Source organism: Chrysemys picta, chromosome 1, assembly GCF_011386835.1.
Source record: "Chrysemys picta bellii isolate R12L10 chromosome 1, ASM1138683v2, whole genome shotgun sequence".
NCBI lineage: Eukaryota > Metazoa > Chordata > Testudines > Emydidae > Chrysemys > Chrysemys picta.
Window position 1 is genome coordinate 134,114,123 of NC_088791.1, and position 72,089 is coordinate 134,186,211.

Below are 72,089 nucleotides of genomic sequence, written 5' to 3' on the forward strand. Positions count from 1 at the left end.
ACCCCTTAATGCCATGGCTCATGAAGCCGTACACAGGCAGCCTGGACAGTAGTCAGAATCTATTCAACTATAGGCTGAGCAAGTGCCGAATGGTGGTGGAATGTGCATTTGGACATTTAAAAGCGCGCTGGCGCAGTTTACTGACTCGGATAGACCACAGTGAAGCCAATATTCCAATTGTTATTGCTGCTTGCTGTGCGCTCCACAATATCTGTGAGAGTAAGGGGGAGACATTTATGGCGGGGTGGGAGGTTGAGGCAAATCGCCTGGCCGCTGATTACGCGCAGCCAGACACCAGGGCGGTTAGAAGAGTACAGCAGGGCGCAGTGCACATCAGAGAAGCTTTGAAAACAAGTTTTGTGACTGGCCAGGCTACGGTGTGAAACTTCTGTTTGTTTCTCCTTGATGAACCCTCTGCCCCCCCCGCCCCGGTTCAGTCTACTTCCCTGTAAACTAACCACCCTCCTCTCCCCCCTTGGAGCACTGCTTGCAGAGGCAATAAAGTCATTGTTACTTCACATTCATGCATTCTTTATTAATTCATCACACAACTAGGGGGATAACTGCCAAGGTAGCCCGGGAGGGGTGGGTGAGGAGGGAAGGAAAAGGACACACTGCAGTTTAAAACTTTAAAACTTTAACACTTATTGAAGGCCAGCCTTCTGATGCTCGGGCAATCATCTGGGGTGGAGTGACTGGGTGGCTGGAGGCCCCCCAACCGCGTTCTTGGGTGTCTGGGTGAGGAGGCTATGGAACTTGGGGAGGAGGGCTGTTGGTTACATAGGGGCTGTAGCGGCGGTCTCTGCTCCTGCTGTCTTTCCTGCAGCTCAACGATACGCTGGAGCATATCAGTTTGATGCTCCAGCAGCCAGAGCATCGACTCTTGCCTTCTGTCAGCAAGCTGACGCCACCTATCCTCTTCAGCCCACCACTTGCTCTCTTCAGCCCGTGATTCAGCCTCTCCTCTCGTTCATATTGTGCTTTTTTGCACTGTGACATTGACTGCCTCCACACATTCTGCTGTGCTCTGTCAGCATGGGAGGACATCTGGAGCTCCGAGAACATATCATCCCAAGTCCGCCGTTTTCTCCTTCTAATCTTCACTAGCCTCTGTGAAGGAGAAACATTTGCAGCTGGTGGAGGAGAAGGGAGAGGTGGTTAAAAAAAACACATTTTAGAGAACAATGGGTACACTCTTTCACGTTAAATTTTGCTGTTCACATTACACAGCAGATGTGCTTTCGTTACAAGGTTGCATTTTTCCTCTTATATTGAGGGCCTGCCGGTTTGGTGTGAGAGATCACTCACGCAGTGCCAGGCAACAGATTTCGGCTTGCAGGCAGCCATGGTATGCCACAGTCTTTTGGCTTTTTTAACCTTCTTAATATGTGGGAATGGTTTCAAACAGTAGCACCCTCATTTCCCATACCAAGCACCCGTTGGTTTGGCCATTTAAAATGGGTTTGCAATGTAAAAGGAGGGGCGGCGGTTTCCGGGTTAACATGCAGCACAAACCCAACTACACCCCCCCACACACCCAATTCTCTGGGATGATCACTTCACCCCTCCCCCCACCACGTGGCTAACAGCGGGGAACATTTCTGTTCAGCCGAGCAGGAACGGGCACCTCCGAATGTCCCCTTAATAAAATCACCCCATTTCAACCAGGTGACCGTGAATGATATCACTCTCCTTAGGATAACAAAGGGAGATAAGGAATGGATGTTGTCTGCATGGCAGCAAAGACCGGGACCATACGCTGCCATGCTTTGTTATGCAATGATTCCAGACTACGTGCTACTGGCCTGGCGTGGTAAAGTGTCCTACCATGGCGGACGGGATAAGGCAGCCCTCCCCAGAAACCTTTTCAAAGGCTTTGGGAGTACATGATGGAGAGCTTTCTGGAGATGTCCCTGGAGGATTTCCTCTCCATCCCCATACATGTTAACAGACTTTTCCAGTAGCTGTACTGGCCGCGATTGCCAGGGCAAATTAATCATTAATCATTAAACACGCTGCTTTTAAACCATGTGTAATATTTACAAAGGTACACTCACCAGAGGTCCCTCGTGTGCCCTCAGGGTCTGGGAGCATACCTTGGGTGAGTTCCGGGGTTACTGGTTCCAGGTCCAGGGTGATAAACATATCCTGGCTGTTGGGGAAACCAATTTCTCCGCTTCCTTGCTGTGAGCTATCTTCATTGTCTTCATCATCATCTTCCTCGTACCCCGAACCCCCTTCCCTGTTGCGTGATTCTCCATTGATGGAGTCAAAGCACACGGTTGGGGTAGTGGTGGCTGCACCCCCTAGCATGGCATGCAGCTCCGCGTAGAAGCGGCATGTTTGCGGCTCTGCCCTGGACCTTCCGTTTGCCTCTCTGGCTTTGTGGTAGGCTTGCCTTAGCTCCTTAATTTTCACGCGGCACTGCTGTGTGTCCCTGTTATGGCCACTGTCCTTCATGGGCTTTGAGACTTTTTCTAATATTTTGCCATTTCGTTTACTGCTACGGAGTTCAGCTAGCACTGATTCGTCTCCCCATATGGCGAGCAGATCCCGTACCTCCCGTTCGGTCCATGCTGGAGCTCTTTTGCGATCCTGGGACTCCATCATGGTTACCTGTGCTGATGAGCTCTGCGTGGTCACCTGTGCTCTCCACGCTGGGCAAACAGGAAATGAAATTCAAAAGTTCGCGGGGCTTTTCCTATCTACCTGGTCAGTGCATCTGAGTTGAGAGTGCTGTCCAGAGCGGTCACAATGAAGCACTGTGGGATAGCTCCCGGAGGCCAATAACGTCGAATTCCGTCCACACTACCCCAAATCCAACCCGCAAAGGCCGATTTTAGCGGTAATCCCCTCGTCGGAGGTGGAGTAAAGAAACCGGTTTAAAGGGCCCTTTAAGTCGAAAAAAAGGGTTGTGTCGTGTGGACGTGTCCAGGCTTAATTCGATTTAACGCTGCTAAATTTGACCTAAACTCGTAGTGTAGACCAGGCCCTAGGGAATTTTATCTGCAGAGCAGTTGCATCATGGAAAGTGACAATGCAGACTTTCTCAATCAATGTGCATCAGTCTTGACCTGGATGGCCAACTTTAGGTGGAGGGCCTCGCTAGCGGTCTAGCTGGGACTGCAACATTGGGGCCAGCTTGTGCCAGTAATAAAACTGTGGGGCTGGAAAGGACTTTGAGAGATCATCTAGTCTATCTCCATCATGCTGAGGCAGTATTAGAACATCCCTGATCAATGTTTGTCTAGCCTATTCATAAACTTCAGTAACAGGAATTCCACAACTTCCCTAGGTAACCTGCTCCAGTTGGTTTCTTCATTCCAGACATTCTGGTCACATGTCCCATTCCACTTACAGACTTTATGTAGCCTCTAACAAGCAGCAGTGACCACATGTTGATGGATTTTTTTTCTTCCTCTTGATGCTGTGTTGTGGCTTTGGTCTTCTTAGCTGTCAGATTGTTGCAGGCTGACCTGTAGAAATGTTGGCTTGAGGGTGTGATGAGAAGAACAAGCAGAACCAAGAGTGTATAAGAAAACATAAGGGTAAGAGAATAAGGCAAGTCTATATTAAAACCTTTTGCTGGTATAGTAATGTTGGTTAGTGGTGCAATTTATTTACAACAACATTTCTATACCAGCAGAAGTCCTAGTGTAAATGCAGATTTACCAGCAAAAAAATCTTTGATGTAGCTTTATAAAGTATGTCCACAGCAGCAAGGTGTGTATTATAGCTATACCATCAAGCCTTTACTAATGTAGATTAGGCCTAAAAGTGCACGGCTCAATTCAAAGGCATTTGTATCTTTCTACAGTCTCACTGAAGTAGAAGATACACTTCTTTCATGGGCTTTGCCAGATAAAAATATCAGCCACTGTCACCTCTCACTGGCTCAACACCTTCATAAGTTGGTCTTGATAGTGTCTTCAGTTTATGAAGATGCTATTTGCTATGTAGAAAGGTTGTAATTTGCACATGTAGCAGGGTGTAATTTATGGTTATATTGCTTTTGCCTTTGTAGTGGGAAATCCACACAACGTCTTTAAGATTAGATTTTTAACTTTATTTTATTCAGTTCATTTTCTGAGATTCTTTGAGTTCCATCAAGGTTTAATATTGAAGTCCTGTTTCAAATGAGTCCGTGGTATGCCCACACCCTGAATACTGTGTGCAGATGTGGTCGCCCCATCTCAAAAAATATATATTGGAATTGGAAAAGGTTCAGGAAAGGGCAACAAAAATGATTAGGGGTTGTCATAACTATAAAGGGAAGGGTAACAGCTGTCCTGTGTACAGTACTATAAAATCCCTCCTGGCCAGAGACTCCAAAATCCTTTTCCCTGTAAAGGGTTAAGAAGCTCAGGTAACCTGGCTGGCATCTGACCCAAAGGACCAATAAGGGGACAAGATACTTTCAAATCTGGGGTGGGGGGAAGGCTTTTGTTTGTGCTCTTTGTTTGGGAAGTTGTTCGCTCTTGGGACTGAGAGGGACCAGACAACAATCCAGGTTCTCCACATCTTTCTAAACGAGTCTCTCCTATTTCAAACTTGTAAGTAAATAGCCAGGCAAGGCGTGTTAGTTTTCCTTTGTTTTCTCAACTTGTAAATGTACCTTTTACTAGAGTGCTTATCTTTGTTTGCTGTACTTTGAACCTAAGACTAGAGGGGAGTCCTCTGAGCTCTTTAAGTTTAATTACCCTGTAAAGTTATTTTCCATACTGATTTTACAGAGATGATTTTTACCTTTTTCTTTAATTAAAAACCTTCTTTTTAAGAACCTGATTGATTTTTTCCTTGTTTTAGATCCAAGGGGGTTGGATCTGTATTCACCAGGAGTTGGTGGGAGAAAGAAGGGGGGATGGTTAATTTCTCCTTGGTTTAAGATCCCAGGGGGGTTGGAACTGTATTCACCAGGAGTTGGTGGGAGGAAGAAGGGGAATGGTTAATTTCTCCTTGTTTTAAGATCCAAGGGTTTGGATCTGTATTCACCAGGGAATTGGTGAAAGGTTTCTCAAGGCTTCCCAGGGAGGGAATCCAATTGGGATGGTGGCAGCGGACCAGAGCTAAGCTGGTAGTTAAGCTTAGAAGTTTTCATGCAGGCCCCTACATTTGTACCCTAAAGTTCAAAGTGGGGATACAGCCTTGACAGAGGTATAGAACAGTTTCCATATGAGGAGAGATTAGTAAGACTGTGACTTTTCAGCTTGGAAAAGAGGCAACTAAAGGGGGATATGATAGAGGTCTATAAAATCATGAGTGGTATAGAGAAAGGAAATAAGGAAGTGTTATTTACTCCTTCTCATAATACAAGAACAACGGGCCACCAAATGAAATTAATAGGTATCAGGTTTAAAACAAACACAAGAAAGTATTTTTTCATGCAATGCACTGTCAACCTCTAGAACTCCTTACCAGAGGGTGTTGTGAAGGCCAATATTATAACGGGGTTCAAAAGGGAGCTAGATAGATTCATGGAAGATAGGTCCATCAATGGCTATTAGCCAGGATGGGCAGGAATGGTGTCCCTAGCCTCTGTTTGCCAGAATCTGGGATTGGGTTATCACTTGATGATAACCTCTCTGTTCATTCCCTTTGGGGCACCTGCCATTGGCCACTGTCAGAGGACAGGATACTGGGCTTGATGGACCTTTGGTCTGACACAGTATGGCCGTGCTTATGTTCAAACACTCCTATTTCCTATACAAAAGTCGTTCAGCCCTTAAACTAGCCTTTTTGCAATTTAAGCGATTTAGTCTTTAAACTTAAATGGTCATCAAATACAGTAGTGCATTTTCTTCTTAGCAAATCTTGGAGAGGCTCATCTTGTCTTTCTGAGTTTGGCAAGGGCTTCCTGAAGCACTGCCAGATATTTACTTAATTCCCTAATTAATATCAATATTTTTATATTCAAACGGCTTCTTATATTGTAACCAGTCATAGAATCAAATGACCTTGCTGTAATTGTACAGTAAGCATCTTATTATTCATATAAAAATGGCATCAGGAACCTATTACATGGATTCTTGCATTTAGATACAAAACATTTACAAATAAATATCGCATAGGAAACTTATGCCACTATAAGCAGTTGAGAGATAACAAAGGTTTTCACATTTAAGGCCAGGTCTACACTAACCCCCTAATTCGAACTAAGGTACGGAACTTCAGCTACGTGAATAACGTAGCTGAAGTTCGAAGTACCTTAGTTCGAACTTACCTTGGTCCACACTCGGCAGGCAGGCTCCCCCGTCGACTCCGCGGTACTCCTCTCGCCGAGCTGGAGTACCGCAGTCGACGGCGAGCACTTCCGGGTTCGACTTATCGCGTCCAGACTAGACACGATAAGTCGAACCCAGAAGTTCGATCGCTCGCCGCCGAACTACCGGGTAAGTGTAGCCAAGGCCTAAGAGAAAACGTGACTTAGAAGTAAGCAATATCTCCTGTAAAATGTTTCCCACCTATAAATGAAGATTTTAGAGTGCTTATAAAAGATCAGTTTCAATAGGGCTATATATAAAATTCCTTGTGGGTTTAAACAAGAGAGTTTTTTTCTTGCAAAGAGATGGCATAAAGAGATCCTAACTCTCATAACACGCCCTAAAGATCACTCTTCTTTGGAATATCGTAAATAAAGAATAGCCTTATAGTTTAGAAAGACTGTAAAATAATTTAACTATCTTACAGAGTTTGTCCTCTTGAGATAAAGATCATATCTGTACCAGGATGGTGTCTTGTACAAGGAGGATGCATCCTGTACTTTGATAAGGTGCTCTTATTGGTTGGTTTCCTTTTGATTGCATAGTTCCTAGATTTACAACCTACCAGGTCTCATACATTTACAACTTGCAGTTAAAGATTTCTATCAAACACTCTATACAAAGCATGAACTAAATAACTAACATTCATTTACATCTTTTAAAACTAGTATAGAAAAAAATTAAAGCAAAATGGAAGTTGTAAAGCTACATTCCAGAGTCAGTGAACACACTAAGAGGTAATAAATATGGCTTTATGGTTATTCTCACATATTTGGTGCACATCACTAGCTGACACAAAGCAGAGGTTTCTTGAACATTTTGTTTAATTGAATAAGCACCAAAGTCATAAGCATGTGAACTATCATGTTGTTCAAGCATCATGTACATGAAAGTAACTGGTAAGTATCTGCTAAAACCCAGCAAAGGCAATCTAGTAGTAACCTAACATTATTTTTGCATCCATACGGAGATTTATCCCCTGCACCATGGAAATGGAAATCTGGTCACTGCTGCAGTGTGGATGTGCTGAAATCTAATTTGTTGTACTGGGGCGATGGCATGGAGGCAATTCACCACTGGAGCACCCTCTTGAGCCAGGACATGACATTGCAAGGATTCTTCCACTCTTGCACCCCCTTTTGTCTGCCATTCTTGGCTACCTTACTATCCTTTTCTGCTCAGTCCTAGAATGCTGACTCCAGGCTGTTCCCCTGGAGCCCCTCTGACAGTCTACTTTTCACTTGCTGAAGTTCCCTGTCCTTTGTGACTACTCCCAGGCTTTGCAAGTTGCTCTTTGCTCCTTCTAAATGAGCACTACCTCCCAGGGGTTTCTCCCTGGAGGCCATCTTCCCTAGCAGGTTCTACTGCCTCCCCTCCCAGGAACTTCCCTGCTTCCTACTGTAGGGCCTCCCGTAGGAGCCTAACCTGTTTCCTATCACAGCTTCCCCTTGACATTGATTTCACATGCCTTTTTAGTATGAGTTCCAGGTGTCTGCCATGCTAACACCTGACCTCATTAGCCCCGTTCCCTCTGGCTGCAAAGCAGTTAATTATGGTACAGGTATAGCTGGGCCCATTTCTCCTTAAAGGGGCCAGTCACCCTGTGACAGGTGAGATGAGAATTGAAACATGGTGCTATACAAACATGATTCCAGGCATATAAGCAGACCCACAAGCTTTGTGTACCCTAGGAAAATTATCCGTGGCTGACAAGGGGATGCAACTGACCAGGATAACTGCAGAAAAGGCCAAACAGCATTCAGCAACTATGGTTCAACCAGATTTTAAACATGGTTTCTGATATGCTGAATGCAACTTGTCCTTGGCTATGCTGGCAATTAAACCACATGCAGCATCAATTTAGTTGTCCCTATGACTAACAGCTGGTGTCAACAAGTAACTTTTCCTCATGTAAACAAGGCCCGGGCATCTGTCTACAGTCCTGGAACCATGTTTCCCTAGTGCAGACAAGGTTTCAGATCCAGGGAAGAGCTGTTTTGCTGAACCTGTGAAGTACTAGTCTGATTGGCTGGTCACATATGCCACTGTCAGTGATCTGTTCCCTGATTTTGTTTCCATGTCAAGGATGTAATTTTTCCATTGTGCAACTATCATTTCATACCTTTATCATTGAAATAACCTAACAACACCAGGGTAAGGATCCTAAGGAGGCAAATGCAGTACAAACTCAAACTTGGCATGAACTAGAGTGCCTGGCATTAAATGAAGATATTGATATAATAGTCATTAGGCATCTCAGAAATTTGGTGGAATGAGGATAATCTATGGAATGTGGTAATACCAGGGTACAAAATATATTGGAATGGCAGCCTAGGTCATGCTGGTGAGGGAGTGGCTCTGTATGTGAAAGACAGCACAGAGTCAAATAAAGTAAAAATTTTAAACGACTCAAATTGTACCAGAGAATCTCTACAGATAGAATTTCCAACAACTTCCCAAACAAAGAGCACAAACAAAAGCCTCCCCCCCACCCCAAGATTTGAAAGTATCTTGTCCCCTTATTGGTCCTTTGGGTCAGATGCCAGCCAGGTTACCTGAGCTTCTTAACCCTTTACAGGGAAAAGGATTTTGGAGTCTCTGGCCAGGAGGGATTTTATAGTACTGTACACAGGACAGCTGTTACACCCTTCCCTTTATAGTTATGACACCTCACAAGTGGAGAACCAGTGTTGACAGGGCCAATTCAATCAGGGTGGATGTAGTCCACTCCCAATAATAGATGAGGAGGTGTCAATTCCAGGAGAGGCAAAGCTGCTTCTGTAATGAGCCAGCCACTCCCAGTCCCTATTCAAGAATAAATGGACACAAATCCGGCATCGGGAATGGTAACATACAAAAGCCAGTAGGTGAACATTTCAATCTCCCTGGACATTCTATAACAGATTTAAAAGTCACTATTCTTGAACAAAAAAACTTCAGAAACAGACTTCAAAGAGAAACAGGACATTTCTCTTGCAAAATTCATTTGCAAATTTAACACCATTAATTTGGGCTTTTTTTTACAAGTCTTTTTATAAGTCTTTTCTGACAGGGATGGTTTGGAAGTATCTACAGAACAGGGGTAACTCCTCTAGAGGCAGGCAAATCACCCCAGCCTTCACTTCAAATTGGCTGCAGGCTTTTGACAAGGAGCTCCCAGAAGCCAACAAGTCACCGCTCCATTGCATCACTGGTTAGCAGATTAGATGAGTATATAAAGATCAAGCTGAAAGCAGGGTGATTTCTCATCCACTGAAGGCCCCCTGAATATGAAAGGCATGGTACAGATATCGTGTATAGTTCTCAACCAAGATCTTCAAAAATAAGAGGCCAGTGCAAGTAGTTTATTGATTTCAATGGGAGCTCAACATTTTTGAAAATCAGGCCACTTATTTACAAGGCTGACATTGTAAAAAAACAAAAACAAAAAACCTTGGTTCTGATTTTGAGAGGTACTGAACACCCAGCTTTCCAAGTGAAGTCAATGGGAGCTGTAGGTCCTGGTCACCTCTGAATAACACATCCTTTATAACAGTGGTTCTCAAACTTTTTTACTGGTGACCCCTTTCACATAGCAAGCCTCTGAGTGCGACCCCCTCCCCCTTATACATTAAAAACACTTTTTAATATATTTAATAACATTATAAATGCTGGATGCAAAGCAGGGTTTGTGGTGGAGGCTGACAGCTTGCGACCCCCCATATAATAACCTTGCAACCCCCAGTGTGAGAACTCCTGCTTTATAACATCTCTGTTTGCATTTCCTTAGTTTCCCTTCTACCACAGAATCTTCAAGCTCCCGCTCGAGTGGTCTACACAAGATCAATTTTCTCTCATCCAGTCTTCGGTTCCAGTTTGTCCTCACTGACTGCCAACTTAAATACACACAATGATAACTACTTATGGTACATGTGTCCGTCATCCTCCTGTTTATGTGCCCATATCCTCCCATAATTCAGAGCATACATTCCTCCATACTAATAATGTGCTCCCCAAAATGTTATAGTCTCTACCTGAGATAATCTCTATCGTGTAATGTCCTAGCAACAGAAGTCTTGCTCTTCTTTGGAAACCTCTGAAGAATATGTTTTCCTGGTGATCCCAATTTCCCTGCTTCCTAGAGTCAATGCCAAGTCATCTGTTGGTTGAGATAAATAAGCTATCTCAGAGCACTTCTCTTGCCCCAATCTTTAACTGTGTGTTGAACATTCCATTTTTGTCCAGTGCAGTTCTGCATTACAAGTCTGTAAGGCGAAGACAGATTGTCCATTACAATTTCAAGGCATCTCTTAGTTTTCTTGTTCATCACGGATGATCCCTGCAAAACGAAAGAAGCATGAGACAAGCTGCAGTCTGCATTTCAGAACTGAGTGCCCAAGCAGTAAACAATTCTCTTGATTTCTGTAATATGTCAGGTCAGTGAAAATGTTCTCTGCACACAGACAGAATACATTTTTGTCACTGCATCTAGCTTGACTGTGGTCATAAGTAGGAAAGAAAGTTTCTCGGTTTGACTGAGTGAACCAAACTGTGCAGCTTCAGAAGGTGGAAAGTTATTACTCTGGAGTAAAGTTAGCATCAGGCTGCCAGCTAGTAATAAATTAGTAACAGAAAGAATACTTTGGTCTCATTTTAGTTGTTGGATTAGTGTGCAGGTGCTGGGTGGGGTCCGTGGCCTGTTCTATACAGGAGGTCACATTAGATGATCTAGGCGCCCTTCTGGGTTTTAAAATCTATGACTCTGTAAGTCAGCAAAGAAGAGGACAAACCAGTGAGACACAGCAGAATGATAAAGTTATTCAAGTATTCAAAGACTAGACAATATTTACAGATGTGATCCCTATAAATTAATCAGAGATACAAAAACAAGTCTTTTCTGGTAAACAGAAGAGTCTCCATATGTGCTGACAAAGAGAGATCAGTAAGTTACAGGGAAATCTGTAAAGCCTATTCAAATACAGTTACCTTCTTTAGAATTTGTCCTCGTGTGTGTAAAGCATTTTAAGCTCTTTCAGGATGAAACATGCCATTGAAATGTAGGGACATGGAAATTCACTTACCTGCTTAAAATCCCAATGCATGTTCAGTCCCTTTTTCACAGCCTCATTACATTGCTCTATAAATGGCAGGTCTCCTGTGCCAGGGTCAGTTAGGCACCGATCTACTGCATTCTGTCGAGATCGTAGGCCTCCTATATACATTTCTTCAGTGCTGAGATAAAACACGTGCTGAAAGGCAATGTTACATTGGAGTAGGTGAGCTAGGACACTGACGAAATCCCAAAGGAGGATACCAGACATTTGTGAAACTGACTAACATTAGATACATGGGGCTAAATTCATTGATATCATTGACGTTAAACCAGAATGAATTTGACCCACTAGAGCTATGACATCAGTCTTGTTCTCCTCTGTTCATAAAAAACAGGTCGATTATTACGGTGGAACTGTAATCACTAGTGTCCCTCCTAGTGACAGAACAAGAAGTGAAGAGTGAGGAGTTCAGTCTGCATCCCATTCAATCCTTCACCTCTCTGCTGGAACCACCATCAGCAAGAACAATGGTTGTCAATATGTGTGTGGGGCGGGAAGGTGGTAAGTGAGGTCACCTCCCCATAAAAATGGAACCAACTTAATGTACTTAGACCATGATGGTATCTGCCTTGGCCTGCAATGAGCAGGAGGTCAGATAGATGAGCATGATGGTCCCTTCTGACCTTAAAGTCTATGAGACTACTGCCATTCATTTTTGATTTGGGATTTTACTTGTTTACTTACAAAATAAAATTAGTCTTCCCTGCATGACAGCACATGAAGAACAATTTTCAGGAGTCTATTTCATTGTCTAGCAAAGAATCCAAAGCAAAGGATAACAAAAGATTTCTGGTTGCAGTTAAATAGCTTGTTTTTAATACCTGTGATGAGTAAGCATGACAGTCATACATTATTGGAGTGTTTCCAGGGACAGGGCCTTGATCTACGCAGATGTTCTCATTCAGCGTGTTTTTCATCTGCAGAGATAAAACAGGCATATTAATGCATGGAATAACTACCACATCTTCCTGTTCTCACCACTGTTTTTGTAAGCTCTGCTGAGAGCTATGCTGGTTTGCAGTTTTGCTTAAGAGCTCTGAAGTAACAGGAGAACACAGGATGGATTTAGAAAAAGAAACCGCAAAACAACTTTTCAGAGTTGACTTCATCCCAGAAAACATGAGAAGCAAATCTAAAGGCTTTTCTAGTGTCTATACATCAAAGAAACAATGGGGCTTGGTCAGGGCCGGCTCTGGCTTTTTGGCAGCCCCAAGCAGAAAAAAAAAAACAAAAAAAACCTGCGGCACGGCCGGAGCCAGGGTGCAGGGGAACTCCCTGCGCTGCAGACGTGCCCCAGCTAGCAGGGGGGGAGGGGGAGGGAGCGGGGGGGGAAGGAGGGCGGCCAAGGCTTCAGCGGGGCGCTACCACGCGGCCCTGACTGGTGCGCCGCCTGCCGGGAGGCTCCGCGCCGCTCCAGTCGTCTGGGAGGGAAGGATGCTGGGCTGCCCTGCTGGGCTTGCTCCCATCCTCTGCGCTGCCGCCCCCTACAGGGCGGCCGGAGCGGCACAACAAAGAAACAAAAAAACAAAACTAACAAAAAAAAAAAAAGCGGCCGTGCCGCCCTAGGATTGGGCAGAATGCCGCCTCGAACAATCTGCCGCCCCAAGCACCAGCTTGCTCGGCTGGTGCCTGGAGCCGGCCCTGGGCTTGGTCTACACTACAAAATTTAGCTATAAGTACAAAAATATCACATCCACTGGCCAATGTAGCTATGCCAGCAAACTGCTCCGTCCCCCCACGTGTAGACGCAACTATGCTGACAGAATAGTGCTTAGCTTAGCTAATGTCACTGAGGGAAGTGTTTTATGTACACTGGTGGAAGAATTCATTCTATTAACATATGGTGCATCTCCACTAGGGGTTCTGGCAAAGGCTTTATAGTGTAGACAACTCCTCAGGTTGGGGAACCCTACTATAACACAATTGTTCACTGATACAGTATAATCATAGAGCAGTCCCATAAAAACCACATCACTACAAGTATCACCAATAGAAAAGGCTGAATTTTTTCCACTGAAACTTTTTGGAAATGTCTTTTTAACCAAAATAAAAAATTCTCATGTGATTGAATCTTTAAAAACAATTGTGTTCTGTTTCATTGTGAGCAAAACAAAGGCTTGCATGTATCTGAGTTTGCACACATTTGAGTTTGCCCTTGGCACAACCTGCATGTGCCCAGTTCAGCCAGAGGAGTTTTGAAAATGTGGTCCATTGTTTTTAAATTGACAATTGTTTCTTTCACATTCTGTATATTTTACTCTTCTTTAGCTATAATTTTTCCCTCTATCATGATCTTCATGATTATTGTTCCAGTCCAAATTTAAAAAGCAACTTAACAACTCTGAAATGAGTGACCAGAAGATACTGTCCTCCCTTGATTTATAGCTGTACAGCAGGCAATGATTACTTTGTTGAACTTTTCATTTCTGTGATGCGTCTCCATAATATTCTATTGAACATTGCAGACAATTATAGGGAGAGATTTCATCCATTGTTGTTCCCTGCTCTATGAGCATTCTTATGTTGCACAAAAATGTGTCTTTCTAAATACCTTCCTATGCTATTTTATGTTTATGCTGGTAGACATGCAGTGGGCACAGTTTAGATATGCAACAGGTACAGAAAGTTTTACAAAAAGATGGCACTCACTTTAAATATCTCTAAAACCGCTAGTAAAACCAATACTATGGTTATAATATGACCAATTTACAAGAGCAACCCGGGTTAGACTGATCAGGAACACAGAAGAAATTGCCTTCAACAACCTTCATAATAGTGGAGATATCTAACTGTTGCATCTATTCAGTAGACATGCACAGTACTTACTGTTCCGTAGACAACAACAGTGGTCAAAGGTATTAAATTAGGATAAACGTTCTTTATGTACCAGTCAAAGCTTTTACAGTTCAGTTTCTTTCTTAGCTCCTTTCTGGAAGAAACATCTCCATAGTCTATTCCAGGATTCTGAAAAAAACACCACATTGTTCAGACATTAATTTTAAAAGTGACCTGCAAAAATGGAGGGAAAATTGACTTATATCTCCCCCTTTTTGTTGCTTCTTCATAATATATAAAGAATATCTAAAATCTGCTCTTAAAAAAAATCCCTGATTACTTTTACATTAGAAATTCAGATTGTGTTTTGCCTGTCTATGAAATCACAGATACAATGGAGGTTAAGAACTGATTCATTGGAAGAACAAGTGCTTTTTTATCCAGGTATTTTGTTTTCATTAACATCTAGTTAACTAAACAACTGGCAAAAAAAATCTCCTTTTTTTAAAAACTCAAAACACCACTCCAGGTAAGGTCAATACACCTTTGATCTACAAGTTCTTCCATTAAAAAATGACTTGACATTCCTGATATCTTTAAATAGGAGGAAATAAAAATTAAAAACAGCAGAGCTTCTTACATCAAGAAAGAAAGAAAATAGGCACACAAAACCTCCCCCCCCCCCACCTTTGCCAGGTCACCTTTAAAGGAAAATGGCAGCGTACAAAAATGTGATCTGTTACTAGTTATGAAGAACAATAAATCACTACGCATTTTAAATATGTACAATAGAACCAAAAGTATCTCAAAGTATCAAAGAGGAAGCTGCCATTTTGCCATGCTCATGAGGTGTGCAGAGCTTTGTCCAACTCTATGAGATTTACAAATCTAGCCAATCTTGAAGAATGTATACACTGCACTGGGATTTACTAACATAACGATGTACAAGAAATTCCAGTTTGCATTATATATGGTATTAATTGGCATAACTTACAATGATATGTAGAGAGACTATAGTTGAAGGCATGAGCACAACAATGGAGGAAAGTTAAGGTTGAGCTTTCAACCCTCTCTCTGAATTTCCTGAATTCTGAGTGCTTGATTTCCCAACATGAATGTTTCTCAGCCTGCAGAGCATGCTATAAGGCCCACTCTTTCTTTATCCCTGGCCTGTGAGAAGTGGGTGTCGGATAGTGGGGATGTGGGACTCTGCAGCATTTTGGGCATGGCGGTCAATTAGTGTAGGGTGTTGCTGGGTCATTTGATTAAAAGTAACTGCCTTGCCTATTATTTATTAGAGCATTTTTAAAAGATATTCAAGGATGCCCAGTTTATTTGCTCTATTATCACAACTTGCAAAAATCCAAACAACATACTTTTTATTTGAAAAAAGTTAGAAATTATTACATTGTTTGGGGCAGAACCCATCTTTTTGTTCTATGTACAGTGCCTAGCACAATGGGGTCCTGGTCCATGACTCAGGGCCCTAGGCACTATAATAATAATAGTCATGTTTTTAAAGGGACAAATCTCACAAACACCTGTTTGCTACGTCTGGCCTCATTGTGATGTCCTGGCTACTATTAGTCATTTGCTCCCATACAAATGACCATCTCAATTTAAAGAAACCAATTCTAAACAACCAAACATATACACCTCAATAGGAAGATTCCATGCAAAATAAACCATGTATTTATAGTCGTCCATCCACACTTCGGCCACCCTCAGGGCGTTGCGTCTCATAGCAATGCTCAAGTCCAGCATGTAGGGTTTGTGCGCTCTTTCCAGGTGAGCAACTCTTGCACAGGGCAAAACTTCTATCTGACCCCCACACTGCCAAACCTGTATGGATGAAGCAGGAGTCCCAGTGAATGCGCATTGGAGTTGGCTTTTTTCACCAGCGGTTAACACGATTTTGTTCTACATAAGTGACTAGAAATTGCACCTCCTTACTCAACAGATCTGCTCACTCTCAGTATCCAGAGTAAGTTCTCCTGACTTTAGTGATGAAGGGAAATTTTCAGTACTTTTCTTTTAGGATCTGCAGAGCCAACACAGGTACAGGAGAGTGAGGTGGAAGCTATTTAGTCTTTTGCATCATTATTAATTTCCAGTTACAGGACTAAGCAGTTACTCTCGTGTAAATCCTTTGCATGAGGTTATACAGGTGTCACAAAGAGCAGAACTGGCCCTACAGAATCTTAATTATGATTAAGGTTGCAGGAGAAGGAAAGAGACCAGTCTGACTCTCATATCCCAGGCTGTTTACAGGGCTGGCACCTAGAAACCCCCTCTCCCCCATCAATCTGCTTACAAACTGAGCGCATTTGATACAAGAAATCATTGAGGGACAATGCAAAATGAGACCTACAATGTTATTTTTGAAGTCACTTCTCTGAGCAGAAATGTATTTAATGGGCCTGATTCTCCATTCCCCTGCATTTTGTGCAGTCAGATATACCAGCACAGAGAAGAGGTATCATGGTACCATTCTGATATGGTGATGCTTTACACCCACCTTGCACTGGTGTAAATGAATATACATGTATCAGGGCAATGAAGAATGAGGCCTCTGTGTATTTTAATGTATTAGAAGTGGAAAGGAGTTCATCCCCTGTCAATCCCACCTTTTCCCTAGGTGGATCTTGAGTACTCTGAATCTACCATATTTATTCCTCCCACACTTCACGCATGAGTCCTTGAGATGCAGTCACCACCCTTCTAGCCACAGAAAACTACCTAGGATTCTCTTCACAGGATATCAATGCTGTCACTTCAGTCACTGAAGTAGTTGCTGTTGAATAAGACAAAATACATTCTGCCTATCAATTAGATACTGAATGGCCCCTATTGTTGTAGTAATGGTGGGCACCTCACAATCTCTAATGTATATATCCTCACCAGGCCCGCTGACAGCTATTCCAGGCCCCAGGGCAGAACAGTCAATGGGCCCCCCCAGGCATGCACAAGTTGTGTCTGCGCAGACATGGTCTGCTTGACATTTAGCTGGTGCTCTTCCAGCACGGCCAGGGCTTCCACATGCCCGCCTGGTAGGGTTGCCAACTGTCTAATTGCACAAACCCAAAATTGCTTGCCCTGTCCCCCAGCCCACCCCTTCCCTGAGACCACACCCCTGCCCTGCCCCTTTTCCAAGGCCCTGACCCTGCTTGCTCCATCCCCCCTCCCTCTGTCACTCACTCCCCGCAACCCTCACTCACTTTCACCAGGATGGGGCAAGGGGTTGGGGTATAGGAGGGGGTGCAGGGGTCAGACTCTGGGAGGGAGCTTGGGTGCAGGGGGGGTGAGGGGTCGGGCTCTGGGAGGGGGTTTGGGTGCAGGAGGGGGTGCGGGGTCAGGCTCTGGGAGGGAGTTTGGGTGCTGGCTGTAGGCTGGGGCAGGGGGTTGGGGTGCAGGAGCGGGTCAGCACTTACCTTGGGTGGCTACCGAAAGCAACTGGCACACCCCTCTGGCTGCAGTTCTCAGTCAATGGGAGCTGCGGAGTGAGCGCTCGGATGGGATTAGCGCACAGAGACCTCCTCCCCAGGGGCCGCTAGGACATGACGGCCGCTTCCAGGAGCAGCGCGGAGTGAGGGCGGGTAGGAAGCCTGCCTGCCTTAGCCCCACTGTGTTGCTGGCAGTGGCAGCAGCCAGGGGGCCCTGGGCCCTTTTAAATCATCCGGGCCCCTGGGCAATTGCCACCTTTGCCCCCCCCCCCCAACCCTGTCAGAGGACCTGAGCCTCACAAAATCTCTGAAAGGCAAGGCATTGCAGGTATCCCTAGTTTACAGATGGGGAACTGAGTCAAAGAGAGGCTAAGGGACTTGCCCAAGGTCACACAGGAAGTCTGCGGCAGAGCAGGGAATTAACCTGAGGTCTCCCAAATCCCAGGCTAGCAAACTAATGACTGGACCATCCTTCTTCTAGTTTAATCACTATATGCAACATGTTCCCACTGCTGCGGCTAAACCTTAATTAGCCATCATCAAATGGTTTACAAATCCATTATCAGTATTTATCTGAGAAGAGGAGACACCAAATATGAGGAAAGGGACAATTTTCTTTGGAGGCTCGCAGCTTGAAAGGAAATAAATGTGTCTGAAATTCTATCAGTGGAAAACCTACATGCTGCAGCAGGTAGTGCTGGTGATTTAAGACTCAGCTGTTTTCCCTTTAAATCAGTACTGAGGCAACATGGCTGCGGCAAGGCGTTAGTGAGCACTGTGCAGCTGTAAGTGCTGAATTTTAAATGAAAGGTAAAACCAAGAGCCTGACCTCTATGTCTTCAAAGATCCCCCTGGCACTTTGGGTTGAGGTGGTAGCCCTGGGGTCCTGGCTAAATTCCTATCTGAGTAATTACCTTCTGCCTTTCTAAATCCTCCCCGCCCCCAGCAGTGTAAAGTTTATATGGGATTCCAGCTGCTATCTCACGCTCAGGAATTGGGTCCAGAGCAGGGTCATTTCCTCCTTTGGTTTCATCTCATGTACGACATCATGTTACCTGAAGAGAGGCTTCTGAGATTTACTGATGAACATGGGCGGGGGGTCCCCTTCTGGGGTGTTGCCTTTCTAATGCCTTGGTCCCTTCTTACAGCACTTCCTATGTTGAATCAGACTGGTGTCCTGCTGGGTCAATATATAATGCTCCTGAGGAGTACACTGCAAGACCTTGTACCCCACAGTATCACTCTCCAATTGGTTATTTCACAAAATGGATTTCCCTCCTGCCTCCAGCTTGTAAACTTAATGAAGTTTACATTTGTTAGCTTAGCTTGTATATTTATCTATGTTATCAATGGGCATAAAACTATACAATCTTAGCAATGTCCTTTATTGCTGTGGCAGGGAAGACAACAGGCTGAGTACACTTTGTGTGAAATTCTTCCCTTCCTGGTTCCCACCATTTACTGAGCTGTGCCCATTGTCATGGGCATACATGTCTCAGTATCCTTGTAGAGTCTGCCAGTGCTATTACCGTGCTTTGTCGACAATAAACCTGGCCTGGTGCTTTCACACCTTAACAGATCTTGTGGTCATTCGGCGGTGCGTTCCAGGTCTGCTGTGCCAGCTGTCTGTGCAGAGCTGGGACAGCACACAGGAAAAACACACACAGGCAGCCAAATATCTAACCACAATAGCTGCTAGGTGCTCAGCATTTTTGAAAATCTGCCCATTTCATTTCAGTACTGAAATGGGAGCTGAACTCTTTTGAAAAACTGAGCCCAATTGTCTGTGTTGAGCACTTAGAAATCTGGCCCTGAGTTCTTTTGAAAATCAGGTCCCCACACTTATGTTATTTATTTTATAAGAGAAGCAGAATTAAACGTACCCGCAGGCCAAGTTCCACATTTTCCCCTCCGTATATATGCATTCCGCCATCCAGTACCCCAATCTCACCCAGAAAAACTCTATGTGCAGCAAGTATCCCCATAATAGAAGGACTCCTGGGAAAGAGAATAGATACAGTTGGAGAGAAGAAATAACTATGAAATAAACAGGAAGAGGAATAAACAATCATTTGAGAATTAATTATGCTCTTTTGAATTTCCTGTTCAGTGCGAGACTGAGTATTGGGCTCATTGGGACAATTCTTATTTTGTTTGTGCTAGTTTGGGGGTCCCTAATAAATTGCTCTTTAGCTAGATTTGGTTTCTTCCCATCCCATTTCTACCACCAGCCTGTATTTACAGTGGACATTTCCATAACTGCACTTAGTGCCAAATTCTGCCCATCCTTATCTATCTAGGTATTTACCCATTACCAGTGTCTGAGTGTGTAATTAATTTATTCAGGGTGGAGTTATGTTAGCAGCATGCAAATACAGGATACATGAATCCTTTCTGTTGAATATGGACGTTAAATGCCTCATAATAGTTTGTTTATTTTGCATACCTTGTACATAATGACTTTCATCTCCAAAATGCACTACTTTAACAAGGGAATGTTCACACCACCATATGTGAAGTAGGTAGGGTTGCCAGGTGTCCGGTTTTTGACCGGAATGCCCGGTTGAAAAGGGACCCTGGCGGCTCTGGTCAGCACTGCCAATCAGGCTGTTAAAAGTCTGGTCAGTGGTGCTGAGGGGCTAAGGCAGGTTAATCCCTATCTGTCCTAGCACCGTGCTGCGCCCCGGAAGTGGCCAGCAGGTCCGGCCCCTAAGCAGGGGGGCCACGGGGCTCCGTGCACTGTCCCCACCCTAAGCACTGGCTCCTCACTCCCATTGGCCGGGAACCATGGACAATGGGAGCTGGGGGAGGCGGTGCCTGTGGGTGAGAGCAGTGCGCTGAGCCTCCTGCCCCTCCCCTCCCCCACCGGGTGCAGCATGGTGCCAGGACAGGTAGGGAGCCTGTCTTAGACCCACAGCGCCACTGACTGGGAGTTGCGCCCCAACCCTAAGCCCCAACCCGCTGCCCCAGCCCAGAGCCCCCCCCCAACCCAGAGCCCCTTCCTGCACCCCAAACCCCTCATCCCCGGCCCCACCCCAAAGCCCGCACCCCCAGCTGGAGCCCTCACCCACTCTTGCACCTCAACTCCCCGCCCCATCTTGGAGACCCCTCCCACACCCTGAACCCCTCATTTCTGGCCCCACCCCAGAGCCCATGCCCCCAGTTAAAGCCCTCACCCCCTCCTGCACCCCAACCCCCTGTCTCAGCTCAGTGAAAGTGAGTGAGGGTGGGGGAGAGAAGTCACTGAGGGAGGGGGAATGTAGTAAGTGGGAGGGTGGGGCCTTGGGGAAGGGGCGGGACTAGGGTGTTCGGTTTTGTGCGGTGAGAACAGAGGTTCTCAAACTGGGGGTCGGGACCCCTCAGGGGGTTGCAAGGCTATTACATGGGGGGTCACGAACTGTCAGCCTCTACCCCACACCCCGCTTTGCTTCAGCATTTATAATGGTGTTAAATATATTAAAAAGTGTTTTTAATGTATAAGGGGGGGTCACACTCAGAGGCTTGCTATGTGAAAGGGGTTAGCAGTATAAAAGTATGAGAACCACTGGGTTAGAAAGTTGGCAACCCTAGAGGTAGGTGTGAAGGACTTGGAAGATGCCTGTCATATCTCATGAATGATCTATATCCTTGTTATGATATTGTTTGCTACATGGTTATAAGGGGCTAGATCCCAGGAAAGGCCCAGATAAAAGTTCCTCAGCAAACACCAAGAGCTATTAACTATGATGTTACCTCAGAGCAACCCAGTAAGTTAAATTTGGTCAAAACAGTTTATATATGAGAGACACAGGGACTGTGGAGAAGCAGACTGAACCCCAGCCCCAGAAGTGGGGGTGTTTGGGTAAGCCAGGCCTATCTAAGTTGTAGGTAAGACAGTTATGCATGTAGACTGTTGTGTCAAAATCCTTTTCTTGTTACGCTGTGTTACTGCTGTTAAGATTAAACAATTTTTTTTGTGTTGAAAAGGCTGTTTCACATCGCTCTAGTGATATACTGGTCACAGCTTCCCAAGGGAAGAATTGCAGGCCTTGAACCCAGTCGGGCCTGCTGAGGAGTCAGTGGGTCTGCAGAGGCCTGTAATCTGGTACTCCTGTCAGAGTGGGGAAATTGTGAGATTCCACCACAAGGAGGTAAAGAAAAGGCACAGGGCCTGTCACTTGGAGAGGTTGCGCTCAGGCAGACATAGGGTATGTCTACACTGCAATTAAAAACCCATGGCTGGCCTGTGCTGGCTGGCCCATGCCAGCTGATCTAGGCTAAGGGGCTTGGGCGCAGGGGCTGTTTAATTGTGGTGTAGATGTTCAGGTTTGGGCTGGACCATGGGCTCTAGGACCCGGCAAAGTGGGAGGGTACTAGAGCTCAGGCTGCCACCCAAGCCGTAATGTCTACACCACAACTAAACAGCCCCTTAGCCTAAGCCCCATAATCCCAAACCAGCTGGAATGGGCCAGTCATGGGTGTCTGACTGCAGTGCAGAAATACCCCTAGAGAAGGGTCAGAGGTACAGCTAAATGTCAACTGTGACAGTAGGTAAGTATTATTATCCATTTATAGATGGGAAGCTTGGACAGACAGATTAAATGATTTGCCCAAGATTGCAGAGGGAGAAATATTTAGGACCAGACTTAGAATGCAGGAGAGCCTGGATCCGTCTTTTACACAGACCACATGGGACAACATGAGATCTCTAATGACTCTCAGATCCAAACTGACAATTTCAACTCACCTGCATTTTGCAGATATCTTACCCACCCATGTGAGAAAACCCTATCCTTGTTAGTTTTAGAGGTGAGTCTGAAAACGTCTCAGATGTCTGGGGTCTTTGTTCCCTCAAGAATACTATTCTGACTTACCGGATTGGAGCCGTTTCATCTTTGAGCGCATACCATTCTTTTGGTAATGGTTCATAGAGGCACCATAGTGCCCAGTCAAATCCATCTGCAGACACAGCATATTCAAGAAGTTCAAAGTCATCAAAGCGAACATTGTCAAATACTGGTGATATTATAACAGTACGATCTTCCTTGATTCGAGACAGAATAGGTTCAGCCCTAAGATAATGAACAAAAACATTATTTTCACCTTGCAGCAAGTATGGACCTGATGAACCAAAGTGCATGGCACCGTAATGCTGAAATGGGCAGCCCATTTCTTAGAATTGAGACCAAAGAGATGACTGAACCCTTGGCTCCTGTCTCAGCTCTACCAAATAATGACAGGTTGTGACGCATGGCCAGAAAGGGTTAAACATGCTGCAAATTAAACAACCCTCAAAAGACATGTGGGGAGATAATGTTTGTGTTTTTGTGTATTTACATATGTATGAGTAGGGTCAACAATGTAATCAACAGTCCCTGTCTATGTTGTATTCTGTTAATTCAGAAGATCAAAATAACATCCTGACATTTAAATGAATTGTAAACACGGGATAGCTCTGTATTCATCTCTCTTTGAAATGCACTGTGAATGGTGGAGGAACAAGTAAATTGCCTTATGTTAATTCATATAGCTAAGTACTGGTGAGGGACCTCCTTCAAAGTCATCCTAATTACTTTTTGTTCCCAGAGGAACTCCAACTTGTCAAAAAGGACATGAAATTGTATAAAAGATCCTTGGGTTCTGATCCTGTTCATCTCGGATCTGCTTAAGGCTTCATACAGGGGAAACTTAGGCCATAAGGACTGAGATTCCAGTTCTAACGGGATCGCTCTGAAATATAAACATTGGACTATAACGGGGTCGGCAACCTCTGGCACGCGGCTCGCCAGGGTAAGCACCCTGGCGGACGGGCCAGTTTATTTACTTGCTGACGCGGCAGGTTCGGCCGATTGCGGCCCCCACTGGCCGCGGTTCGCCGTCCCAGGCCAATGGGGGCGGCGGGAAGCGGCACGGGCGAGGGATGTGCTGGCCACGGCTTCCCGCCGCCCCCATTGGCCTGAGACAGCGAACCATGGCCAGTGGGGGCCGCGATCGGCCGAACCTGCTGAGTCAGCAAGTAAATAAACTGGCCCGGCCCGCCAGGGTGCTTACCCTGGCGAGCCACGTGCCAGAGGTTGCCGACCCCTGGACTATAACCTACGGACTATTTCTGAAAGAACTCTTTGCAACTACAAAGCTCATCATCTCTGCTATGAATTAAAATCTTAAGAACTGAACTCATGTCTGTGTGTATATTGATCTTTTAACCATATTCTCTCTCTCTTGTTTTTTAATACATTTTAGTATAGTTAATAAGAATTGGCTGTATGCAAAGTATTTGGGTAAGTTCTGAAACATTCATTAACCCGGGAGGTAATGTGTCCCATCCTTTGGGATTGGTAGAACCCTTTCTTTTATATGATGAGATAAGATTTTCAGAAATCATATTTAACGTAGGTACCGGGGTGGAAGTTTGAGGCTGGATCGCTTTAAGATAAACTGTGTTGTTTGAACTTCTGAGTAACCACTAAGGTATAAAGGAAGCTGTTTTATGCTGGCTTGGTAAATATAAGTACTGGAATGTTCACCAGCTTTTTGGGGATTGTCTGCCCCATTCTTTGCAGTTCACCCTAATTGAGTGACCACAGCTGGCCCCCACTGGGACCCCAGTCACACAGGTTTTCTGTACTACTAATCCATCTTTCTCTCTAGTAGCCTTACGCTTTCTCCCAGGCCATCCCAGCAGTTCATGCACCGTAACCATTGCTAATTACACTAGCCATAGTCACCTCTCTGTTACCTTACCTGTCTGTTATACCCCTATGTTGCCTCTCACCATAGATTTATATTGTAAACTGTTGGGGGCAGGGGCCTTCTTTTCATTGTGTATGCACAGCACCTATCACACTGGGGCTCTGATCCCTGACTGGGGCCTCTAGGTGCTATTGCAATAAAAATAACAACAACAAATGGGAGGAGTCCCTGGTTGTGCTATCTGTGATGAATAAGGCCATCATAGCCCGGGGTAGGGTGAGATTAGAGATGCAACACAGTCTCAGAGGTAAAACGCTGTCTGCTAGGGAAGTGAAACAATGTGAGGAGTGGTCAAGCACTGAACCCAACCAACCAGGATAGACGTATGTTAGAGAGATATGGTACAGAAAGGGAGGGTAAATACACTGATCTCAACTGTAACAACAAGGAGTCTGGTGGCACCTTAAAGACTAACAGATTTATTTGGGCATAAGCTTTCGTGAGTAAAAACCTCACTTCTTCGGATGCATAGAGTGAAAGTTACAGATGCAGGCATTATATACTGACACATGGAGAGCAGGGAGTTACTTCACAAGTGGAGAACCAGTGTTGACAGTGCCAATTCAATCAGGGTGGATGTAGTCCACTCCCAGTAATAGATGAGGAGGTGTCAATTCCAGGAGAGGAAAAGCTGCTTCTGTAATGAGCCAGCCACTCCCAGTCCCTATTCAAGCCCAGATTAATGGTGTTGAATTTGCAAATGAATTTTAGTTCTGCTGTTTCTCTTTGAAGTCTGTTTCTGAAGTTTTTTTGTTCAATGATAGTGACTTTTAAATCTGTAATAGAATGACCAGGGAGACTGAAGTGTTCACTTACTGGCTTGTGTATGTTACCATTCCTGATATCCGATTTGTGTCCATTTATTCTTTTGCGGAGGGACTGTCCGGTTTGGCCAATGTACATGGCAGAGGGGCATTGCTGGCACATGATGGCATATATGACATTAGTGGATGTGCAGGTGAATGAGCCCCTGATGGTGTGGCTGATGTGGTTGGGTCCTCTGATGCTGTTGCCAGAGTAGATATGGGGACAGAGTAGGCAACGAGGTTTGCTACAGGGATAGGTTCCTGGGTTGGTGTTTCTGTGGTGTGGTGTGTAGTTGAGTATTTGCTTCAGGTTGGGGGGTTGTCTGTAAGCGAGGACTGGCCTGCCTCCCAAGGTCTGTGAGAGTGAGGGATCATTTTCCAGGATAGGTTGTAGATCGTGGATAATGCGCTGGAGAGGTTTTAGCTGGGGCTGTATGTGATGGCCAGTGGTGTTCTGTTATTGTCCTTGTTGGGCCTGTCCTGTAGTAGGTGATTTCTGGGTACCCGTCTTGCTCTGTCAATCTGTTTCCTCACTTCCCCAGGTGGGTATTGTAGTTTTACGAATGCTTGATAAAGATCTTGTAGGTGTTTGTCTCTGTCTGAGGGGTTGGAGCAAATTCGGTTGTATCTTAGGGCTTGGCTGTAGACAATGGATCGTGTGATGTGTTTTGGATGGAAGCTGGAAGCATGTAGGTATGTATAGCGGTCAGTAGGTTTCCGGTATAGGCTGGTGTTTATGTGACCATCACTTATTTGTACTGTAGTGTCCAGGAAGTGGATCTCCTGTGTGGACTGGTCCAGGCTGAGGTTGATGGTGGGGTGGAAATTGTTGAAGTCCAGGTGGAATTCTTCAAGGGCCTCCTTTCCATGGGTCCATATGATGAAGATGTCATCAATGTAGCGCAAGTAGAGGAGGGGCACTAGGGGACGAGAGCTGAGGAAGCGTTGTTCTAAGTCAGCCATAAAAATGTTGGCATACTGTGGGGCCATGCGGGTACCCATAGCAGTGCCACTGACTTGAAGGTATAAGTTGTTCCCAAATCTGAAGTGGTTGTGGGTGAGGACAAAGTCACAAAGCTCAGCCACCTGGCTTGCTGTGGCCTCATCAGGGATACTGTTCCTGACAGCTTGTAGTCCATCCTCATGTGGAATATTGGTATAAAGTGCTTCTACATCCATGGTGGCCAGTTCTGCGAGCTCATTCTTGATCTTCTCCTGTCTGCTGTAGACTGGAGACTCTCATACAATCCCAACCTTCCACACAAACTTCCACGTGGCTGGACTTTACAAAAATGAGACAAGCCATTTACAATGCACATTTCACTTCTCTACAGAGGAAAAAGGACTGTAAGCTATCTAAACTAATACCTGCCACTGTGGGCTATAACAATGGTACCCTCAACTCATCTAACAACATTGTCAATCTTTCCAACCACACACTTAGCCCAGCAGAAGAGTCTGTCCTATCTCGGGGACTCTCTTTCTGTCCCACCATCCCCACGAACATGATACAGTTCTGCGGTGATCTGGAAGCCTACTTTCGTCGTCTCCAACTCAAGGAATATTTTCAACGCACCACTGAACAGTGCACTGACCCACAGGAACCCTCCTACCAACACTACAAGAAGAAGAACTCTGCGTGGACTCCTCCTGACGGTCGAAATGACAGACTGGACCTCTACATAGAGTGTTTCCGCAGACGTGCACAGGCTGAAATTGTGGACAAACAACATCACTTGTCCCATAACCTCAGCCGTACAGAACGCAATGCCATCCACAGCCTCAGAAACAACTCTGACATTATCATCAAAGGGGCTGACAAAGGAGGTGCTGTAGTCATAATGAACAGGTCAGATTATGAACAGGAGGCTGCCAGGCAACTCTCCAAGACCACATTCTACAGGCCACTATCCTCTGATCCCACTGAGGAATACCAAAAGAAACTACACCATCTGCTTAAGAAACTCCCAGCTACTGTACGGGAACAAATCTACATGGACACACCCACAGAACCCTGACCAGGGGTATTCTATCTGCTACCCAAGATCCATAAACCCGGAAACCCTGGACGGCCCATCATCTCAGGCATTGGCACTCTGACAGCAGGATTATCTGGCTATTTGGACTCTCTCCTCAGACCCTATGCTACCAGCACTCCTAGCTATCTTCGAGACACCACCGACTTCCTGAGGAAACTACAATGCATTGATGTTCTTCCTGAAAACACCATCCTGGCCACCATGGATGTAGAAGCACTTTATACCAATATTCCACATGAGGATGGACTACAAGCTGTCAGGAACAGTATCCCTGATGAGGCCACAGCAAGCCAGGTGGCTGAGCTTTGTGACTTTGTCCTCACCCACAACCACTTCAGATTTGGGGACAACTTATACCTTCAAGTCAGTGGCACTGCTATGGGTACCCGCATGGCCCCACAGTATGCCAACATTTTTATGGCTGACTTAGAACAACGCTTCCTCAGCTCTCGTCCCCTAGTGCCCCTCCTCTACTTGCGCTACATTGATGACATCTTCATCATATGGACCCATGGAAAGGAGGCCCTTGAAGAATTCCACCTGGACTTCAACAATTTCCACCCCACCATCAACCTCAGCCTGGACCAGTCCACACAGGAGATCCACTTCCTGGACACTACAGTACAAATAAGTGATGGTCACATAAACACCACCCTATACCGGAAACCTACTGACCGCTATACATACCTACATGCCTCCAGCTTCCATCCAAGACACATCACACGATCCATTGTCTACAGCCAAGCCCTAAGATACAACCGAATTTGCTCCAACCCCTCAGACAGAGACAAACACCTACAAGATCTTTATCAAGCATTCGTAAAACTACAATACCCACCTGGGGAAGTGAGGAAACAGATTGACAGAGCAAGACGGGTACCCAGAAATCACCTACTACAGGACAGGCCCAACAAGGACAATAACAGAACACCACTGGCCATCACATACAGCCCCCAGCTAAAACCTCTCCAGCGCATTATCCACGATCTACAACCTATCCTGGAAAATGATCCCTCACTCTCACAGACCTTGGGAGGCAGGCCAGTCCTCGCTTACAGACAACCCCCCAACCTGAAGCAAATACTCAACTACACACCACACCACAGAAACACCAACCCAGGAACCTATCCCTGTAGCAAACCTCGTTGCCTACTCTGTCCCCATATCTACTCTGGCAACAGCATCAGAGGACCCAACCACATCAGCCACACCATCAGGGGCTCATTCACCTGCACATCCACTAATGTCATATATGCCATCATGTGCCAGCAATGCCCCTCTGCCATGTACATTGGCCAAACCGGACAGTCCCTCCGCAAAAGAATAAATGGACACAAATCGGATATCAGGAATGGTAACATACACAAGCCAGTAAGTGAACACTTCAGTCTCCCTGGTCATTCTATTACAGATTTAAAAGTCACTATCATTGAACAAAAAAACTTCAGAAACAGACTTCAAAGAGAAACAGCAGAACTAAAATTCATTTGCAAATTCAACACCATTAATCTGGGCTTGAATAGGGACTGGGAGAGGCTGGCTCATTACAGAAGCAGCTTTTCCTCTCCTGGAATTGACACCTCCTCATCTATTACTGGGAGTGGACTACATCCACCCTGATTGAATTGGCACTGTCAACACTGGTTCTCCACTTGTGAAGTAACTCCCTGCTCTCCATGTGTCAGTATATAATGCCTGCATCTGTAACTTTCACTCTATGCATCCGAAGAAGTGAGGTTTTTACTCACGAAAGCTTATGCCCAAATAAATCTGTTAGTCTTTAAGGTGCCACCAGACTCCTTGTTGTTTTCGTAGATACAGACTAACAGGGCTACCCCCTGATTCTTGATCTAAACTGTATTATAAGTACCTGTTAACAGGGACCTTGTCTTGGTTCTCTTTGTAATGAGCCATGAACATCTATAATTCTATATGCAATCATTAGTTGGTAATAATAATTAACAATGCTAAATAGACAATAGGTACACATTAAGAAGAACAGGAGGACTTGTGGCACCTTAGAGACTAACAAATTTATTAGAGCATAAGCTTTCGTGGACTACAGCCCACTTCTTCGGATGCATATAGTCTATATGCATCCGAAGAAGTGGGCTGTAGTCCACGAAAGCTTATGCTCTAATAAATTTGTTAGTCTCTAAGGTGCCACAAGTCCTCCTGTTCTTCTTTTTGCGGATACAGACTAACACGGCTGCTACTCTGAAACCTTTCAATAGGTACACATTAGTTTGGTTTAACTCCTATTTAACAGTCGATGGATGCTATTGCTCTTTACAAGTACCTAGAAAGGAATAGACCAGGATGTTGGTATTTAAAGAAAACAATCTGCATACGTTCTGATTGAGTGTCCTTTTGTATGTGTATGCACAAGAGAGACAATCTCCTGCCCACAAATACAGATACAAAGAAGCTGGGCGCTGCTTGCCTGCACTTCTCTAAACAGCCTATTCTGTTATTTGACTGCTTCCCTAATTTGAATGTGCCCAGTTCTTTTTCAAACCATGCATCCCTTCGCCAATCAAAAGTAAACATCCAGCTGGTGGCCTCTACTTGCCATACACAATCAGGGCTGACCTTCAGGGTGGGTGATGTGGGTGACTGCCCAGGGCACCATGGGCAGGGGGGCGCTGTGGCCCAGCTTGATGGAGGGAGTGGGCAGGTCAAACCGGTTCCCAGCTGGGGAAGGAGATGAAGTTGCAGGGGGTTCACCCAGGGCACCATTTCCCCTAAGGCCAGCCCTGTACACAATGGCATTGTTTGGTGAGGCAGAAGCAAAGCCATGCACCTCAGCTCCACAGTTAGACTCCTCCCTCCCAGAAAACAATTCCCTCATAATCTTACCAGCCAACATTCACTTCAATATGGGCATCCAAGATTGCGACAACATCGGCAGTAGACGCTTCCCAGCCAGAAATCCGAGCTTGTGTTAGGCCTTCTCTCTTCTGATGCCTCACAATTTTTAGCAATCCAGGATGTTTTGCATTATAATTTTTTATCTGTTCATCCAAATAGCCTTTTAGATCCTCTAAAAATAGTATGGCACATTTTAGTGTTTTTTTTTTTTCCAGTTAATGGAAATTGTTGAGATTGGGAAACAGAAAAGAGCAATTAGATAACAGCAATGAAGCTTCCATTACTTCTCTAGGGAGCCTATTCCTCAGCCTAAAATATCACTGTCAGGAAGTTTATCCCGATAATCAGTTTAAATGTTCACTTTGTTGGTTTCATCTCAGAGCTATTTCCCAGTACACCAAGTGGTATTGGGAACGGTACCCTTAAGTGGCTTAGCCTCAAAGACAGGCAGCTTACTGGGAGCAGGGTGCCGCAGAACCCATGTTCTGTTATGCAGAGGCAATTGGGAACTGTGTCACTGAATACAGAGGATCTCTTTCAAACACTTTGGGTTCAGAGCAATTCCTGAACATCACATGGCCCCAGGAGTAAATAGAAATTAAAGAAAATAACCTGGGTGGAAGATTGGAGCAGTTAAAAGCTTCACCAGAGCTAAAACTCTCTGGGCACATGGAAGTCAATCAGAAGAGAATTAAGAAGCACTTCACTGTGCATTTGCAAGCAATGAAGGCCTGTGAAAAGGAAAATAGAATGTAGCCTTATTTCTGACAATAGCAGGTTGTGATGCACTTGATGCATTCAACGGTGTTCAGTTCAGGCACATGGGACCAGCTATGAAGGTGCAGTAAAGAAATTTGAGGAGTTCTGCACTCCATGTAAAAATGAGACCTAGGGGAAAGATGTTTTTAACCTGAGGGTACAAAAAGAAAGTAAAACTATAAAGAGCTTGCAACTGAACTAACGCTGAAGAGACAATCTTGCAATTTTGGAGGCAGAAGCTCCCACCTAAGCCTCTAACAAAAGACCTGATTGTGGTTGACATCTGGAACAAAAAACTCAGAGAGAGAGAGAGACTACTGGGAAACACAGAATTAAACCTTGACTAAGCAACTGGAATTTTGCAAGCAAAGGAAGTCACCCAGTCCAGAATGAGGATGGACAGTGCTCTGATACTGTGGACATGATAGAGAATCCAAAATACCACACTGTAATGTGGTGTTTCACCCCACACTTGTCCTGAAGGTTTAGGGGGGAGGGATAGCTCAGTGGTTTGAGCATTAGCCTGCTAAACCCAGGGTTGTGAGATCCATCCTTGAGGGGGCCACTTAGGGATCTGGGGCAAAAATCAGTACTTGGTCCTGCTGGTAAAGGCAGGGGGCTGGACTCAATGACCTTGCAAGGTCCCTTCCACTATTCTAGGAAATAGGATATCTCAATTTTTTTTTTAAATGGAGGCCAGATAGGCCAGTTAACCTATTAAGTTTCAAGGTGAGGGAATTAAGGCTGAGAGGAAGGCCCTAGTTAGGGAAACATGACTTGTGCAGGAACAGGTGGGGCTTTCATATACCAGGGAACTGATAGCAGTAAAGGGCTGCAAGGAAGTAGTCTGCAGTCACTCCCTAGGAGAAGGGAGGTATATTTGGAGCTATAGAGTCAAGTAACCTATAGCTACTCCCTGGAAGGTGGGGCTGGCAAACCCAGGGAAAGAGGAAAAGCCAGAAAATAAGGAAAGGCTCAGGGAACAGGCAGTAATGTCCACGATGGAACAGTCCTTGGGTGCTGGCTAGAGGGTCCCTGGGCTGGAACCTGGAGCAGAGGGCAGGCCCGGGTACTGGGGAAATGTTATAAACCAGGCAGTGGAAAGCAGACTACCTGAAACAGTTCACTCTGGAAGAGTTTGATACCCTGGAAGGGGAAGACACATGTGACTTGAATGGAGGGCTAAGCCACGAAGACCAAGCATCTTGCCTCGCTGAGAGCAAGGAAGAGAAGGCAGTGAGCATGGCAAGAAGCAGAAAGGAGGCGTCAGACCTGGAATCAGCTTATCCCCAGAGCAGCCAGGAGGAGGCGCCACCTTTGGTGAGTGGACCCTGTGACACACACAAAAAGACACTTGAGGCAGAAAGACACATGGCACTCAGAGTCAGAGTCCAGCAAAAACAGCACATGGAGCTGCACATGCTGTGACAACCAGCAACAGCTAAAACAGTGCCCAGCATATGAGAAAAGAGGCAGGAACTGCAATAGATCACAAGAGTTTGCAAATGCCAGCAGATGGTGCATTGTGTGGACAAGGAGGACATTGACAGCACCACTAGCTCAGCTGAATTCTTCCTAGGAGTAATGGACAACATTGCAGCACAAGATTCTTGGCCTGCCAACCTGAAAGCAAATGGGACACTTATTAATTTTAAGTTGGATACTTTTGCACAAGCCATGTTGCCAGAAAGTGTTACTAGCACACACAAAAAAAGTCACAGGTATGAAAGATAAACAGGTAAAACACAGAAGTTCGCAGTGTTGTAGCCATGTCCAATCCAAGACATGAGAAATAAAGTAGGTAAGGTAATATTTTTTATTGGACCTACTCCTGTTTGTGGAAGGAATAAACTTTTGAGCTTGTAAAACACAGGTCTTACAATGGTGAACTGATCCTCACTAGCAGAATATACAAGCTTGATGTATAGGTAAATAAACTGGAAGAGATACAGTATGCAATATTACCAGGGGAAAAAAGAACCTGTTATTGGGTAAAAACATGTCAAAGCCTTGGTCCCATCAAGAGGGTGCACTCACTGGAGAGACGAGGGACCAAAACAATTAAGGCAGAGTTTGAGGATGCCTCCTAGGGGATAGGAAAGCTCTCAGCAGAGTACAGAATAGAACTGAAAGAGCCCAACCCATGCCACAATTCACACCCCTAGGAAACTTCTCATCACCCCACAGGCAGAGGCTAAAAAAGGAGCAGGGTAGGTTCATTGTTCTGGGGATCATAGAGCCAGCAGGGGCCACTGGAATGGGTACATTCGTTGGTAATGGTAGAGAAAAAGATGGACCCCTTCGCTTATGTATAGACCCAAAATAATTTTAAAATATATGTGAAAAGGGAACAGTTTCCACTACTTGCAAAGGGAGACTTTTTTGGAGAGATGGCTGTTGTCAAATATTCTTCTATGCTTGACGTGTCAGCAGAATTCTATCAGGTTCCCTTAGAAAAACAGAGCACGTGATGAGTGCAGTCAACACTCGCTTTGGCAGACACTATATCTGTAGAATGCTATTTGGTTTGTATTTGATACCTGGAAAATACAACTTTTTGATGGTCTACATAATACTAAGGTTTGCATACATGACATTTTGATCTGGTGGAGGGAAAGTTGGTGTAAGATCCATAAAGAGATTTAAACATTTAACTGCCACTTTAAATCCAAAATTTAGATCCTCCAAACCCCTGCTCAGATGTCACCTAAGCCTATAGGTTCCTAAATTCCCAAGGCTCCTAAGTTTCTGCAAGTGAAATCCCCAAGATGCCTACATTTCTGACAATGGACACTTGCAAAGCCACTCAAGTCCCGATGCCACTGAGCTGCTCAGCACCTAAATCCCAATGGGATCCTCAAAATGGGCATTCCTACATCTATCCTGCCTGCAAAGCCCAATCCAACAGGAGTTCTCAGAAGTTACCTACTACACAAACCTGAGAAGGATGTCCCCTTATATCCTATATCCTAATGGTTAGAGCACTCATTGGACTTAATTCAGGTCTCCCACCTCCCAGGAGAGTGCCCTAATGACTGGGCTATAGGGTATTCTGGGATAGATCTGTCTCAATCTCGCCTGTTGACGGTGTGTATAAAATACTTAAATATTAATTGGGCCAGGAAGAGAGTAACAATGACTCTATAGCCTAGTGGCTCGGTCACCCACCTGTGAGACCAGGATTCCAATGACTAAGAATTTCATACAAAAAGAAACAGCTTCAACAGGACTGACAGAGAGAGAGAGACCTACCTCAGAAAACAGACAAGGAAGGGATATAATGATTCCTTGGAACAGTGAACAACATAGGGAAATTTGTCCTTAATCTATCTGATCAAGCCAGCACACTGAGAACATTGTTGTGCATAGATGTCCAATGGACACAGGATGCAAATCTTAATAAAGAGTTTGAGAAACTGAAGGCATTCATTAAAGAGGCCCCAGTCCTGAGGTAATAGAACATAAGCACAAAACTAAGTTGTCCGCAGACACCTCCAAGGAGAGTAAGAGTACAGTCTTCCTACAGCAGTATGGTCAAAATTGGAGAGCAGTGGCTTGTGTGTCATGAGCACTTACAAAAACTGAGTATCAGTACACCCAAATAGAGAAAGAGGCTTTGACTTTAATCCATGAGTGTGAAACGTTTCATGTCTTTATTTATGGGACACAGGTGTTAGCTGAAACTGACCATATACCACTTATTGCCATTACCAAAAGGGGCCTGGCAAACAACTCCCTGAGAATACAGAGATTGCTTTTATCAGCTACAAATGTCTGATTTGTAAATTCAGTACAAAAGTGGGTGAGATTTGGTCTCTGCAGACACACACACTCTAGAGCATTTGACAGAAAAATGCAGCGGAGCAAGTCCAGAGCAAGACATTGTATAGGTCAGTCTGATTTAAAAAAACAACAACCCCGGCCAATCTCACATGAAATGTGGATTGTGATTGCCAGAGCTACTGCTCAGTATGAGACCCTACAGAAAATAGTTAAGGCTATTGGAACAGAATGGCTGGGACAACATGTTCCCAGTCCCTTTCACTGATTCAGGGGAAGTTTTCAGTCCCAGATAGGATTACGAAGCTGTTACAGAAAAATAAGTTTAAAAGGATACATGATGGTCTTTGAAGGATTGAAAAAATCTAAGAGAAGGGTGAGACACAATTTATACTGGCCTCAAATGAACAGCAATATTCAGGAATCTGTCAAGGCTTGTTGCATACGCCAAAAATACAGGCCAAGTCAAGCAAAAGAGCCATGTTGGTAGCACAAGAAAAACTAGCCCCCTGGAGCACAGTAAGCATAGATTTGTTTCTGTTGACTGGAAAAAAACTATGTATTTGTCCTAGATTATTTCTCTCACTTCCCAGAGAGATATTCCACTTACTGGAAGATATTACAGCTAAACAGGTGTTTGTCAGGCATTACTATATTAGATATACCATGTCTAGCAAAAATAGATTTGACAATGAGCTGCAGTTCAATGCGCATGAGTTTAGGTAATTTCCAGTGCAGTTTGGGTTTAGACATGTAAGGACAAGTCCTCGTTATCCCCAATCCAATGGGTTGGTGGAAAATGATGTTAAAATAATAAAACAGCTACTGAAAAAGGCTGCAGAGTCAGACTCAGTACTTTGCACTGTTAAAACATGGTTTGTCACCTGCAAGGAGCACCCAAAAGCAAATGAAGGTGTCATGGCAATCGGGGGAGGTCCCGGATGACTGGGAAAAGGCTAATGTAGTGCCCATCTTTAAAAAAGGGAAGAAGGAGGATCCAGGGAACTACAGGCCAGTCAACCTCACCTCAGTGCCTGGAAAAATCATGGAGCTGGTCCTCAAGGAATCAATTCTGAAGCACTTAGAGGAGAGGAAAGTGATCAGGAACAGTCAGAATGGATTCACCAAGGGCAAGTCATGCCTGACTAACCTAATTGCCTTCTATGAGGAGATAACTGGTTCTGTGGATGAGGGGAAAGCAGTGGATGTGTTATTACTTGACGTTAGCAAAGCTTTTGATACGGTCTCCCACAGTATTCTTGCCACCAAGTTAAAGAAGTATGGGCTGGATGAATGGACTATAAGGTGTATAGAAAGCTGGCTAGATTGTCGGGCTCAACGGGTAGTGATCAAGGGCTCCATGTCTAGTTGGCAGCCAGTTTCAAGTGGAGTGCCCCAAGGGTCGGTCCTGGGGCTGGTTTTGTTCAATATCTTCATTAATGATCTGGAAGATGGCGTGGACTACACTCTCAGCAAGTTTGCAAATGACACTAAACTGGGAGGAGTGGTAGATATGCTGGAGGGTAGGGATAGGATACAGAGGGACCTAGACAAATTAGAGGATTGGGCCAAAAGAAACCTGATGAGGTTCAACAAGGACAAGTGCAGAGTCCTGCACTTAGGATGGAAGAATCCCATGCACTGTTACAGACTAGGGACCGAATGGCTAGGAGGCAGTTCTGCAGAAAAGGACCTAGGGGTTGCAGTGGATGAGAAGCTGGATATGAGTCAACAGTGTGCCCTTGTTGCCAAAAAGGCTAATGGCATTTTGGGCTGTATAAGTAGGGGCATTGCCAGGAGATCGAGGGACGTGAGCATTCCCCTCTATTCAACATTGGTGAGGCCTCATCTGGAGTACTGTGTCCAGTTTTAGGCCCCACACTACAAGAAGGATGTGGAAAAATTGGAAAGAGTCCAGCGGAGGGCAACAAAAATGATTAGGGGGCTGAAGCACATGACTCATGAGGAGAGGCTGAGGGAACTGGGATTGTTTAGTCTGCAGAAGAGAAGAATGAGGGGGGATTTGATAGCTGCTTTCAACTACTTGAAAGGGGGTTCCAAAGAGGATGGATCTAGATTGTTCTCAATGGTACCTGTTGATAGAACAAGGAGTAATGGTCTCAAGTTGCAGTTGGGGAGGTTTAGGTTGGATATTAGGAAAATCTTTTTCACTAGGAGGGTGGTGAAGCACTGGAATGGGTTACCTAGGGACGTGGTGGAATCTCCTTCCTTAGAGGTTTTTAAGGTCAGGCTTGACAAAGCCCTGGCTGGGATGATTTAGTTGGGAATTGCCCCTGCTTTGAGCAGGGGGTTGGACTAGATGACCTCCTGAGGTCCCTTCCAACCTGATATTCTATGATTCTATGCCTTAACTGTGTCACTTACCATTTGAGCTGTAATCATCTACCAGGACAATTTCTTTCAGCAAATGAGAAGGCGTTCGGTTAATTATACTGGTAATTGCACGTAAGATGATCGACATTGCCTCATTGAAGAATATGAGAACGACACTAAGTGTCGGGAGGTCGTGGGGATATTTTTTCACTTTACAGCTGCAAGAGAGTGAGAAGAATATTAGCAGGATTCCTGAAAAGACCCAATAGAGAAGCAGCCAAGTGAAGGGAGCATCTTCATATTCAGGGCAAAGCAGGAAATAGTTTGTTCTGAACACTGGCTACGCATGAAAAAGAGCATTGAGGGCCTGATTCTGTGTAAAGGAGCTTTCACATAACTGAGAACCAGGCCCTTGCCTTTGCAAAGATCTTGCCCCTCCACAGAAAGGCAAGTATTCTTTGCCAGAGGAAAATGTGAGTGTTTAAACACAGCCATGTGAATTTCAGTGAAATCTAAAAGGCTGATCTTATCTCTGTTGGAGTAGATTCAGAGTAATTCCATTTTACTTTAATTCTACATTTCTTCTTAAGTGATTGCACAAATCCCACTTAGGTATGCATGCGCCAGGTGGACTTGAGCGACAAGTTGGGATGAAGCATGGGCCCTGCACTTCCTCCTGCCTCCAACAAAGGGTATAAAGGGCAGAGTCATCTTGATCCTCCCACATTGCCTTCTCACCACTATTTTTCAGCTTTAAGGTTTCCTTAATATTGGATTTTAGCATGGAAGTTAAGGTAGCTCAATAGCCTCTTCTTATTTGTCTCCTTTCCACCAACAATTGTCTTAGGCAAAACATTTTCAAAGCTGGGTCCCTACAATTAGGGACACAAGAAGTCATTCTTCCGCTCTACTCTGCTCTGGTTAGGCCTCAGCTGGAGTATTGTGTCCAGTTCTGGGCGCCGCATTTTAAAAAAGATGTGGAGAAATTGGAAAGGGTCCAGAGAAGAGCAACAAGAATGATTAAAGGTCTAGAGAACATGACCTATGAAGGAAGGCTGAAAGAATTGGGTTTGTTTAGTTTGGAAAAGAGAAGACTGAGAGGGGACATGATAGCAGTTTTCAGGTATCTAAAAGGGTGTCATAAGGAGGAGGGAGAAAACCTGTTCACCTTAGCCTCTATGGATAGAACCAGAAGCAATGGGTTTAAACTGCAGCAAGGGAGGTCTAGGTTGGATATTAGGAAAAAGTTCCTAACTGTCAGGGTGGTTAAACACTGGAATAAATTGCCTAGGGAGGTTGTGGAATCTCCATCTCTGGAGATATTTAAGAGTAGGTTAGATAAATGTCTATCAGGGATGGTCTAGACAGTATTTGGTCCTGCCATGTGGGCAGGGGACTGGACTCGATGACCTATCGAGGTCCCTTCCAATCCTAGAATCTATGAATCTATGAATCAGGCACCTACATCCATATTTAGCCACTTAGGTAAAAGAGGTCTGATTTAGTCAGAGGTGCCAAGCCAGCAGGGCCTGCGGGTGCTCAGCCCTGATGAACTCAGGCCACTCGCTGTCTACCTATGCATTTAGGCCCCTAAGCTTGAAAATGTTAGCCTTAGGCTGGGGTTTGTCAAAGGAGCCTAAAGAAATCAGGCACATAAATCCCATTGATGAACGAACAGAATGCTGGGAATAATTAAGAAAGGGATAGATAATAGGACAGAAAATATCATGTTGACTCTATATAAATCCATGGTATGCCCACAGCTTGAATAGTGTGTGCAGATGTGGTCGCCCCATCTAAAAAAAGATATGTTGGAATTGGAAAAAGTTCAGAAAAGGGCAACAAAAATTATTAGGGGTATGGAAAGGCCTCCGTATGAGGAGAGATTAATAAGACTGGGACTTTTCAGCTTGGAAAAGAAACAGCTAAGGGGAGATATGATTGAGGTCTATAAAATCATGACTAGTGTAGAGAAAGTAGATAAGGCAGTGTTGTTTACTACTTCTCATAACACAAGATCTAGGGGGGTCACGAAATGAAATTAATAGGCTGCAGATTTAAAACAAATAAAAGGAAGTATTTCTTCACACAATGCACAGTCAACCTGTGGAACTCCTTGCCAGAGGATGTTGTGAAGGCCAAGATCATAACAGGGTTCAAAAAAGAACTAGATAAATTCATGGTGGATAGGTCCATCAATGGCTATTAGCCAGGATGGGCAGGAATGGTGTCCCTAGCCTCTGTTTGCCAGAAGCTGGGAATGAGTGACAGAGGATGGATCACTTGATGATTACCTGTTCTGTTCATTCCCTCTGGGGCACCTGGCACTGGCCACTGTCAGAAGACAGGATACTGGGCTAGATGGACCTTTGGTCTAACCCAGTAGGGCCATTCTTATGTTCTTATTCTCTGGGATTTGGGCAGCTAACTCCCACAGACATCTTTGAAAATCCCAGCCCTAGTTTTTCCTCTCTGTATATGGAAATTTGCAAATGCAGGATACCTCTTTAGGCCTTTGGCCATTTTTGTTGCCTTTTTCTGGTGCTTTCTGTGTTTGTTGCATTTTTTAACCTTGATACAGTATTCAAAGTTAGGACTGACCCATGGTTTATATAATGGCATGAAAATACGTAACTCATTATTCCCTGGCCCTTTCTTAGAAAGCTAGTGGCTTATACATTTTTTCGGTTGTTGCTGCACATTAAAAGGTAAGTCTATGCTGCATGCTTCTTTCGGCAGCATGGGGAAGGCTCTCTGCAGTGGGGAAGGGCTCCAGCATCAGGGAGCTGCGGGAGCCTTTCCTCACTGCTGCAGTTATTCCCAGGGAACACTGGCAACGGAGAGGAAGTGGGAAAAGGTCCCACCACCTTCTGCCTGCCAGAGCCTTTCCCCACCTCATGGAAAGATTACAGCAACAGGGAAAGGCACTGGCAGGCTCAATCTTTCCCCGCTGCCTCCTCTGCCTTTCACTGAGACATGTAGTACACACCGCAGCATGGACACAGCCTGCTTTTCACTGCAGTGTGTAGCTTAGGGTTGCCAAGTGTCCTGTTTTCTACTGGAACGCCCGGTCGAGAAGGGACCCTGACAACTCCAGTCAGCACTGCTGACCGGGCCGTAAAAAGTCTGGTTGGTGGGACTGGCAGGCTCCCTACCTGGCTCCTTGCAGCTCCCCGGAAGCAGTGACATGTCCCTCAGCTTCTAGGCAGAGGGACGGCCGGGAGGGTTCTGCACGCCACCCCCACCCTGAGCACCAGCTTTGCGGCTCCCATTGGCCTGGAACTGCAACCTGCGGGCGGAGGCGGTGAGCGCGCAGAGCCACTTGGCCGCGCCTCCACCTAGGATTCAGAGGGACATGTCACTGCTTCCAGGGAGCCCTCCGAGGTAAGCGCCACCCGGAGCCCACACCCCACACCCCCTCCTGTATCCCAACCCCGTCCCAGGACTGAGCCCCTTCCTGCACCCTAAACTCCTCGTCCCTGGTCCCACACCAGAACCTGCATCCCCAGCTGGAGTCCTCACCCCCTCCAACACCCCAGCCCTCTGCCCCAGGCCAGAGCCCCCTCCTGCAACCAAACTCCCTCCCAAAACCTGCAACCTGCACCCCCTCCTGCACCCCAACCCCCTGCCCCTGCCCAGAGCCGCTTCCTTCACCCCAAACCCCTCACCCCCAGCCCCACCCCAACCCCCTGAATCCCAACCCTCTGCCCCAGCCTGGCCCCCCTCCCACACCCTGAAGCTCTCATTTCTGGCCCACCCTGGAGCCCACATCCCCAGCTGGAGCCCTCACCCCCTCCCGCACCCCAAGCCCCTGCCCCAGTCTGGTGAAAATGAGCAAGTGAGTGAGGGTGGGGGAGAGCCAGCAACCGAGGGAGGGGGAATAGAGGCGCGGGATCTCAGAGAAAGGGCGGTGCAGGGCCTCAGGGAAGAGGCGGGGCAAGGGTGTTCAGTTTTGTGCAATTAGAAAGTTGACAACCCTAGTGAAGCTGCACAAACCCTACATGCCACCACCAGCAATGTGTAGTATATACATAGCCTAAGATGTGCCCAGTGACATCTAGATCTTTTGCCTAATAAGTTGTAACCAGAGGCGCTGTAGTCTGTTGTGGCTAGATTTGAGCAGCTTTGAGGATGCTATAACTTCTTTCAGCACCTACTGATCTGGAGGAAGATTTTCAAAGGCCCCAGTGTGTAGTCATGCAACCGGCTCATATTTGTGTGTATGAAAATCTCCCCTTTATACTTTCTGTGTAATTTCATCATGTTCATTACATTTCTTAGTTCTGCCTCCAACTTGCTTTCTTGAAGTTTAATACCCTTGTCGCATCTTAGGGCAGGTCTACACTAACCCCCCAATTCGAACTAAGGTACGCAACTTCAGCTACGTGAATAACGTAGCTGAAGTTTGAAGTACCTTAGTTCGAACTTACCTCAGTCCAGACGCGGCAGGCAGGCTCCCCCGTCGACTTCGCGGTACTCCTCTCGCCGAGCTGGAGTACCGCAGTTGACGGCGAGCACTTCCGGGTTCGACTTATCTCGTCCAGACAAGACGCGATAAGTTGAACCCAGAAGTTCGATTTGCTTGCTGCCGAACTACCGGGTAGTGTAGACCTACCCTTAAATTATCCAGCATCTACTATATATGGCCCATCGTCTGTTCTTAGATATGCCAGTGTAAATTCAGATTAACTCTATTGGGCTCAAAATAGTTACTCCAGATTTGCACTGATGTAACTGAAACAAGAATCTGGCCCTATCAATTTATACAATGCTCCTCAGGGACTGGGATGTCCACTGTAGGTGTTAAGCGTATATACTGTGACTTTAAGAGCAGAGCATGTGTTAGAGAAAAGAGGATTGGGCTAGGAAGATGGGTTGGAAGCATTCCAGAGTCAGCTTCACTAGATACACAGCTAGGCGCACACTGCTCTCCTTTGGCTTATGTAATCCTATTTTAGTTCTACTAAAGCCTTACTTCTAAGAGACCAGACTGTGCCTCCTTCTTCTAAATCCACAAGCCAACACATTTAACTTTATAAGCAAACCTGGCAACTGACAATCTTCTCCCTCATAAAACAGAGCATTATCTGATTCCTCTATATCCTTGAAGCTGGCACCATGTAAGATGCTCACCTACAATACAACAGAACGCCTCGTTCCTTATACTGTTTACACATTCTTTGTTCCATTACTTTTTGGGGGAAAGATTTCAGTTGCTTGCTCTACCCACTACAGCTGGCACCATCTACTTCTCAGGATACAAATCTTTCCCAGCTGGCCAAAGCGGTGAAGTAATAGAATTACAATGAATGAGAAGGGTTGGGTGGGTAGCTGGAGGATTTCCTAACCAGATAAGAATGAATTTATCATTTTTCCTCAGGTCCACATGACCAGTTTGCAGAGAGATTAATCATTTCTTTTCTTATTTGCTGCTGTTCAGTATTGTTTTGTTTTGGCCCATTATTGAGGTAGGAACTGAGTGTCAACATTTTCATTCAGCTCTGAATATGAACTCTCCCAAAGTTCAAGAGAGTTGGTTCTGAGTCACCTTTAAAACAGCCCTTTTGCAGCTTCAGGAACCTCTGGGGAGCAAATCAGAGGAGAGTCAGAAGTTCTCAGATATTATGGTGAGGGGGGACACCTCCATAGATTGATACATCTTATTCTGATCCCAGTTACACTTGTGTAAATCAGGAGTAATGCTGCTGAAGTCAATGAACGTACACTTAATGCTGATCAAAAAACTGGAACATTTTTCACAAAACAGTTTGCAAATAATGGGTCCCTGGTTTTCGTTTAAAAAAAAAATCAAAATTTGTTGACCAGCTCTAGTTACAGGTATAGACAAGTGATGTTTATGACTGGAGCATCACGTCTATGAGCTTGAACAGTGCACTAGGGAAAGAGAGAAAGCATTCAAGAGGCTTGTAGCACACTGCCAGTGATAAGTCCTGAATTACTGTTTTTTAGCCAGACTTTTGTCCTGACTCCTAACATGTATTGCCACATGATCAGTCTCTCCGTCTTCATAAATCTCAGCTCCCAGCTCAACCTGCCATTTATCATAACGCTTCCATAGGATACTGGGCTTACTGTCCCCTACCATTAATAATACCTAGGTAGTTACATAGACCTTTTTATCCAAGCACATTACACAGAGATGTATGTATCAATATTCCTTTTTTTTTTTTTCAGATGGAAAAAGTGAAGAACAGAACAGTTGAGTGAATTGCACAATGTCCCACAATGAATCACTGGCATGGAATTCACATCTCCTAACAGCCCCGCAGTGCCCTCTCCTTTTGACTACACTGTCTGCTGTGTATAAACACAATACAGCTTCCTTGTCCTTTCTAGCTTTCTTCTTCCTTGAGCAGGCCCTGTGTACAGGGGACAATTTCACTCTTGGTGCTCAAGTGGAGCTTAAACATAGCATAGGCCTTTTGAATGTTGCTTTTATTTTTCCCCTATGCTAGCATGTATCATTGTTAACAAGATCCTATTTTATTTAAAACTTCCCCATTATATCTTTTACATATGTCTCCTATAAGCTCTGACCTCCTGACTTGCATTTTGTGTGTGCAGAGAATTACCCACTGCTCTTTGTAAAATACAGAAAGTGAATAGGAAAAAAACAACATATCAAACTAAATGCAGCACAAATCCAGATCTGCTCATGGATCCCTTATAACCTTCCATTCCAAATCAGCTTGGGGCCTTGGATAGCACCTCTTTACATTCATACATCTGCCTATGAATGTGTACAGGGTTATACTGCACCTGGGATATCTGGTGTCTGGAATAGGCCGATCCAGGGGCAGACGGTCACTGAGATAAACATTATACCCATATTTAGTGAATAGATCCTGAGCTGTGGTTTGTTGCTCTTCTGTTAAATCTGCACCCCAGCGCTTGAACAGATGTGAATCTGGAAACAGCTTTCTGTGCACAACCTTCTTTTCCATCTTGTCTTCCTCCTTTGCTTTCTCAGCCTGGTGCATTTCATCCTTTGACTCCTCTGGCAGCTTTATGTCATCTTCTTTCTGTTTCATTCTTTCATTATGAGAGGGCTTTTTCATGGAATTTGCTGCTTAAAAATAAAGTGTGTTTAGGGTCTAATGACAAGAGAGAATAATGTGTAATAAAGATAATGGGCCAGATTCTCCTCACACAGGTTTAAATCAGGAATAAATCAATGCAGTTACAATTACCATGAAACTGGCATGAGAGGAGAATCAGTTTCTAGCTTCTTTATAAAAAGGAATCTGTAAAGGCAGGATTCCAAAAGTTAGTCCTAACAATATCAATATTGTTGGTCAAATTCTGCTCACTACAAAAAATAATTTCCCCTCTGTTGATACTCACCCCTTCTTGTCAACTGTTGGGAATGGGCCACATCGACCCTAATTGAATTGGCCTCATTAGCACTGACCCCCCACTTGGTAAGGCATCTCCCATCTTTTCATGTGCTGTATATTTATACCTGGCTACTGTATTTTTCACTCAATGCATCTGATGAGGTGGGTTTTAGCCCACGAAAGCTTATGCCCAAATAAATTTGTTAGTCTCTAAGGTGCCACAAGGACGCCTCGTTGTTTTGCTGATACAGACTCACACAGCTACCCCTAGGAAACCATTCTTCTCTCAGTTTCCCTGGTGTAAATAAAGAGAAACTCCATTGAAATCAATGGAGAGATGCAGAAAGAAAACCAGTGTACAAGTGATATTAGAAACAGGACTCAAGGAGTTCAGTAGAGTTTGTTCTGATACACCTGCGGGCAAACTACGACCCGCGGGCAAACTACGACCCGCAGGCTGGTCCTGCCTGGCCCTCAAGCTCCTGGCCCGGGAGGCTAGCCCCCAGCCCCTCCCCTGCTGTTCCCCCTCCCCCGCAGCCTCAGCTCGCCCCGCCGCCGGCGCAATGCTCTGGGCAGCGGGGCTGTGAGCTCCTGGGGCAGCGCAGCTGCAGATCCCGGCCTGACCCGGTGCTCTGTGCTGCGTGGTGGTGGCGGTGCGGCTGTAGCGTCACCAGCCACCGGTGCTCCAGGCAGCATGGTAAGGGGGTAGGGAGCGGGGGGATGGGTTGGATAGAGGGCAGGGGAGTTTGGGGTGGTGGTCAGGGGACGGGGGTGTGGATGGTGGTCAGGGGGGAAACGGGGTTGAATGGGGGCAGAGGTCCTGGGGGGCAGTCAGGAAGGAGGGGGAGTTGGATGGGGCAGCAGGGGACAGGGAGAAGGGGTGGTTGGATGGGGCAGGGGTCCCGGGGGGGCCGACAGAAATGAGAGAAGGGGTTGGATGGGGCGGCGGAGGTCTGGGGGCAGTTAGGGGACAGGGAACGCGGGGGGTTGCATGGGGCAGGAGTCCCGGGGGGTGCAGATAGGAGGTGGGGGCCAGGCCACGACCCCCTCCCCTCACCGGCCCTCCATACAATTTACGAACCTGATGCAGCCCTCAGCCCAAAAGGTTTGCCCGCCCCTGTGATACACTGAAGTAACTAAGATCAGCATCTGGCCATATCTGAACCATGTTGCTTATGCAATATGGGCTATGAGAGTAGTTCTAAGCATAAAGCACAAACGACCTCTCCACCCTATCTCCATTACATGACTGCTTAATAATATCTCCCTTGCCTAGATAAACTTCTGGGGGAACTGACAAATTAGGCTGTATCAAAAAGGCAGGGAATTCACAAGAACTGTCTATAGGTATATATCTCAGATATTTATATTTATTTTTGAACTTCGCTATTGCAGTCATACTCTGTCACTAAGGGTGGTGTGGTCATTGGGCTGGGATACTTATTACTAGAGTTAGAGAAGTGAACCCACATAGTCTGAGCCAATTCCAGGGCTTCCTAAGAGACATTTGAAAGGGCTGCTTTCATCTCTGGCTGATCACTGTGCTGTATATCCTTGCTCTGTATCCCCTTTCCCTGGTACTCACAAGCCTATCTAATGGCAGAGTAAGTCTAGACCAGGGGTTCTCACAACAAGTGTTTTGATGGCCTCAGAGTGGCCGCTCTGACAATTTTTCCTAAAATACATAATTAACTTTAGGGGGAAACAGATAAATATTGTCCAAATCATTGTAATTTATTTATGGACAGAAGGCAGTGGGACGTAGCACTCCCCATTCAGCACACATGGACTTTGCTCCTATTCTTGTGCTCGGAGCATGTCACAGAGTAGAAGCCCCTCTTCCTGCCGGGGAGCTGCCAAGCCCTGCAACAGCCCAGAGCCGCTGAGCTGTTGTAAACAGTGAGTGTGGCCCCATGTGGGGGAAACGCCAACTCATCTCACTGTCCCTGCTGCCCATGGACGTTGAATGAAACCCGCCCTGGGGAAAGTGGGCTGGGAACTCACTGGCCGCCTGCAGAGTCCCAGACTCCCCGTGCCATGGCCAGGCAGGAGTGGGGGAGCTGCCCTGGGGAACACCCTGGTGACCAAACACGATAGCCACTGACAAGAGTCACCTCCAGCACTGCGCACACTGGCAAGTGTGACTCCAGAGGCGCTGCCCAGAGCCCCCAAGGAGGCTGGGCATTCCGCAGGGTGCCGATCCCTGCTGGCCGCATTTGAGGAACGCTGCTCTAGACAACATGTTGATTCTAAAACCATGGCAGCTGGCAGTGCCTTGGCTGCACTATCCCTCCCACCACTGCTACCAGTCTGGTGGAACAGAAAAGGCCTAGCGAGGATGGGGGAAAAAATCCTAATGACAGCACGGACTGAAGGCCTGATACTGCAGCACTTATCTGGGTGATTTCAGTGGTACAACTCACTTGAGTAAGGCTGAAGGACTACACCCATTTGTCACTAGGTTGGGTTTCTCCACAGCTCCAAAGTCTTTCGCAAGGAGGTTTATTTCCTTAACAGAGGTTATCAAACAAACCAGTCTTTGCTTATTTCTTAGACTCTAGCTTCAGGTCCAGGGGCCTCTGGCACCCCTGCTCATAAGAACATAAGAAAGGCCGTACCGAGTCAGACCAAAGGTCCATCTAGCCCAGTATCCTGTCTACTGACAGTGGCCAATGCCAGGTGCCCCAGAGGGAGTGAACCTAACAGGCAATGATCAAGTGATCTCTCTCCTGCCATCCATCTCCACCCTCTGACAGACAGAGGCTAGGGACACCATTCCTTACCCATCCTGGCTAATAGCCATTAATGGACTTAACCACCATGAATTTATCCAGTTCTCTTTTAAACTCTGTTATAGTCCTAGCCTTCACAACCTCCTCAGGCAAGGAGTTCCACAAGTTGACTGTGCGCTGCGTGAAGAAGAACTTCCTTTTATTTGTTTTAAACCTGCTGCCTATTAATTTCATTTGATGACCCCTAGTTCTTGTATTATGGGAATAAGTAAATAACTTTTCCTTATCCACTTTCTCCACATCACTCATGATTTTATATACCTCTATCATATCCTCCCTTAGTCTCCTCTTTTCCAAGCTGAAGAGTCCTAGCCTCTTTAATCTCTCCTCATATGGGACCCGTTCCAAACCCTTAATCATTTTAGTTGCCCTTTTCTGCACCTTTTCTAGTGCCAGTATATCTTTTTTGAGATGAGGAGACCATATCTGTACGCAGTAATCGAGATGAGGGCGTACCATCAATTTATATAAGGGCAATAATATATTCTCAGTCTTATTCTCTATCCCCTTTTTAATGATTCCTAACATCCTGTTTGCTTTTTTGACCACCTCTGCACACTGCGTGGACATTTTCAGAGAACTATCCACAATGACTCTTTTTCCTGACTTGTTGTAGCTAAATTAGCCCCCATCATATTGTATGTATAGTTGGGGTTATTTTTTCCAATGTGCATTACTTTACATTTATCCACATTAAATTTCATTTGCCATTTTGTTGCCCAATCACTTAGTTTTGTGAGATCTTTTTGAAGTTCTTCACAGTCTGCTTTGGACTTAGCTATTTTTAGCAGTTTAGTATCATCTGCAAACTTTGACACCTCACTGTTTACCCCTTTCTCCAGATCATTTATGAATAAGTTGAATAGGATCAGTCCGAGGACTGACTGCGCACTGGATCAGTCCGAGGATCAGTCCGAGGACTGACCTTTGGGGAACACCACTAGTTACCCCTCTCCATTCTGAGAATTTACCATTAATTCCTACTCTTTGTTCCCTGTCTTTTAACCAGTTCTCAATCCATGAAAGGACCTTCCCTTTTATCCCATGGCAGCTTAATTTACATAAGAGCCTTTGGTGAGGGACCTTGTCAAAGGCTTTCTGGAAATCTAAGTACACTATGTCCACTGGATCCCCCTTGTCCACATGTTTGTTGACCCCTTCAAAGAATTCTAATAGATTAGTAAGACACGATTTCCCTTTACAGAAACCAAGTTGACTATTGCTCAACAGTTTATGTTTTTCTATGTGTCGGACAATTTTATTCTTAACTATTGTTTCGACTAATTTTCCCGGTACAGACGTTAGACTTACCGGTCTGTAATTGCTGGGATCACCTCTAGAACCCTTTTTAAATATTGGCGTTACATTAGCTAACTTCCAGTCATTGGGTACAGAAGCCGATTTAAAGGACAGGTTACAAACCTTAGTTAATAGTTCTGCAACTTCACATTTGAGTTCTTTCAGAACTCTTGGGTGAATGCCATCTGGTCCCGGTGACTTGTTAATGTTAAGTTTATCAATTAATTCCAAAACCTCCTCTCGTGACACTTCAATCCGTGACAGTTCCTCAGATTTGTCACCTACAAAAGCCAGCTCAGGTCTGGGAATCTCCCTAACATCCTCAGCTGTGAAGACTGAAGCAAAGAATCCATTTAGTTTCTCCGCAATGACTTTATCGTCTTTAAGCGCTCCTTTTGTATCTCGATCATCAAGGGGCCCCACTGGTTGTTTAGCAGGCTTCCTGCTTCTGATGTACTTAAAAAACATTTTGTTATTACCTTTGGGGTTTTGGCTAGCCATTCTTCAAACTCCTCTTTGGCTTTTCTTATTACATTCTTGCACTTAATTTGGCAGCGTTTATGCTCCTTTCTATTTGCCTCACTAGGATTTGACTTCCACTTTTTAAAGGAAGTCTTTTTATCTCTCACTGTTTCTTTTACATGGTGGTTAAGCCACGGTGGCTCTTTTTTAGTTCTTTTACTGTGTTTCTTAATTTGGGGTTTACATTGAAGTTGGGCCTCTATTATGGTGTCTTTAAAAAGCGCCCATGCAGCTTGCAGGGATTTCACTTTAGTCACTGTACCTTTTAACTTCTGTTTAACTAACCCCCTCATTTTTGCATAGTTTCCCCTTTTGAAATTAAATGCCATAGTGTTGGGCTGTTGTGATGCTCCTTGGCAGCTTCCCAGTTTCAGTCAGCTCTGCTCCCTTCTTGGAGCAACACAGCCCCAGGGCTGCTTCCCTGAGCACCTGGCCCTTTGCAGCGACCTCAACAAAAGCTAGCTCCACTCCAGAGTGGGTTTCTTTCCCCATGGCACAGCTTGGCTTCGTCCCTCTCCCAACAACCCTTTATAGCAGCCCAGCCCTCTTTAATTGGCTGGATTGGATTCACCTGCTCTGGTTCAGGGGCACTGGGTTTAGTCTATCCACTCTGTGACGTACCCTCACCCCCAGTTTTCCAGGAATAAAAAAATGCATATATTTTCCTTCTTGTGAGGTAGCCTCATAGGGCTACTCTCACCCCTCTCCATGCAAAAACACTGTTCTGCACCAACATTCTGCAACATCATTCATTTTACAACATTTCAGGGCCTGAAAGTTTTTCTTAATCCAACCCAAATATTCTCCTCAGTGGTTTAACATAATACCAACATTTCAACTACCGTTTCCCACAAGTCCCATCCAGTCACGGAGTGTTCTCTGAGTCCTAGAGGTCCTGCCCCCAAGCACGAACTCTCAGTCCCAGTCACCTTGAATATTATGCAGTGGTGCCAGGGTCACATACCCAGTCTCACGGGGCATGGTCCCTACATAGTCTTATCTCCATCGCCTGGACTTTGGAGTCGCTGCGTGACTAGGCTTTTCTGTCTCTGTGCCCAGAGTCTCTACTTCAGTCTCAAGTTTGTGAACCATGAGGAGTAAACATTCTCTGTTCTCCTCAGTGAATTGGAGATCTGTGGCTAGTTGTTCTTTCTTGAACTTGAGGTTCCATAATTTGCTTTCCGCTGACTCCAGTTGTTCTATAAACTCACCAGGCCTTTGCAGGGGAGCTATAAAATAGATCTGTGCTATCTCTTTCCCTGCACTGGAGCCCTGTTTCTCTCCCTGGCTCCCTATTTAGGACACTAGTTGTTGGAATAGTCCTGTTTGAGTCCCCACACTGGCTTATTTTACAGGTAGTTCAGCCTGGGTCCCCATGGTACCCTTTTGAATTTGGGATTTTGTTTGGGTTCCCACATTCCCCTGTGGGATTTGAGATTTCATTTGGGCCTCCCCAGTGCGCCACCAAGCCTGGTCCTGGGCTCTTGTTTTAGCCCCTGTTGTACGAGAGCTGGGAAATCTGCTCAGTCTCACCACAGAATGGTGGACCAAGGCAGGCTCTTGACCGCTGCAGCATGCAGTCGAGCTCTTCGATTCTGAACCTCCAGATCAACTTCTGTGGTGGGATAGATGCGGGTCTTACCATGGGTATAGGAGATGTGTACTCAGAGGTGCTTGTCCAGGCTTCATACCCTCACCTGATCTTCCTGAACCAGCATGCACCCACAACCTGAGTCGACAAGTCCCTCAACTACTGTTCCCCCACCCTAACTTCTACTAGCTGCAGTGGGGCTCCTGTGGGTCCTTACATGATTAAGCCCTGTCCAACTCTAAGAGAGTTTTGGAGCGGTCTCCCACGTAGTCCCACTCTACTAACAGTTTACTATGCCCAGACTGGTCACACCTGAAGCAAACCATAGGGCCCCTCTGGTTCCCTCTCACCAGTATTTGCAATAAATGGTGGGGCTACCTGGGTCCCTTGTAGGTCCTGCGTGTCCCTGAGTTTTGGTTACTCAAGGTATTTCTCCCTTGTGAGCTTCCCTGGGTCATTCCCTACTGAATTCGCCTCAGTTTATCATAGTGCCCTGGTCACTTGTCTCCTTTCTCCTCAAAGAAGGCTTCAGCTCATTCCACCTCTTCCCCCACTAAGGCCAGCTCTTTGACCCCTCGGTAGAACTTTCAGGAATTGCTCCAACATGACTTTCTCCACTGAACTGGTCTCAGGACAGAGCCACCGTGTCGCAAGGTCCCATAATTTCTGGGCCACTACTACCATCAGGTCCCTTGTGGGAACAGTTCTACCCACAACCTGTGTCTATATGCCTCAGGACTCAGCCCTATTCAGTCCAGGATGGCAGCCCTCACCACTGGATAGGTGTTCACCATCTCATCTCTTACTGCCAGGTAAGCTGCCTGCTCCTCACCCACTAGGAAGGTGCTATGCGGCCACCCCTGTCAACACCTACCAGTCTGCCACCTTTGCCACCGACTCAAATGTTCAGAGGAAGGCCTCAGCATCATCTTCCAGTCCAAGCTTCTCTAGGCCTGGGACCAACCAGCCACTAGTCCCAACACCAGCTTTGTTACCAGGTGTGGTTCAGCCTAACCTTTTCTGTATTCACTCCTGTTATTTGGAGCAAACTTCTTGTCACCTCTGTTGTGCAGCAAACGTGGCCTCCTGCTGTTTCTATTGGTTTTCCATCAATTGTATCAGCAGGGCCAAGGTCTGCTATTGCTGTCCTGCCACTAACAGGCAGATTACCGCCTCCATCTTCCCCTTATTCCAGGGCAGGCTGGCAATCCCACTTCTAGTACCATGTGTCACTGGGCCAGGCATCTATCCAGTCCAAAGCATGTGCTGCCACATCCAGTCTTTTACAAAGAGGTTTATTTCCTTAAGGGAGGTTAGCAAACAAACAGAAAACCAGTTTTAGCTCATTCCTTAGCCTCTGGCTTCAGGGTGACCCCTCTGGAGGGTCTCTGGCACTATTACTCCCAGCAGTTTCCCAGTTTCAGCAGGCTCTGCTCCCTTCTTGAAGCAATAGCCCCAGGGCTGCTTCCTTGAGTCTATGGACCCTTGATCCAGGGACCCACCACAGGAGCTAGCTGCATCCGGTGCGGCTTTCGCTCCCCAGGGCACAATCTGTCTCCGTCCATCTCTCTCTTTAATTGACTGGTTTGGACTCACCGGCTCTGGTCCAGGGGAGCTGGACTTATTCTAGCCACAGGGGCCAGCTACCCTGTGACACCATTCCAAACAAAATCCCTCTCAGAATGAATTCCTGACACAGGGATTTCCTACGTCTTCAGTCATAAAGCCCTGATCTCTTCTTACATAAATATTCCATCCCATTCAAGGTATGTCTGCACTGCAGCCAGGAGGTGTAATTCCCAGCTCAGGCAAACATACACATGCTGAAACAGATTGAGCACTAAAAATAGGTGTAGCAGTCTGAGCAGCAGGAGAGGTTAGCCACCCAAGTACGTACCTAGGGTTTCAGATGGGATCATACTCAGGGTGGCTAGCCCCTCCTGCAGCTCCACTGCTTTGTTTAGCGTGCTAGGTCAATCAGAGCTAGTGCAGGTATGTCTACCTGAGCTGGAAAGGTAGTGTAGACATACCCAGCTCTAGTGTAGACATACCCTTAGAAGTTAGTTGCCTCATTCTGTATTCTGAGGGTTGAACAACCTTCCCTTCAGCTCTCAGTGCTGCTTTTGAACACAGGTCAGTCAGCAGCTATCACCAATCTCAGCAACCCCCTTTCCCAATAGCATGTCTGCCAGTGCCTTCTAGCTCAGGGAATGAGAAGAACAAAAACAGGGCCTGGTCATGGCTTCCCGTGTTCAAATCCTTTGCTTCCCACAACAGCAGAGGCCAGGTGAAATGAGCAAGAGGATTCCCAAGGCCTCTCTTCCTTTCAAAACAGATTCATTTCTCACAATATATTTCTTACAGCAACAACAAAATCTAAGAAATTATTTTTCCTTGTGATTAATCTGCTGGTGTGATCAGCTCTGCCAAGTGTTTCACATTTGATCTTAATCTCTTCCATCTAATGCTGCAAATCTTGCTGGTTCCAACGTCTATAGCTATGGGCCCCTAAATGATTAAGACCTGTCCCAACTCCAAGACAGTTTAGGGTGATACCAGCCTAGAAAGCAAAGCAGGTAAGGGCAAGTGGCATTTCCTTGTAGATATGACAGAGAAATCCTCAAATCTTTTCTAAATCAGAATATTGCAGAGAAAATGTGTTCAGACAAATCCCAAGAAACACATACAAACATAAATTACTTCTAAAATGCTACAACAGCGCCCACAGGGCAAAAGAATTCAGAGACCTAATTCTAGTGAAGTTAGATGTTCTAAATATGCTGCTGAACAGCAATGTGTTTTACTTACAGATGTTGTGAATATACATCTCCAAACGGTCCAGCCGTTCAATTACTGCATTTTCTTGGCGGAGAGATCGGGGATGAACCTCTAAGTATCCGTGGCTTTCCTTTTTCAGTTCTTGTATTACATTCTTCACATAAAACACAAGGAAGATATTTGCAGTGGATACAAGAAACAGCACTGTTGGGAAGAGACCTGGTAATCTTCTCAATGACACCATTCTCTCTCTCTCTAAATATATATCTGTTCTGGTAGTGATTCTTATTCAGTTGCAGAGCCGTGTAAGTCGTTGCTGCCCCAAATTAGTTCCAAAAAGACCTCTTTGGAGCAGACATCAAGATTGCTCAGGTGGAGCGATCTCTTTGAACTTGAATGTGTCAGAGAGCAGGCAGCAATTATTTACAGTACCTGGAAGGGATGGGCGTTTTCAGCCTTTTACCTACACTATGTGCTATACAGATTACCTTTTAATGGGAAGGTACACAGCTCTAACAGGCTTGCCTAGCGAATTAAAGGATTTGATTGTTCTCATGTGGCACATGTTGCCGGAGGTCTAATATTGCTGGATGGTTGTCAGGAAAAAACACACACACAATAAATCTGCAAGTGATTCCTTTGTCACTTACCAGGATCATCTGATGAGATTTTTATATGTCTGCATGTGAAACAGAACAGGTGAAGATAGTACCCCGTAGAGTGAGGTCATTCTGTATCCCCTGAGGATTCAAGTATCAGGGGGTAGCCGTGTTAGTCTGTATCTACAAAAACAACAAGGAGTCTGGTGGCATCTTAAAGACTAACAGATTTATTTGGGCATAAGCATTCGTGAGCAAAAACCTCACTTCTTCGGATGCATAGAGTGAAAGTTACAGATGCAGGCATTATATACTGACACATGGAGAGCAGGGAGTTACTTCGCAATTGGAGAACCAGTGTTGACAGGGCCAATTCAATCAGGGTGGATGTAGTCCACTCCCAATAATAGATGAGGAGGTGTCAATTCCAGGAGAGGAAAAGCTGCTTCTGTAATGAGCCAGCCACTCCCAGTCCCTATTCAAGCCCAGACTAATGATGTTGAATTTGCAAATGAATTTTAGTTCTGCTGTTTCTCTTTGAAGTCTGTTTCGGAAGTTTTTTTGTTCAATGATAGTGACTTTTAAATCTGTAATAGAATGACCAGGGAGATTGAAGTGTTCACTTACTGGCTTATGTATGTTACCATTCCTGATGTCCGATTTGTGTCCATTTATTCTTTTGCGGAGGGACTGTCCGGTTTGGCCCATGTACATGGCAGAGGGGCATTGCTGGCACATGATGGCATATATAACATTAGTGGATGTGCAGCTGAATGAGCCCTTGATGGTGTGGCTGATGTGGTTGGGTCCTCTGATGCTGTTGCCAGAGTAGATATGGGGACAGAGTAGGCAACGAGGTTTGCTACAGGGATAGGTTCCTGGGTTGGTGTTTCTGTGGTGTGGTGTGTAGTTGAGTATTTGCTTCAGGTTGGGGGGTTGTCTGTAAGCGAGGACCGGCCTGCCTCCCAAGGTCTGTGAGAGTGAGGGATCATTTTCCAGGATAGGTGGTAGATCGTGGATGATGTGCTGGAGAGGCCACTATCCTCTGATCCCACTGAGGAATACCAAAAGAAACTACACCATCTGCTCAAGAAATTCCCATCTACAGTACGGGAACAAATCTACATGGACACACCCCCAGAACCCCGACCAGGGGTATTCTATCTGCTACCCAAGATCCATAAACCCGGAAACCCTGGACGCCCCATCATCTCAGGCATTGGCACTCTTACAGCAGGATTATCTGGCTATTTGGACTCTCTCCTCAGACCCTATGCTACCAGCACTCCCAGCTATCTTCGAGACACCACCGACTTCCTGAGGAAACTACAATGCATTGGTGTTCTTCCTGAAAACACCATCCTGGCCACCATGGATGTAGAAGCACTTTATACCAATATTCCACATGAGGATGGACTACAAGCTGTCAGGAACAGTATCCCTGATGAGGCCACAGCAAGCCTGGTGGCTGAGCTTTGTGACTTTGTCCTCACCCACAACCACTTCAGATTTGGGGACAACTTATACCTTCAAGTCAGTGGCACTGCTATGGGTACCCGCATGACCCCACAGTATGCCAACATTTTTATGGCTGACTTAGAACAACGCTTCCTCAGCTCTCGTCCCCTAGTGCCCCTCCTCTACTTGCGCTACATTGATGACATCTTCATCATATCGACCCACGGAAAGGAGGCCCTTGAAGAATTCCACCTGGACTTCAACAATTTCCACCCCACCATCAACCTCAGCCTGGACCAGTCCACACAAGAGATCCTCTTCCTGGACACTACAGGGCAAATAAGTGATGGTCACATAAACACCACCCTATACCGGAAACCTACTGACCGCTATACGTACCTACATGCCTCCAGCTTCCATCCAAGACACATCACACGATCCATTGTCTACAGCCAAGCCCTAAGATACAACCGAATTTGCTCCAACCCCTCAGACAGAGACAAACACCTACAAGATCTTTATCAAGCATTCGTAAAACTACCATACCCACCTGGGGAAGTGAGGAAACAGATTGACAGAGCAAGACGGGTACCCAGAAATCACCTACTACAGGACAGGCCCAACAAGGACAATAACAGAACACCACTGGCCATCACATACAGCCCCAGCTAAAACCTCTCCAGCGCATCATCCACGATCTACAACCTATCCTGGAAAATGATCCCTCACTCTCACAGACCTTGGGAGGCAGGCCAGTCCTTGCTTACAGACAACCCCCCAACCTGAAGCAAATACTCACCAGCAACTACACACCACACCACAGAAACACCAACCCGGGAACCTATCCCTGTAGCAAACCTCGTTGCCTACTCTGTCCCCATATCTACTCTGGCAACAGCATCAGAGGACCCAACCACATCAGCCACACCATCAAGGGCTCATTCACCTGCACATCCACTAATGTTATATATGCCATCATGTGCCAGCAATGCCCCTCTGCCATGTACATTGGCCAAACCGGACAGTCCCTCCGCAAAAGAATAAATGGACACAAATCGGACATCAGGAATGGTAACATACATAAGCCAGTAAGTGAACACTTCAATCTCCCTGGTCATTCTATTACAGATTTAAAAGTCACTATCATTGAACAAAAAAACTTCCGAAACAGACTTCAAAGAGAAACAGCAGAACTAAAATTCATTTGCAAATTCAACATCATTAGTCTGGGCTTGAATAGGGACTGGGAGTGGCTGGCTCATTACAGAAGCAGCTTTTCCTCTCCTGGAATTGACACCTCCTCATCTATTATTGGGAGTGGACTACATCCACCCTGATTGAATTGGCCCTGTCAACACTGGTTCTCCACTTGTGAAGTAACTCCCTGCTCTCCATGTGTCAGTATATAATGCCTGCATCTGTAACTTTCACTCTATGCATCCGAAGAAGTGAGGTTTTTACTCACGAAAGCTTATGCCCAAATAAATCTGTTAGTCTTTAAGGTGCCACCAGACTCCTTGTTGTCCCTGAGGATTGATGGCTCCAAAGAACTGCAGAAGAGCAAATAGCTTAAGGGCCTAGGGAGTTTAACAAAATGGAGTGCACGTCTCAAGGCAATCAGGGATGGGGCTGTGCCAGTGAATTTGTCCTGGTTCACTCCACTGTCTGTACAGTGGGAGATCCTCAGACATTGTAAGTAGCTGCATTTGGAGCCGCTTATGTTCAGCCAAGAATTGTGGGTGGTTTCCTCCCTGACTGGAGAATTGGCAAGGATTATAGTGCTGTCCTTGATTTCTATTTGAGAGACAGGTTCATAATTTAATGGTCTTTTTAGACTGGAGGCTGAAACTGGCAGCTCAGGTAGCTGCCTAATGAAGAGATTTTTTCCATTTGTACTCAGAAAGGGAAATTTCACTAGAGCTAGGAAATAAACTGTTTTCCCATCCTGAGAACATTTTAAAGATTCACTAGAATTTTAAACTTCACTAGAATTAGGTCTTTTAATTCTTCTGGAGAAGCCTGCTTGAATCACAGCTCAACCCCAAGAAGGAGGGTTGTCAGGACCCAGAACAAGGGGACAAAGTGTGAGAGTCCAAGGACCAGGGGAGGGGAGGGCTCCAGGGAATGGGGCAAGAACATGGATACTGGTGGCCTGGGGTAGCCTGCTTGACTTACAGCACAGCCCTATGGTGGGGGGTTGTGGAATCCCTTAACCAAGAGGAAGGGTTTGGAAGTGTGGGGCCAGAAAGAGCTGACCTGTGGAGAAGTTACACACATATGCTCCTGCAAAGTTTTCTCTGTGGACTAGTCTAAGATCTTATAATTTACCAAATGTGTTTTTATCTGTTGATAGAAAGCATCTCCTAGCACCTTTGCATTACTGTTAACACTTCTGCTTTCCCAACTGATTTTAACTCAGTGTAGATATTAATGTTTTCCAGTATGTAGGTATCTTGGCATTCAGCCATCAAAGCCTTATGGTTTCAGTATTGTGACAAACTTTAAGTCTGTTTACAGGTAATAACTGGGAGGCAGCATTACCATAAGGTTTCTTAACACTATAGGTGTTCCCAATTACCATTCCTACCAGTCCTAGCATGTATCTTATCACAAGATTTAACATTAGTATCAAAATCCTTATTGCAAGGTTGAACCTTAGTACCAAACTTTTTAACACAGATGGCCATTTACAAATATCTTTATCATGCCACTCCTTCTGTTCAGACATTCAGGTTTTGAGACTGGTTTGTTCATGACCCATTGTGTCATTTAACTCCCTCCAGAACTTCTGCATGTAACACTGCTCTACAGCCAAAATGCTTCTGAAATAAATGTAGTCAAACTTTACTAATTCTGGGTCACTGAGAATGAAAATGATGCTTAAAATTGTTGATTGGCTCTAGTTTTCAAGATATGCTATTGGGTCAGTATATACGACCCTTGACTTGGGAATGGCGGAGGATAAGTGAGTTATAAAGGGAAGGGATCTCAATTTAAACCAGAAATGACTAAAATACATCTTTGACTGGATCTATGAATAAATCTATGACTGGGTTTGGACAGTACTTGCTTTTTAGGCAAAACAATGAATGATGCAATCTGAAGCTTGTATTGCGTCATACATGATAAGAATTGCATCATGTTATTCCTAGAAGTCATGGATGATGCAATCATAACAAAGCTTACATCACTCTGCTGAACAAATTGCCCTATATCAGCTCTAGAAATCATACAGTGTCGTGCTCTCTTATTTGTCAATGTTTGATTTTGCAAAGGGACACATTTCTGTTTAGCCAAAGTGAGCAGAGATGCCTCATACTTGTGTGAACAGTGCAGATAACGTCTGCTAGGTTTGTGGTGAAGTGACTTTTGCATCACAAAAGCGCAGTAGAACCACTATGGTTAAGAAAGCCTATCACCTTTATTTTGGCTGCAAAATTGGAGATAAGGACAAGAGGTGGGCTCCACACATATGCTGCAACACTTGTGCAACAAATCTTTGCCAGTGGTTGAACAGGAAAAGGAAATCTATGCCTTTTGCAGTGCCAATGATTTGGAGAGAGCCAACAGATCATACCAGCAATTGTTACTTCTGCATGGTGCCTCCAGTTGGGAAAGGTGTGTCAAAGAAGAAAAAGTGGACTGTGCATTATCCAAACATTCCATCAGCTATACGCCCAGTACCCCACGGAGAAGGACTGCCCGTTCCTGATGCACCAGAATCATTCTCACTTGAGTCAGTCGAGGAAGAGGAAGAGGATGAAACTTCTGATCCTGCACCATCAATCTCACAGGACCCACATTTTCTCCCATCCTCCTCCTCTGAACCACACCTCATAACACAAGGTGAACTGAATGACCTTGTCAGGGATTTGGAACTACCCAAGAGTAAGGCAGAGCTGTTGGGCTCCAGACTACAGCAGTGGAATCTTCTGGCAGGTGATGTTAGGGTTTCCATGTTCCATGACTGTCAAAAGGATCTTGTCCCATTCTTCTTCATGGAAGGTGATCTTGTAGCCTGCAACAACATCGATGGTGTGATGGCAGCCCTCAACATCATTCACGATCCAGATGAGTGGAGACTGTTCATTGATTCATCAAAGATGAGTCTTAAAGCTGTTTTACTGCATAATGTCAATGTTTTGCCATCGATTCCAGTTGGTCATGCAGTGCATATGAAGGAAAACTATGACAACATGAAACAACTTTTGAAGTGAATAAACTATGACCAACATCAGTGGCAGCTTTGTGGCGATTTGAAGATTGTTGCTTTCTTGCTTGGTCTGCAGACTGGATACACAAAGTACTGCTGTTTTCTCTGCTAATGGGATAGTTGTGCAAGAGACTCCCACTACATCAAGAAAGATCGGCCACTCCGACAGTCATTGGATCCTGAGAGGAAAAGTGTTCAGCATCCACCACTTGTTGAATCAAGGAAGATTTTGTTACCACCTTTACACATCAAGCTGGGTCTGATGAACTTTGTCAAGGCCATTGACAAAACACAAACAGCTTTCAAGTACCTCCGTGGAAAATTTCCAAGGTTAAGTGAAGCTAAGATAAAGGAAGGTGTCTTTGTTGGTCCTCAGATTCGTGAACTTCTTTGAGATGATGCATTTGACCATGCACTGCGTGGCAAGGAAAAGACGGCATGGAAAGCCTTCCAGTTAGTGGCAATAAATTTTCTCGGAAACAACAAGGCAGACAACTACAGGTTGTTGGTGGAAAACCTCCTCAAGGCATACAAAAGCCTTGGTTGCAACATGTCACTAAAGATACATTTTTTGCACTCTCATCTAGATTTTTTCCACCGAATTGCGGAGCAGTGAGCGACGAGCACGGCGAGCGATTTCACCAGGACATTGCAACAATGGAGAAACGCTATCAGGGCAAATGGAGCCCATCAATGCTTGCAGACTATTGCTGGACAGTGACAAGAGATGCTCCATTTAATGAATACAAGAGACAAGCAAAGAAGCGCCAAGTAGACACTGAATAGGACTAAACTATGGACATAATAGTTTTTTTGCCTTTTGTTTCATAATAAATTTTATTTATATAACCCTTTTGCTGATTTTTAAAGTGTTACATAAACAGGACAGGTGAAATATTATCATGTAAAGCAACCATAAACACATGAAAAGACCTAGGTTTACAATTTATGATTAAAACTCTACTATCTACACAATATACATAGACATAAAATCTAAAAACTTAAATATCTTAGAAACAGTAGCCAATCAGTTGTTTTAATTGTCATATTTGAATTCAGCACATCAAAATACATAATAAATAGCACATTTTATCTCTGAAGCAGACGACTTCACAAAAATTGTAGACCAGTGTAATCAGTCACCAGCTTTTCTTTCCCTCCACTGTTCCTTTCTGCCTGTGTTTTTAATCTAATCATATTTCTGGGATTTTTGTACCTCAGGGTCCAGTGAGGTAAGGGATTGGGGGATCCTGCATATTATCTGGCTCGTTGTGGGGCTGTCTCCCAACCCCAGGACTCTACAAATGCAAAAAAATCCATCTCCCCTCTTGACGCTACCCTGTGTTCCCCACTCCCAGCACTGGGACAGTCCCTGCCCCCTTTTCCTAGTGTGTTATGAGTGGTTTTCTCTGGGTTAGGAGTGTCTACTCTTCGATAAGATGTTCCTGTTTCCATCAACGTTTCTTCAGTTGCTCTGTCTCTTACCAGCCCACAGGAAGCCTCCGTCCCCTCTGCCAGCAAAGTCAATTACATGCTCACAAACACCTTCTTCCTCAGTAGAATCTGCATCCTGTCTTAAAGAGAGAGAGTCAGTTTCCACAAGTATTTCAAGACTGATGTCCTGGAAAACTGGGACTTGGGTTGGGGTACCACCCATCATCCCCTTTTCTGTCCCCGAGAGGTCAGCAGTGTGACTGCTGTCCTCAGGAAAGTCAGTTTCACAGTGCCCTCTTTGAACCTGAGTTACAGGTTGCTTGTCTGGGTGGACAGATGCAGAGCCAGCCCCTCTGTCATGGGCATTCTTTCTCAAGTGTATCTCAGTGTAGAGACAATCATATGCCTCCACTATTCCTTCCCCATGATGCTGGCTAGGCAAAGCCAACCACTTATAGCATTGCTTATCTCCTACAGAAACCCTTTCCCCATTTTCTCTTTCTGGGGTTCCCTCTAGGACACATCCTTCTATGCTCGCTAGAGAGGGATCTATCCCTTGTTCAGCTGCAAAACTCTGCCAGCTGACAACTGGGAAAGTTTTCTCAGTTAATGACAACACTTCTCTTGCCCCTGATCCTGAGGGCGTGTTGCCTTCTGTTGGAAAGGAGCTAGTCTCAGCCCCTCCCAGACTTGGGAGCACACTGCTTCCTTGTGATGCAGAGTTAGAGGACTACTTACCCACCTCCTTAGTGGTGTAAAGGAAAAATAAGAGCAGGCCTTTTACCTGTACTGAAATAATTCCAGTAACTAATAATTTAACCTGCACCACATTGCAATATATCCCTTCCTATGCTATTAATGTTAATGCCTCTCGGAAGTACCTAAAAGTGTTTAGCCAACAAATGTGGTATGGTACTTCACCAAAGATGGATGTGTTAGGTTATCGTTGGACTCTAATTAATACTACTCTATGAACTATAAAATTCACACTGCCCTTATCCAGCTTCCAAGTCACCTCTACATACCCTAATTGCTCAAAAGGGGCTGCCATTAGATTAGCACAGCAAAGGGTCTGGGTTTCCTCTAGAAGAAAGAGGACGTGGCCGGACACTTATGGGATGGTGCCAACAGCTCAGCTGCAATTTGAAATATTTATAAAGGCCAACAACATGAAGAAAAATTAGGACAATTGGAAAAGGCCACAGGTCTTACTATTGGAGCACAGCTAACTCAGGTGCCGGCTGGAGTTGGTAAATTGTGTGTTATTTCTGCCCTTAGTTCAATGACCCAGAAATTGTTAACAAGACTGGTGCTAAATATCACTGAGTCTGGGAAGGCATTGCAGTGGGATCTGGCATGTCCAGAAATTCATGATTTCCTGAACAACCAGCTGATGGCCATACGGAGTAATCTTGAGCATCAGACTTGGCCCACTGCCCTTACAGATACTTCAGGAGTATCATCTGATCTACCTTTAAAGGCCTGGGAATTTTTAAAATTCTGCTTCTTGTTTGCATAGTGTGGCAACTTCCCAGTGAACCATGGCAGTTCCACACACACGCAAATACTCTCCCACTTGGACCAATGCAGAGCTGTTGGTTCTGCTCAGTATATGAAAAGAGGAGGCTGGCCACTCCCAGCTGCACTTTACGAGCAGATTTCTGGTGCGAAAAGGGCTATGATTTGGACACAGTGTAGTGCAGAGCAAAGATAAAGAAGCTGAGGTAGGTGTACCAGAAGGCAAGGAAGGCAAACCGTTGCTCCAGTACTGCAATAAAGACCTGCCAATTCTATAGGAAGCTGGATGCTATCCTCGGCAGCAACCCCACCTCCACAGCCAAGAGCCCGTGAATACTTCGGCAGGACTGGAGATGGCAGAAAGTGGACCTAACCCAGAGGACAAGGTCATGGACGAGGAGTGGGAGTTGGATGATGATATGGAGGCCACGGTGCGGTCATGAGGTGGGGTGGCCAGTCAGGAACTCTTCTCCACTCCAGAGGTGTCTAGCCAGTCTCAGCAGTCCCACTCCTGCAAGCAAGAAGCAGGAGAGGAGACCCCTGGTTAGTGATTTTTTTGAGTTGATGCTGCTTGGTTTTACAATGTCCAGCTTTCCTGTGCTTTGTGTAGTGCAGAAGTGGGTGAAGGGATAGAAATGTACAGACTAGCTGTGTTTCTGTGTGCTGCACATTTGCCTGGGCAGCTAGGCAGTGCAGCAGAACAGTGTGTTGATGCACACCGAGATTTCATGGGACTCCTCCAAAGAGATCTCTAGGAAATTTTTCTGGAGATACTCATCAATCCTCTGCCGAAGGTTCCTTGGCAGAGATGCTTTGTTCTGTCCCCCATTGAAGGAAACTTTCCCGCACCACCCTGCAATCACTTGGGCAGGGACCAAAGCGGTACACAGACGAACAGCATAAGGATTGTGTCTGAAGTCGCACACATGCAGTAGATGTACCCTTACATCCTTGCTTACCCTCAGGAGTGATATATCTGTTTCAATGACCCCCACCTTTGGAGAATGGTGGGATAATTTATTATATTGTCCCTAGTCACCTGCATCATGACCCTTGAATCACCACCATCACTCTTTACCCCAATTGGAACGCCTCCACTTCATTCGCCCCCACAGCGTCAACTCAGCATGTGTAGGGTGTTCACCAAGATGTGTGGTTCCCAAGGATCAGTGAAAAAGTGCTTGGTATGATACAAGAGGTCTGTTTAACTGTAATGATTCAATGCTGTGTGTGAACTAACAATCCTGCTTCTGTGTACTGTTTCTTATGCTTCTGCAGATGTGGCCTTTGGGGGAACCCCCTACACATTGGCGTAGCGCCTCATCCAGATAAGAACGGGACCAAGACAGAGCAAGGTGGACATGCTCCGGGAGGTGCTGCAATTCTCTGATGCAGAAAAAAGGGAACCCAGGGAGTGGTGAGAAATTGAAAAGCAGGACAGAAAAGAAAATAATTCAAAAGGCCACTGAGCAGATGATATAAGTAATGGAGGAGCAAACATAAATGCTGAAGTGCCTAATCATGCCATAGTCAGAACAGATGCATACTTGCCCTTCCCTGCAGCCTAAACAAAATCGTTTTCCATACCCTCCACAAACTCCTCCCATACAGTCCTTTCAACTTCCTGGAACTTCTCAGTTTCCTTCAGGCAGCTTTCAAAATGACAGCTGGACCTATGCACACCTATGTCAATCTGCACTGCGCTGGTACCTCTTTTCCCACCAAGCCTTTGTGTGTGTGTGTGTGTGTGTGTGTGTGTGTGTGTTAATTGCTGTTTAATAAAAAGAAAGTATCTGAAAGATAACTAATATTTATTTGCACCCTACAAATTGTGATAGCACCTGGCAGCAAAACACATACAGGCAGTTTAATCAATTGCTTACTGAAAATGTAGCCCACAAATCAGTACAAGTGCTTTCTAAAAAAAAAAAAAGTTGATTTAATGAGGCATGACAGATTGCTGCTTAGAAATATACATCACTGGTTCTCATTCTCAAAATGTTGCCTCAAAGTCTCCATGATTCAAATTGCTCCCCGTTGTGCCCCTCTAATAACCCTGGTATCAGGCTGCTCAAAATCAGCAGCCAGTGATCTGCCTCAGCACTCCACCTCTGAGCAAACCTTTCACCCTTACCTTCACAAATATTATGTAACGTACAACAGGCAGCTATGACCATGGGAATATTTTCCTCATTGAGGTCTAACCAGCCATAAAGGCATCACCAGCATGCCTTTAATCTGCCAAACACACATTACATGGTCATCCTGCACCTACTCGGCCTGTTGTTGAAGTGTTCCTTGCTGTTGTCCAGGCTTCTTGAGCCAGGGGAGTAAGGGGTATGGCCGGGTCTCCCAAGATCACTATGAGCATTTCAACATCCCCCATTGGAATCTTCTGGTCTGAAAAGACCCTGATTGCAGCTTTCTGTACAGGCAAGTGTTCCTGAACATGCATGTGTTATGCACCTTCCTGGATCACCCCACATCAATGTCAGTGAAACACCCATGGTGATCCACAAGTGCCTGCAACACTATGGAGAAAAGTACCCCTTTCTATTGATATACTGCATCGCACGGTGGTCCAGTGCCAAAATTGGGATATGTGTGCCATCTATCACCCCTCCAACAGTTAGGGAAACCCATTTCTGCAGAGCCATCCACTATTTCGTGCACATTGCCAAGAGTCATGGTCCTTCGCAGCAGGATGAGATTAATGGCCCTGCACACTTGCATTAACAGTCAACTTCCAAATTCCAAACTAAATCTTCACCGACCAGTAGCAGTCGGGAGCAGCCAGCTTCCACACTGCGATCGCCACATGCTTCTCCACCGAGAGGGCAGCTCTCATTTTGGTGTCCTTGAGCCGCAGGGCTGGGGCAAGCTCAGCACACAGTTCCAGGAAGTTGGCTTTCCGCATCTGAAAGTTCTGTAGCCACTGCTCATCATCCCAGACCTGCATAATGATGTGATCCCACCACTCAATGCTGGTTTCCCAAGCCCAAAAGCAGTGGTCCACCGTGTGCAAGTGCTCTGTGAATGCTAAAAGTAATCTGGTGTTGCTTCTATCCATGGCGCACAGCAGGTCAAGCAACTCAGGTTTCTGTTCAGATAGGAACCTCATGATTAAATGCACTGCCATCCGCGATACATTAACGACAGTTAATAGATGGAGTAGAGAGCAGTGTGGGATTCATCCTTTCCCACAGACATGGTGGGCACACAGTAAACAGGGGCTGTTATAAAAAGGCCATGAACCACAGTTGGAAGACCATAGAATGATGGAACAGAAAACAATGGGATGTTCAGCTTGCACCCATGATGCACTGTGATCCACTCCAGAAACCCACAAGTCCTAGCAGCAAAAGGTGGCGAGTAGCACTGTGGGCTAGCTACCCACAGTGCACTACTCTTACCGTCGATGCTAGAGCACCAAGTGTAGATGTGCTCTGCCAACAGAGGGAGTGTAGTGTGAACATGCAATAGCAATGTTATTATAATAGTAACATTTTTGGTCGCCAACATAACTTTTTTCAACAAAACTCTGTAGTGTAGACAAGGTCTTAGAGGCACTGGTTTCATTACAACAATCTGTAACCCACTGATGGTCTTTTGTACAGCGGAGGTGTTAATTGCCCACTTCATCTCGAATTGTCTCTTGCTATGGGTTAACTCCTTATATTTAATCAGTTCCACCTTGTATTTAGTAGTTACACCCTGATTACCTTTCCCAGACCTGAAGAAGAACTCTGTGTAGCTTGAAGGGTGTATCTTTCACCTACAGAAGTTGGTCCAGTAAGAGATATTACCTCATTCACCTTGTCTCTCTCATTAAAAACAAGAACACGATGAACCTCAACATAGAAACAGCTTTTCAGCTGACATTCACCAGTGTCTGACCTGACATCAAAAAACTCTTTTCTATGAAGCAAGCATACTCTTCTCATGAATGGCTCTTTTAAAACTTTTTCTGAGACCTACTCAAAATGTTTTGTATTTTTCTTGATTTAAATTTTGTAAAAGGTAAGTAAAGTGAACTTTGGCTCATGCTCAACATTAGCCCAGATAAAAATGTAGGAGGAACTGCTAAGTTAGACAAACAAGTTAAACAAATTAAACATCAAGCCATTGACATCATTCAGCGGCATACCAAAATATATCAGAACATCATTTGACAGATTCATTTGTGTCTTGGAATTTGTGTAACATGGAAAACAAATTACCATCCTGCTTCCTTGTGCTTTTTGACTCACTGTCTAAACCTGAGATATTTTAAAAGAATATTAAGATCATCATATTTTAGACTTCCCTAGGCATTTATTTTACTATGAGTCCAGAAATATTGAAGTTAAGCCTATTGAGGCCTAAAACAAATATGCACAAAAAGGCAAAATGTATATATGATACTTTGAACATTCATTTTTAAAAATAAAGTGACGTCAACCAATAAAGTTTGTGAACCACTGGTCTAGTGTCATAAGTCCCAGTTGAGTACCCGCTCTTGGACACTCACCAGTCTGCTATGAGGGAACCCAGCTGCTGGGTCCTCAGTGTTTTAAGCTTCTGGAGTACTGCCCCAGTCTTGGTGTCTCTAGGCATACTATCATGGCACAAACACTCTATCACAATGGTTCTCAACCAGAGGTCCAGGCCCCCTGGGAGACCATGAGCAGGTTTCAGGGAGTCCACCAATCAGGGCTGACATTAGACGACTTACTGGGTCCCAGGGCAGAAAGCCGAAGACCCACCACATGGGGCTGAAGCCCGGGGCCCCAAGCCCCGCCACCCGGGGCTGAAGCCAAAGCCTGAGCAACTTAGTATCACAGGCCCCTCTGTGGAATGGGATCCTGGGTGATTGCCCTGCTTGCTATCCCCTAACATTGGCCCTGGCTTTTATGTTCAAAAAACAGTTGTTGTGGCACAGGTGGGCCATGGAATTTTGTTTTGTTTTTTAGCATGCTGGGCAGCCTCAGAAAGAAAAATGTTCAGAACCCCTACTCTATAGGGCTGTCCTGAGGACTGGAATATGCTGTCTAGCTGCCTGGTCCCTGGACACAGTGTTGACCCTTCAGACTTCCCTGCACTTGAACACACCATCTCCCGGAACACCATCCCAAGATGTCATCCCACCTGGATTACAGTTTAAGCATGTGGTTCTTGTGAAGCATAACACAGTGACATTTTGCATGGGATTCTAGCACCATCGCTCTTTTACTTAGATAAACTACAAAAGAGTACTGCCCATTTAGAAAACAACCAAGGTCCTAACTGCAATGCCCCTCACTGGCTCACCCTTCCCTTGGGAATTCTTGTGGGGACCATCTGTGTTCCGGAAGGTAGTCAGAATACTCTGCCTCATCTGGCTTCTACCTGCTGGGTTGCTTCTCTCTCCTTTTGAGCTGGGAAAAAAATTATCCCGGAATAGATCATCTCCTGTCTTTTTATAACCTTTCAGGTCTCTCTCAAGTCAGTGATTCCCCTATCATCCTCAACAGGTGACCAGAGATCCCTGCCACGTGACTTTATTGCCAGGTGACCTCTCCCCAGTTCTCCTCCTTGGGAATCAGTCTGTTTTGAGAGTGTTTACATTTCAGTGATCGAGCACTTATGTTAAATGACGAAGTGGGTATTCACCCACAAAAGCTCATGCTCCAATACGTCTGTTAGTCTATAAGGTGCCACAGGACTCTTTGCTGCTTTTACAGATCCAGACTAACACGGCTACCCCTCTGATACTTGATATGTTAAATGACTCTCTATTGTTAGGCCTCTTCCCCTCCCTTTGTTGAAATTTTATTCCAATGTGGAGTTGAAAGGACATCAGAGATGACAAAAGGCTGGAAGTTCAAAATAGAATTTGCAGCTGGATACAGATACGTACAGAGAATTCATAATCTCACATGGAACCCATAAATTGTACAGAGAGATTCCCAAATCATCATAACTATTGTATTGTTTATGTGACCTTGACACAAAAGTGCTGGACTGACCCTCATCTCAGCTATCAGAACCCTCCCTGTTCCCCACGTCGACAGCCAAAGTATGGCCCATGTTTTTACAGAGCTGTCATCTTTACCAGACATCTTCCTATGAGATAGCCATCTCATGTCTGTATGTAGAAGCTTTTGATGATCATGTCCCATGAAGACACAATCTCTTGCTCCAAGTCACTACTATTCAGATTTCTATTCTCAGGCATGATTTTGCAGCTTGATGTTTTATTTTTGTTACATATTTTTTTCAGATTGATGATGTTCTGTTAGAAACAACCCTAAACCAACAAGAAAATTTGTTTTGTTTTTCTGCATTGCAATTGTTTCTTAATTAAGTATGAAAAAATAAAAAGGATAACTAAGTATTTTTCGATGTCAAAGTAGTGAGGCAGCAGCAACAACCTAATTGTGGACAGTCATAAAGTCATCTGTCAAGGGAAAGGCAATTGTTATTGCCAAACTTTAATCTACATAGTACCACTAGTTCACGGATGATAAATAATTATCTTTGAGAATGATTCCAATCTGGCAGGGTTCACAAGGAAGAGATGCCATATTAATGATATTTAGTAAAGGCTGCATTCAGACAGATTAAATATATGCTAATAAAACAATTAACCAGTAACATTCGTGTTTTATGCACTACTTAAAAACACTCAAAAATCAATCTATCCACTCACTTTAGGTCTCTAAGAGGCCTGATCTACTCTCATTTACACAGGTGTAACTCAGGAGTAACTCCGCCAAAGGCAATAGAGTTAAAACTAGCATGAAATCAGCATCAGGCCCATTGATCACACAAATAGACTTGATTCATCACTACATTACTCCTGCTTTATGCCAGTGTACAATTGGGAGTAATGCAGATGTGATTCGGGTTCCCAACCTGCAGTGGCTGTACAAACCCAGAAGTTAGCTATCCCCAGAGCTGCATGCAGGGACTCACCAAGAGTAGATCACATTCCTCATGGTAAAGCGAGGTCTGGCTATAGTGTTACTCTACATTTTGGAGCTGTATGGCACTTAATTATAGAGGGCTGCAGGGGTGGTTAAGGGGTGTTAAGGAAGGCTACCTTGACTGGACATTACCTTACTTTTAAGAGTGTGGACAGGTGGTTGTTTCCCTTGGCCAACCCTTAACTGTTTAATGTTTTTTCTTTGTAGGAATTAGGAAATGAAGTTGAAAATCATATAATAAAAATATATAAAATATGCACCCTTTAAATTGAGCTATGACACAAAATAAGGCTGCCCATAATCACCAGAGCTTTTCACACTAGCATGAAAGCCTCTGGGCCAAATCCTGCTCTCAGTTACACCCGCACAACTCTATCGTGGTCACCAGTCAACTAAGACAGACTGCGGCTAATGGTGGCCAATTTCTGGTGGAGTCCATTCATTAATCTCAGTAATACAATAAAAGAACTGCCCAGGGATTTCTGTCCTAGCATCGCAGAGACTTCATATTAGTTCAATAAGGATTGTATTTCTTTAGTGTCCTAGGCATATATTGCCTTTAATGAAGATGCACAAGAAGACAAGGTCTCTGACCTGAAGAACTTAGAGCCAAAGAAGTAGAAAGGAATTTGGAAGCAGAATCTTGGAAATGGGGGGCGGGGGTTTTGCAAATGGTAGCTATCTAGGAGGTCAGAAGAGCTAAATACAATGTCCTTCAAAAGTGGAGAATAGGGAGAGCCTATTAGCTAGCATAATGCCAAATCCAGGTCAGCAATGGGTCAACTAAAACAGATAGGAATTTGATTAAAGAATTTACAGTAACAGATTATACATACTTAACTACAGTAACACCCTGCATGCAGATATCATAAATTAACAGATGGTAGGGGCCTGCTTTTAGTTGACTGAATTATGTGGCCATGCTTCTGAAATGTAATAACCTTTCCAAAGCCTCTCCTTTCACAGAGGAAAAAATATTTTAAGTAATTACATTTCTCAGTGCTCTTAATCACAGAACTAAGGCCTTGGCTACACTTGCGAGTTGCAGCGCTGTAAAGCCGCCCCCAGCACTGTAACTCACTCCCCGTCCACACTGGCAAGGCATTTGCAGCGCTGTATCTCCTTGGTTGCAGCGCTGCATGTACTCCACCTCTCCGAGAGGAATAGCAAGTGCAGCGCTGCGGTGCCAGTGTGGCCGCCCAATGCGCTGTGAATGGCCTCCAGAATTATTCGGCAGTGTCCCACAATGCCTGTTCTAGCCACTCTGGTCATCAGTTCAAACTCTACTGCCCTGGCCTCAGGTAACCAACCATGTGACCGACCCTTTACATTCCCCGGGAATTTTAAAAATCCCCTTCCTGTTTGCTCAGCCCGGCGTGGCGTGGAGTGCTATTAGCGAATCTTTCCAGGTCACCATGCCTCCACGCGCCAAGCGAGCCCCAGCATGGAGCAATGGCGAGTTGCTGGACCGCATCAGTGTTTGGGGGGAGGAAGCTGTCCAGTCCCAGCTGCGCTCCAGCCGTAGGAATTACGATACCTTCGGGAAGGTATCAAAGGACATGATGGAAAGGGGCCATGACCGGGACGCCCTGCAGTGCAGGATTAAAGTGAAGGAGCAGCAGAGTGCCTACTGCAAAGCCCGCGACGCAAACAGCAGCTCGGATGCTCCCCCCGCGACCTGCAGATTCTACAAGGAGCTGGATGCGATACTTGGGGTTTAACCCCACCTCCACTCCGAGCACCACCATGGACACTTCAGAGCCGGTGTGGGGAGGAGGAAGAGGAAAACGGGAGTGATGGTGGTGGGCCGGATAGAGACACCCCGGAATCCCTGGAGCCATGCAGCCAGGAGCTCTTCTCGAGCCAGGAGGATGGTAGCCAGTCGTAGCGGCCGGTACTTGGTGGAGGACAAACAGAAGAGCAGGTTCCCGGTAAGCGTTTTTTTTTTTTTCGGGAAGGAATTTTTTCGGTGCGGGCTCTTTGGGAGAGGAGGATTAGGCATGCATGCCTAGATGCGGAATAGTGCATTGATGTGGTTTATCACATCGCAGTAATCGGCCTCGGTAATCTCCTCGAATGTCTCATCCAGAACGTGTGCAATGCGCTTGCGCAGGTTTATAGGGAGAGCCACCGTGGTCCTTGTCCCAGCCAGGCTAACGTGTCCGCGCCACTGTGCCGCGAGGGGTGGGGGGACCATTGCTGCACACAGGCAAGCTGCATATGGGCCAGGGCGGAAGCCGCATTGCAGTAGAAGACCCTCCCTTGCTTCCCAGGTCACCCTCAGCAGCGAGATATCGTCCAAGACGAACTCCTGTGGAAAATGTTGGGACAGTGTTCAGTGTAGGTGCCCCCTGAAGCTGTTGGCTCTCCCCAAGGCACAGAAACGCAGAGGACAGTGCAGCCCTGAAACAATCAGTCCCCATTACTCACCATTTTGAGGCTCCCGTGGGATGTGTGCTCTGTTTCGGATGGAAAAATTATGCTACTGTGTAGACCCTGTGTGTTTTCTATTCCTTAAGTGCTGGGGGAATCATTACTCTGTCTGGTATAAACAATGCTGCCTCTGTTAAATGTTGCATTTTGCCTATACAGCTGCATCAACCTTGAGACCTCAGCCGTCCCTCTTATCGCCTGCTCAGAGACTGCAAAGACTCAGGAAGAGACCGCGAAAAAGCAAAGAAGACATGC

At 45.4% G+C, this 72,089-nt stretch overlaps 1 protein-coding gene across 1 annotated transcript; it reads right to left on the bottom strand.

Moving 5' to 3' along the window:
* Positions 1–9,589: 9,589 nt before the first annotated feature.
* Positions 9,590–53,648, bottom strand: GALNT8 (polypeptide N-acetylgalactosaminyltransferase 8). Its single transcript, XM_024103303.3, has 11 exons — positions 53,263–53,648; positions 43,673–43,979; positions 36,944–37,110; positions 30,008–30,191; positions 22,425–22,622; positions 19,455–19,569; positions 15,785–15,970; positions 14,180–14,317; positions 12,175–12,270; positions 11,321–11,488; positions 9,590–10,578 (listed from the first exon to the last, which is right to left on the bottom strand). Exons 1-11 carry the CDS (start codon positions 53,474–53,476, stop codon positions 10,420–10,422), a joined length of 1,932 nt encoding a protein of 643 aa, XP_023959071.2. The 5' UTR covers positions 53,477–53,648; the 3' UTR covers positions 9,590–10,419.
* Between the last annotated feature and the right edge of the window lie 18,441 nt (positions 53,649–72,089).

What these genes read in the sequence shown, in the direction of transcription:
- GALNT8 (XM_024103303.3), bottom strand. Translation starts at nt 53,476, where the DNA reads ATGGTGTCATTGAGAAGATTACCAGGTCTCTTCCCAACAGTGCTGTTT. An exon ending in GTCATGCTTACTCATCACAG is followed by an intron (nt 11,489 to 12,174) that starts GTATTAAAAACA and finishes ATTGCCTTTCAG; the next exon opens with CACGTGTTTTATCTCAGCAC. An exon ending in TGCATTGGGATTTTAAGCAG is followed by an intron (nt 10,579 to 11,320) that starts GTAAGTGAATTT and finishes TTCGTTTTGCAG; the next exon opens with GGATCATCCGTGATGAACAA.